Genomic DNA, 72,089 nt, shown 5'->3' with positions numbered 1-72,089 from the left:
CGCCACCAGGGAGGCCCAGGGAATGACCCTGCAGTTTACTGCTTAGTGGAACTACTTCTCTTTCTTGAGTCCTAATCATCCTAGGACATGACTTACTGAACACAGGATGGTATGTTTAAAGGCTTGCCATTTTTCACTATAATTTAACACGCCTCATCTACCCTTGGCTCATTTATATTTTCCTTTCTTCTGCCAGAGAGTTTCTTTAAGTCTTCCTGTTCTTTACATGGCTCTGTCTGTGCAATGCAACCTACACAGGACTTTTTTGGAGAAACACACTCCGTGTGTGATACCTTCAAGGCATCTAATCTTTCTAGCTCCACGGGTTGTTTTTCCTTAAAAACCAGGCCAGTAATATTGACCTACCTACTTTAATTAGTGTTGGTAAAGTGCTTTTAATTATGATTTAGTATTTTATACCATCTAAACACAAGCAAAAGACTTGTTAGATCTTTTCTTCACTTGTTTTAAGTTTCACTGTGTGAAAATTTCCCCTCATACTGTTTTTGGGTAGAGTTTAACACTTAGAAAATTTCCATTTCATTTACTTTTTAACACCGTACTCCTTGAATAAGTACTTTCACTTTCCTTCTAATTGGTACTTATTGGTTTCCTTCTCCTGACTTCCCCTGTTGTTTTCTGTGAACAATGCTTTTGTATCTGTCTCCCCCCTTTGATGTGGTGTATTTCTCCTTTACTTTAAAGTAATAACTTTTATTTATTTTTCTTCTTTTTTACTTGCTTACCCAAGCTTTTTTCTCTCACTCTTCTCCTGGTCCTTCCCATTTGACCCTAGGTTTAGCTCTTTTGCTTTTACACATGCCTCTCATTAGGGTTTTTTTTTTTTTTTTATATCTCGACCTTTTAGCTTCTCCCTCTCAGAGGCTAGTGTGTGATCCCTGCTCATCGAGGACTCCATGTTTATTTAATTTGTACCGCAAGAACCCCACTCTGCTTGTGTGAGGGAGATAAGAGATCTGGAAGGAACAATTAATTCATTCATTTACTCACCAGACAGGTACTGAATGCCTACTTAAGGTACAAGCACTGTATTAAGGGCTGGGGTGGGGGCATACAAAGCTTTCAAGCTTAACCACAAATGACTGTGGTAAAGTTACAATAGGGACTACGATGTGAAACAAGTGAAAACTGCGTATGCGGAGGTCTAAAACAATCGTGTTGGTTAGAGGTGGAAAGAATTCAGTGGGTGGGGCATTTGGACTACACTGTGATGAAAAAGGATCATCATGAACTTGACTGAGTTGCTGAAGGGCAAGCCATGTGAATGATGATTTACACAAACATGGTGCCTTAAATAATTGTGATGGGTCAAGGAGCTGCAAATAGGTGATGTAGGGTATAAACTGGTGAGAGATGAGATTGGAGAGATGGGAGAGTTTTTTGAAGAGTATGGAGTTAGGGATACATCCTATAAATATTGAGGAGCCATGGATAATAGTATTTAAGTATCTGGGGATATGTGCAGAGGTCACATGGACAGAGCTAGTGATTGATTTGATGTGGGACATAGAAAGTAGTGAGTATATAGGAAAGGTTTGCTTTGTTACCATATTTGCTTCCTAGGATTTCAAATTCTCACAAGTTATTACTCTTTTCTGCCTCACAGGGTTATTATCCTTTCCTAAAGAAGCTAAGTGTAAAGTTTCTATTAAGTTACTTTGAGAAATTGTTGTAAATTGTACTAATAAAATTTTGTTTTCCTTAAAAAAAATCACAAGATTAAGGACAGATCCTGCTGTCCTGGTGTTCTCTCCAAAAAGCATCACCCCAGGATTGCCAGCTGTCTGACCTGCTGCCTGAGGACTAAGTTAAACACAGCAGCTCCCTGTACCCCCTTGTGTCCAGGCAATTAGTCCATCTAGACTATTCAGTTCTTCCCTCTGTCTGTGCTGCTTGTTTCCCAAAGCAGGATGTCTGAGTTGGATGGAAAAGCTCTAATTTTCCCATATTTTGCCCATGGAGGGCAGGCACATGCCTTCAGATCACCCTTCAACCATCGTTCCCAGGGGAATTAGACTGGGCTCCAAATAACATCACTAGAAGAAAGTCAGCAGGTGCTTGAGTTTGGTTGAAGGTAGGGAGGGACAGCAGGAAAGGGGGTTTTCTGGGTCTCTTCTTGCCAAGGATACTCATGCTATTGCCAGCAAAATAGATAGATGGATGGATAGATGGATAGATAAATAAAGTAATAAATTCAAAAACAGAATTTTGTTTTCTAAAAAAATCTTTCCTGGGCTCAACCCGCTTTTTGTTCAGCACTGGTGGTCAGGATAATCAATGGTTCTGCTAAGGTTTCTGAAGGAAGAAGATGGGGTGTGTGTGTTGGCGTGGGGAGTAAGACTGGGGGGGAAATGAAGAACACTTTATCTACTCATTGTTCAGACCAATTGCCCTGGAGACGTTTGAGAGCATGGAGGAATATTCTGATTGGTTGATAAGATAAAGTGTATTTATATTATCTTTACACTGAATTTTCATATTTTGGGGGGAGGAAGACTTGAAGGGGAGGCTGAAGGTCAGTCACGAAATGACTATAAAACATGCTAATCTGTGTGATACCTGCAGAGAGTTGGAAAAAAAATTGCTTATGTATTTCTGCTTCAACTACTGTTCCTCCGTTATGGCCATGAGAACATGCAGAGGAGGAAAGACATGGAGCAGAACACAGTTGCTCCTCATCTTTGTCCACAGATCAGTCAACAGACAGCTGTCCTCATGTGAGCCAGCTCAGAGATTGCTAGTCAATCTACAGCTAACTGCAGATAGGCTAAGGAGGCCTGGCAAGATCAGCCAAGGCTGATGAAGATTAGCTAAAACCCAACTTGTGAACTAAATATGTTTGTTGTTGTTTACTACCAAGGTTTATGGTTATTATGTAGCACCATTGTAGAAGTAGACAATGGATAAATCAAATGTAGGAATGTCTAGATTGACCATGGATAAATATATAAAGTCTCTAAATTTTAGTCACTCATTAAAACCAGCAACTCCAAAAATAAAGCCAAGGATTATAGTGTGCTTCATGATTAGCCCTTTTCCCCCTCTGTTTTTAAGTTTATTTCCTTTAAATTTTTTTGTGCTAGGACTCTTAATAAGCAATTCAAAAAAAAAAAGCCTTAAGTAAGATTAGCAATTTGCACCTTTTTAAAAATTAACAGCGCTCTGTTGTTTTGATATTGAGCTCCATTATCAATTTGCATCTTTAAAGAGGTGTAACCTTTCTCAGATATTTTGCTCTGTGTTCTTATATTTAACTAGCAAGACTTGATTTTTACATTGCTTATGTTGCATTTACTTCTTCACAATTAAAGCGAGGGGAGAAGAAAAAACCTAAGGCTCAAGAATTAGGAGTGTGATGTGGATTTCTGTAACCTATGCTATTCGGGGCTGATGGGGAATCCTGTCAAGTAGCCCTGTGTGCTAATATAGGGGAAAATGTCCAAGAGTTTCAGGAGATGTCATAAATATTTCTGCATGTTTGGGTGGTTGTATACCATGCCTTCTCATTTTGAAGCCAGCTCCAAGAGATAGTACAACCTTCAGGTTACATGGAGTTCTGTGTTTTTTTTGTTTTTTAAAGATTTATTTATTTATTTATACAAGCACTGGGTACAGTCAGAGGTGCAGGAGGGGTGAGAGCCAGAGGGGAGAGCAGAGCCCGAGCAGGGAACAGAACAGGCAGACTGACGAAATACACTGCTGAGGGGAGCAGCGGGCGGCAGGAGAGGTCTGTGCGCCATGTGGGACCCTTGCTGGCCGCTGGGGTTCGAACTGGCGCTGCAGAGGCTGCAGGCAGCTTCGCAGCCCAGCACTCAACTGCTGCGCCACCAGGGGAGGCCCGAGAATCAACATCATTTTAAAAACTAGTTATTGGTAATAACCTATACTTTTTCAGGTACTTATACCAAACTATGAAACACTCCTTATCTCCTGGACTTCAGTTTGAACTCAGTGAATATCAAACCATTGAAACCAAATGAAGATATTATGTATTTTCAACAATGGACCAGTTAAAATTGGAACTTGTATATTTTCACAATCTCCTGAGCTGGAAGCAGCCATGAAACTTTTCTTGAGTTGAATACTGAGTCAAATTACTATTGAGAACCAGGGAGGAAGCAGTCATTCTTGGTCACTTTTTAGAGAGGTGTGAAAACATCTAAAACTTTGTTGTTGTTGTTTAAATCTTCCATTAAAATCAATTTCATCTTAAATTAATTGTTCTTTCTCATGGAATAAGTAAAAAAGATGATGTCACTCATTAGGGTAGAAGAAAAAAAACAAACACGAAGCATTCAGGCAGATGATGTTTGTCTTCACCATGTAATTTGAATCATTTGTTATATCTTGCTTCTGACCTCAGTACACACAGGTTGCCATGGTTTATATGGTGTGTGTCCCCTGTGGCGGTGCTCGCTAGCTACTTAGAAGATGTTTTCTTTGGGAAATCTGATCCTGGAAATCTCAAAGGCAAACTCTTTAATTTCTCACTGAAGTTATCATTAAAGTACAGTCAAATGTTCTCCAAATTTTTATCTCCTATGTTTCTGCAATCCAAATTACAGATAAGTGAAAAAATAATCACTTATGTGAAAAATGAAATATACACATAATATATAAAAATTACATCACTTAGATTGAAGACATTTGATTTACATTGACTAACTTAAAGATAAACTTAATAGAGAGGGCTTTCTCATATAAATTGAAAAAATTCAGAGGAGTAAGTGTGTAAGAGTCTAGTGACATCAAAGAGTACTTATATGAAATGTGCTGCGTTTGAAAATAATAGGAGCAAAAGGAAAAAAAAATGCATGAACAGATAAGGTATAAAAAGAGGCCAGGTAAAGGTGAGTAGGATTTCCAGAAATAGAATCAGAGGAATCATTTTCAAAACTTAGCCATTGGCTTAGCAATGAGCAATAGGGCATTAAAGCAAATAGTGGTCTCTTTAATGAGGTTCTAGCTACTTGACTGAATTTAAATTCCAGGAGACCTCTGCTCTGATTTTGAAATTCTTTACTTGGTGTTTTCTAGATTATAAAGTAATCTGTTATTACAATAGAAACAGCATGAAGATGTATAAGGAGAACACTAGTTAACACTGTCCAGCTCTAATTCCATGTTCCTGAAGGATTCAGTGACAGTGACTGGTGTGGGCCTTCTACAGGTTGTTCTTTTTTTTTTTGTACGTGCATATATAATCTTGTGCATGATTTAAAAATTTAGGACCATACTATGCACATTACTCTGTATTTTGCTTTTTTCATTTGGAGTATCTTCTGGAAAATCCTGAGAGTAGACACAGATCTAACTATTCTTTTTCATTTCTTTCTTATGATCTCTATGTATACATACATGCTTTTTACATAAATGGGTTCATTTAATTGTTCTTATATGTTGATTTTTACATTCTTTGCACACACCACCTATATTTTCTTTCTCCTATTCTCTCTTTTCCCTGTCTTAATCTTTTACCTACATGTACAATCTGGTGTGTATCCTCTAATGCCTTTCTCTATCCTCATATAATCCTATGCACAGGCACACATGCACATACACATTCACAGGACATACATTTCACTTTGTATTTTAACTCTATGCTACAAGTTGAAGTCAGAAAATGTGACCCTTTTTAATTTTTTTTCTGGACTCTAACTTCATGTCATAATATTTCTCAATGGTTTTGGCCTCAGTCTACTTATATTTATATATAAGCCACCTAGGTAATCTCATATAATCTTAGAATTTTAATTACCATACTTCTGTAGATGCCCAAACTTATATTTCCAATTTTTGGTGCCTATATATTCATACTGCGGGGTATTTCCATCTTTTTTTTTTTTTTTCCTGTGGCCACCTTCTTTTCTCTTCACATCTCTACTAGTTATGGTAATTAGTATCATTATCATCCATCTGAGCATCAGGCTAGAAACTTGGCACTTATAATCAACCACTAAATTCTGCCAACTTTATCACTTGAACTGTTCTTGAATTTATTCTCCCTTTCCATTTCTTCTATTAGTACACTAGTTAAGATGCTCATTAAACCTCATATAAATGATCGAAGTCTTTCAGCTTGATTTTTTTTTTCATTCAGACCCTTTAACACATTGGGTCACTGGGGATATGACTCCTAACCTATCAAAAAGCTTTGTAGGTGGTAAGCTTGAAAGTATGATTGAACTGTCCACATCAACTTTCTAGAGTAGAAAGTGCAAAATATCAAGATTTAAAACAACACCAATAAAAATCATGAGCAGAAGTTGAACAGAAATACTGTTCCTAGGATAGAAAAAACAGCCAGACCCCAGCAAGCACTGGTTTTCCAGGATCATGGTGAGAGCACTATGGAGCCCACCTCTCCTTTGTCTATGATAGTCCTTTTATTCTAGACCAGTGGTTCCTATGGCACACATTCATGTCTGTTTACCTACAGCCAGAGTGAGATATATAAAACACAGATCTGATCTTTGTATCACTTAGCATTATAGTATGTGAATGAATGTGACTGATTTTAAAGGGTAGGGCAGTTCAAATTTCACCAGGCAGAAGAGCCACTAAGAAAACAGGGACCATGAATATCAGAGAAAGCTGCTCTCTGAAAGTGACTTGGTGGGTTCAGTGTGTGGGTGATGGAGGATAAGCTGCCAAGACTGTACTCAGCTCTTCTGAGGTGTCGCACCAACTCACTCTTGTGAGCGGGTTCTTTCCAGACTGTGCTGCTGGTCAGACACTGTGTTTATTTTCCCCTTGATCACTAAAAGCCAGAATAAATGGCACCCACAGCCTCCTACGTCCCTGTTACATAGTTTTCCACCAGGGAGACAGAACTTAGGATGAAGTCAGGAAATACTGGGGCATATAATTGTAGAAAAAGAATGGATCAAAGTGTTTGAAAGAAGGTGCAGATGATAGTGCTGTCATAAAATTGACAAAGTGAAACAAAAGGAAGGGAGAGGTCCCTAAAATTCTGATCATGGATATAGTTTCAGTGAAAATTCCATTTTATCATTCTTGAACTCTTAAGTTTTTGAAGAACATTTTGAGAATAGAGTGATAAGTCCCTAACTCTCATTGTCATGGGCACTAGGACTCTTTAAATACTGTTTTGGTAATTTTGGCAGCTGTTACCAATGTGAATCTTATGTCATCAGGATTTTCATATAACAATATATCAGTAAGGCTGCAGGATGAAGTGAGGTCAGCATGAAATTCAATGACCAAAGGCGTTCAGGATTAATTGGTACTGAAGGTTCTCTTTGAGGTCCTTAGTCATCTCCTTGGGAAGAGATTTATGTCTTGCAAGTAGTTAGGAATAGACTATTGTACTTTATTCTGGACACCAACTTCCGAAGTTTCTATGTTCCTTTGTCAAAAATTTGCAAAGTGGGGCCTCCCTGGTGGCACAGGGCTTAAAGTCTCAGCGCTATCAAGCTATTGCCAGCCACTGCAGCATGAGTTCAATCCCCAGGCAGGGAGGTAACCTGCAAGGTGCAACAGGCCTCTCCTCTCACGCCCGCTGCTCCCCTCAGCAGTGTATTTCAGTAGATCTGCCTGTTCTGTTCCCCACTCTGTCTCTGGTGAATCTTCTCCTCCCCACCACGCCCGCCCCGCCCCTGCACCTCTGGCCTACACCCCAGTTCTTGCATGTATAAACAAATAAAAATAACTCTTAAAAAAATTTGCAAAAAGCCTTTTATTGACCTGAAGGCAGGTCATAGTATAGAGACATTTTATCTGCTTGATATTTACTCTTGTATAGCATGTGGGTGTAGGAGAATCTTTGAATATGGGCAGTGTTAGATAAGGCCTGAATTGTTAGATCCCAGAGGGGTTGCTTTTTGATCATGGAAATTGGATTCCATTTGCAAAGAGAAGTGATTTAACTTTTAGTGTCTGCAGGGAGACACCAATACCAAGAAAGTTTTGGAAGTTATAGGAGAGGGCTACAGATTCAGAATATTAGTTTGATTCAGATCATTTAGAAATTAAAATGGAAAAAATCAAATGTTTTCCTGAAGAAGCAGAAGTTTGGATTGTATGTGTGTCACTTACATACCTATTCATCATAGTTGCATAAGCTTTGCCCCCAAGGATATTCAATAAAATAAATATGTCATGACCCGCCCCCCCCAAGTTTGCAGTCTTCACTTGTAGGAGCATCAGAAAGAGTGGGAATTGATAAAAGCATTTAGTTTTCTGTCTCTCCTGGGCTAATGCCTAAAGGTGGAAGCATAAAATAGCTAAAGGTACAAGATGACAGCCAGTCTAAAAATATTTTCCCTGACCACATTCTTTAAAGTAAGCTAATCATAATTGGGCACCATGTTCCCACTGACCAATAAGAATAACTACCAGACATAATGATGTTCTTATGTGAGAGGAGGCTATACTGGAGATTTATGTTGCCCCATTAGGAACATTCTCACATTTTTGTTTCCTCTGCAGGAAGAATCAGAGGTAAAATGAGATGACCAGCTACAGTAGGTTACCCCAATTTATCAATACTTTGGATTAGTACTAGCTAACGATGGGGGTGGGGTGGGGGTGGTGGGTGGGTGTATGGGTTTGCTCTTCAAACTGGCAAAGGAGAGGGACAAAGGGCTAAATATGCCTTGGACTTCGGAAGCCCCCTAAACTGGGATCTCAGAGAAAGGAGTGGGAGGTTGGTGACAATTCCACAGAATTACATTTACCCAGATGATGTGCGGTTTAGCAGCAACACCAGCCACATGTGAAGCTCTGGGCTAGAGGGAGGCTCCAGGCGAGTCTCTTGTGGGTGGTGGAAGTGTTGCTTTCTGAAATTTCACTTTGAAGACTCAGCTGCTTCAAAACCTTTTTTCTTTCTTTTTTTTTTCTGGGGGGTTAGGGTAGAGCAAGGTAAGATAAAATAACGAGGCCAAATGTATCCATGTCAAGGTCAAATGAAAAGCACAGTTTTACCCAATGGACTCTCCAGTGCCCCCTGCCTTTCTACCCATCTTAGAACATTTCTCCCAACTTCCCGCCATCTCAGACCCTTCTTGAAGTGTCCTGGTTGTTGGGGTTTCCTTACTGCAGAGTGGCAGTTGATGGACATTAATATACCACTCTGGAGATGAATTTCATATGTTGATTCTTTCAAATTTAAGCGAATTTGAAATTTAGGTGAGTCTCTTTTCCTCTTCCTACTTTTTATTCCTTATAATTTCTGAGAAACTTCCCTGCTAGCAGACTTCTCAGACAGTGACAAACTGAATCCTCATTAAAATAAAGAAAGGTTAAGGGGAAAAAATAACCTATTTAAAATGAGGTAACTCGCCAGTCTTTCAGCTGTAAATTGACAATAGGATTTATATAAATCCATAATTGTATCTCTTTTACCTGCAGTTAGGCTAGTTAATGATGAAAAAAAGCATATAGCTGATCGTGTGGCTTTAATGAGGATTCTTTTTACAGAGTTAGAAAAACCCACCAAATTAAATCCTGCCAATTTACTCCATTGCAAATTGAGCACCACCCTGTGAGCAAAAAAGAAAAAAAAGAGAAAAAGAAAAAGAAAAAAAAGAAAAATCATCAAGTAGCTTAAATCAGTTACAGCTAAATGTGTAAGTCAGCATGTGCTTTAGCCTTTAGTCATGAAGAATATATTAGATTTTAAAAATAAATGGCTTTCTGCTGAGTCTTCATTGCAATGGCTTTCTGACTTTTAATTAAATTTTCAGTACTTGTGGATGTTTCCTCATGTACTCTGGCCACAGAGCTCGAATTGCCTCTATCATTAAGTGGAGTGGAAAACCAAATTGGAGATTATTAAGCTTGTTCATTTCTTTGTTATCAGTAGCTGGTGACTCTCTCCTTTTTACTTGTTAAATACGGATGTAGCTTTCTACTAGGATATTTTCCAAGAATGAAATAAGCTCTCGTAAACAGAGCATGATTAGCCCTAATGCGGGAGCTTGTTAAATGTTCCTCATTATACATTTCTGGTCTGTTTCATCAGTGTTAAATGAACTTAATGTAAATTAATAAAAACAGGTTTGCATTATTTGTAACAGGATTGAGAGTAAAGAAGAAAACTGTAAGCAACACTAAACTCGACAACTAACGTTGAAGTTTGCACTTTTTCTCTGCTGCCCTTTCTTGTTCTATGGAATTGAATAAATTGTTCTGAAGGTTTAATATTTAATCTTTTGGAATGGAGCATTGCAGTTAGGTTTTACATTAGAGCCTTTAATTGCTAATTTGGTACTTTTCTGCAAATTTTGTTTTTGCTCCTTTTGAACTTCCTAGAAATAAGGAGATTTATGAGAATCATGAATTATTGTAGCAACCAATCTTCAACAAAGGAATTAGAATTTTTATGCCAACAGGGTCAAGCACAACATAAATTTGACTATAGGACCTAATAGTTAGTTGGTTTTAAATTCATATTTGTTTTGATTTATAAAAATGGGTTCATTGCAGATGCTTCAAGGCAACTGTGTGATGTAAAATTCACATTGTTTTAAACAGTGATATTCCTAAAACACAAGACTGCTTCTAATTAAGGGGAAGGCAAACCGAAAAGACTCTTAAACATGCATGGAGGTCAAAAAGTTAAGGGCCACTAATCTAAATGATAAAATGATTTATCTCTGAGGTATGGAATTAGATGCCCATGAGCAAGTGGGAATAATTGGGGCTCCCAGCATTTAAAATTTTAGGACCTCCGTTAACTGAAGTTGAGCACACCTGAACTGCACACTTCTTTCAATTACGTTGTAAGGAACGTGAGGCTACAGTCGTGGGGCTGTGGAACACCCGTGCGTGGTGCCCATGGTTATTTGTTAACCTCCACAAACTTTGTAATGCTCACGAGGGTTGAGATAGTATTTAAAATTTAGTGAAACCAAGATACAGGTTATGGAGTTAAGGAAGCTGGCATCGGGTACTAAGGGTGCAGTCTCATTTTAAGTAGAACTTTTCAATATCTATTGGTGACTCCTTAGACTAATAGTGGATATTATCTATTGATAGACATTTAACTTTAGTGGTAATCTATATAGCGAAATAATGATTTTTTAACTAGAATTCTCACAGGATGTCTTGTTCAGTCCAGAACAGTGAAAACACAGAATTCCGCAGATCCACAAATGTCGCCCCTGATAGATAGAATTGTTCACAACACCCTTTTCTGTTCAACCTGGATTGGCCTCAGATTCCTTCTCAACATAATAATCCAGGCAGCCCCTACCAATAGGCTGTAGCTATTATGAGATCAGAACTTTTTGCCATCCCTATTCTAATTTTTGAAACTACAGATTTCTTAGATTTACTTAGAAAATCTTCTAACTTTTGTGGCTAAAACGTATGAAATCATTTGCTGCCTTGGTGGGGTATGATGAACATATTTTAATTGTCACATCATGATTTATTTTAATCTTCACTCCCTGAAGATCATGTTGTGATTCAGTGCCATCATTATGAAAATTAATTTTATTTTCACAGTGAATTACATATACAGAAAGTACAGCAGATTGTACTGAAATTGTACTGAACCCAAGATACACACTAGAAACTTCCTCCCTCCTCCTTCCTTTCTTTCCAACCGATCCTAGATTCTTAAGAAATATATAACAAAAGAATAATTTTTGTTTTCCAAAGCCTGGTCTTAGAGGAAAGGCAGCACATAGGCCTCCTGAAATGACCCACTTGATGGTAAAATGTTGTCCATTTGGCTTTGTTATGGGACCATCCACTTTGAACTTCAGCTTTATTTGACTCTGCTACACTCTATTTCCCTCCCACGCTCTCCTTTAGTTTAATCTTATCTCCATGCTGGCATTACTGGTTCTTGTCCTGAGTCCTTTTACTAGGTTAAGGTCCACAAGGCTCTCGTTCCCCTACTTCCCAAGTAAAGCATTAGAAAGAGATTCTGATGAACTGATAGCTTTTATTCATGGAGTTCTATTACACAGTTCACTAAATATTTGCTAAAACCAGCAAACTAAAATTTCCCTTTGTTGTATGTAATAAAGAACCAATAATTCTGTGTGTGTGTGAATGCGAAGCCCACAAGGAGAAATTTAGATATTTCAGAATAACTTTAGAGAACCCAAATGTTCTTAGTATAAAGAAAAGAATTTGAGGGCCTCCCTGGTGGCATGAGGGGTTAAGACGCTGCACTATGAGGCTACCCATAGTCACTGCAGCACGAGTTCGATCCCCAGTCAGGGAGGTGACCCACATGACTCCACTCTTTCTCTGGTGAATCCTCTCACCCCACAAACCTGTGGCCTGTACCCCAGTTCTTGTATGCATAAATAAATAAATCTTTGAAAAAAAAAAAGAAATTGAAAGGTTTCACAGGTGTTCAACTTGTGAAGTAAATGTGGTAACAACAAATGGCTCTAAGCTTATCACAAAGTAGATTTGTGATACACAAAAGAGTGATAGGAAAATTTTCTTAAAATATAAGGAACAAAGGAATGAATCCTATGTCTGTATACTATAATAGTAACAGTAGTGATGATGACAGAAAATATTAATTGAACACTTAGTACGTGCTAGGCCCGACTCCAAGAACTTTATTTCCTTATTTCTAGCCACAGTAACTCTATGGGGTAGCTATTGTTATTACCCCCATTTTATGAATAGAGACACTGAGTCATAAATATCCCAAATAATTTGCTCAGTGTTAACAGCCTGCAAATGCCAGGGCTGGGAATTAAATCCAGGGAGTCTGACTTTAGAGCACATCTTTGCTTTGCTTGCATTTTCTGAAGCTGAGGGCTATGTTTTTCTCTTAGTATCCTTGAACTTATCTAAGGAGGTCTATAAGTACAGTCACTGCCCCATGAGCCCAGCTCTTTTGGTAGAAGTAAAGATACTACAGAGTCAGGTAAAAACAGAGAAATTTGGAGACAGACAGAACTTGCAAATATAACCCAAAGGGGATTCATTTTCTATCAGAACAAAGGTGCTAGCCTCCAGGAAATCAGAATGAAACCAATGAGAGGAGGATCACCAAATTTCAGACATTTTGGGATAAAACTAGACCTAAATGTAGAATTATTCTTTATTATCAGCTTCTCATATTTCTTTTATAATTGGGTATTGGGGGAAGAAATGAGATGACCAGTTACCTTATTGAATGGTTTGACATATTTCACAGGTTCCAAAGGAGGTGGGTGTCCCAAACTTAGAGGTTGGTATCATTAAAACAAAGGCTGGCACAGACCAGAAAGAGCTGGGATAAGGGCTGCCATCTAGCCGGGTAGGGGCTGTGGGAGAAGTAGAACAAATAAAACGAAAAGGTGCATGTATGTGTCCTAAACAAAGTTGCGTGGTGGGAAGGATGATGTGGGGAAGGGGTGGTACTGGGGCAGAGAAAATTGGGCCATTAGTTGCCACCCCTGATCTTTTACAAATTTGATTGTGGTGTGCCCTGAAACAGACAGTTTCTCTCAAGAGCTTTCATTGTATTTTGGATTGATTCTAATAAGTTACTTTTTAAAAATAGGAAGGACATCTCTTATTCATGTAATTTTAGGGAAATCTTAGCAGGTGATGAGATTTCTTTCTAGAATGCTATGTAATCTCATCCATGGAAAGTAATGCTTGTCATATTTAGCAGAAATGAGGATTGCCACAGAGGCTGCTCTGCTGACCATCCTTTGGGCAGGTCTTAGAAGAAATTTGAATGGTTTTTATTCATGTTTGCCAATTTCATAGATTTTGCCAACGTAAAATCCAAAAGGCAGAGGGAAACCCTAAGTTTCTTTTAAAATGATGGTGTATATTTTCTTCACAGAATTCACAGAACCAGTTTGACTCTTGTCTCCCTCTGATAAAGGCCCCAAACACAGCCACCCCCTTTCCTGGTCCAGCTCTTTTATCTTTTCTCCCTACAAACCAGTCCACCAACCAAACTGGCAAAACAAGGAAGCCATGCAAGATCGGTAAAATGGTGTCATTTGGAGAGCTACAACCAAACCAGGGGCTCCATGTGCACCATTTCTTTGGTTCTCATGACAACCCTGCAAGGCAGCCACTATCCCTATTAAATACATGAGAAACCCAAAGCTCAGAAAAGTTCAGTGATCTGCTAAGGTCACCAAAGCAGTAAGTTAGGGGAGTGGATGTTCAAAAAAACAGTGCTGGATTTTAACATCAATGCTTCCAATACTACACCATCCTGCTTCCCTGTACCTGCTTTTTGAATTTTTCTATCACTAATGCATGCCAGAAACAAAGGGGCGGTCACTGCCAGGTTGCAAAGTTTATCGGCAGCAGCCCACTGAGTATTTTTGATCACTGGATGAGAACTAGAGTTTTGGATCCAAGGCAGGCAGGCGGTTGGCTAGATGGCGTTAAGGCACAAGGACTCTATGCTGAGCAAGGTGCTCCTTCCTGTCAGAACACATTTCCATAGAGCCCTGCAGTCTGCAAGCTGGTAGCACCTCCTCCTGCTTCTGCCTCCTAGTGGGCTGTCTGAGGGAGGCTATACATATGTATTAAGTTATTAAGCGGTGGTATGGGTTCTCACAAGTTCAAACACAAAGCATGCTGTGTCTCTGCTCCAGCATCTCCAGGAGGGCCTGGATTAATAGAAATGCAAATGGAGCATCTGCACAAGGCCATATGATTAGAGCCTCCCCCTCACACCTCAAAGTCAAGAGCAGAAAAACACTGCATGTGAAATACAACAAAAAAATGGTGATATAATATGCAAAGTCTGTTACCCATTTCAACAGCAGTCAGCAAAACATTTCTACTCACACCACTCAGAACAATTCTGCCCCAACTTTATTATGTAAGCTAATGTTTTTCATCAGGATAAACTTGCTGTCAGTAGTTAGAGTCCCTACTGACTATTTTATTGCATCAGACTCTGTGCACTACTGTTTGGCCCAGGCTAGAAAGATGCTATGAAAATGACAAGTAGGGCTTTCATCTCTTATTTTTGCTCTCTTCGTAGAAACACGATGATCAAAGAAGCACTAGTCCAGAGTTTACTGTTTAGTCTCAGGCCAGGGCTAGCCTTGGCTCTGGGATAGGTCCTGGGTTTCCCAAGTTGGGTTGGGGCTATAGGCCCAAGTCAGGTTTTGACTCCATTTGCGCCAAAAGGCCTCTCACTCTTATTTTGTGGCCACACTCTTAATTCTACGTACTAGCAGATGTCACTCGGTGGCTTCTCAGGACAGGGACTAAATCCCGGCACCTAGCCACAGTAGCATTCCATATAGCTTTGTGGGATGATTGAAAGTATGAACAAATAAAATCTGCTTGCCTCTCAGTGCATGCTGTGGGCAGGAGTGGATGGCACGAGGGAGCATGGGTGATTTAGTGCCGCATCCCCGTGAGAGATCTAGCTCAGAGCCCACATTCAACGCCCCCCTCCATGTCTTTTTCCTTCCCCGTAGTGTTCTTCCCTGAACTCAATCTTCTCCTTTATTTAATTGGCTGATTTGGAGCATATACGACTTCTTGGCTTTAACATATAATCACGACTCTGTGGGTTATTTCACTGAGTGAGGAAATCGTTGCTTTGCTGTCTCAGAGCAGCAGGGGACACCTGTGGGGCCGAGAGTGAGTCACATCTAGGGATAAATTCTGATGTGACCTGCGCCTGGCTCTTTGGTATTGTCTCTATTCGTACTTTGAGTGACTGCTAAACTGCCGGGAATATTCAGAGACTCCTCAAGATAGATGTTTATATTTATACTTAGTTGTACTTGTAGAAAACGTTATTTGTTAGAGGACATCATTTACAAATTGTTGCAGTACATTTTTTCACCTAATTCATTTAAGACACCCCACCTATCTCCTTCCTCCACCCCACTTCATTGCCACCGCCCTGACTCATATTCTTGTGGTCTCTGGGCTCTTTGCCACTGTTCATTTTTATGCAAACACTTCTTCCCGATTCATCATTCTAGCGCATAGCTCTGATGAAGGAACTCCTCAACTAAACATCGTCAATGATTTCCCATTGCCTCATAACGTGCAAGCTTCTGATTCTGGCATTTAAAGCTCTCAAGGATCTGCCCCCAATATGTGTTTTTCAGCTTTTTTTTTTTTTAAAGATTTATTTACTTATGCATACAAGAACTGGGGTACAGGCCAGAGGTGTGGGGTGAGAGGATTCACCAGAGACAGAGTGGGGAACAGAACAGGCAGACTGACTGAAATACACTGCTGAGGGGAGCAGCGGGTGAGTCAGGAGAGGCAGGAGAGGTCTGCCGCGCCATGTGGGTTGCTCCCTGGCTGACTGGGGATCGAACTTGCGCTGCAGTGGCTATGGATAGCTTCGTAGGTTGCATCTTAACCCCTTGAGCCACCAGGGAGGCCCCCCGTTTTTCAGCATTTTAAATTGCCTACTAGTCACCCATACCAGACAACTTATAGACCCCTCTCTTTGTAAACCCCTAACACCATTCACTTCACTAAAAATGAACATCCTCCCCTGGTCTAGGATGTGGACCATCCTTTAAAAAGTATCTCAACTATTTCCTTGTGTCTGAAGACTGCAGAGTGCACCCTGGAGATTTTCTGTGGGGCTGCCTATCTCCCTTGGTCCCTCTTGTTGGGTAACGTCCCTCTCTCCCTGTATCCCCAGCAATGCGTGTCATGTGGATAAATAAACAACAGACATTTGTTGAACAAATAATGTTGAAATAATGGACATGTCTGACTTATCTCCCCCTTTGAGTCTGGGAGACCAAGGGGCAACAGTGTGATACAGCAGAGGCTTTGGGGTCCGATGACCTGGGCTGCACTTCTCTGTGCTTCATCACTCTGTGCTCATCGAATGGTGCACTTTTATCATGGATTTCTTATTCATGTGCAATTTTTTAGTCCCTGGAAATGTTGAAAAGCAAAGTATTGCTTGTCTTACAGATACAGAACATTCTCTTCACATATAAGTCACCGTGTGAACTGACATCATAATATACACCACAAACCTTGTAAGATTTCACTGAAAATAACGAGGCAGGCAGTAGGCGATCAGGCTAGCGCCTACCCTTTGACAACTAACTCTGCACAATGGAAAGCATATCCTTGCTTTTAACGACTGTCCATTTTGGTTGTTGAACTAATTTGGGGGATCCAGTAACACAATGCTGCTAATCCAAGTGTCTACAATGAGGAATTTCTTGGAAAAAGAAAGAGGAGGAAAAGTTTCCACAGTGATTTCTTACATCTGCAATCCTAAATCTAATTTAGTATTAGTGCTCCTGACAGGAAAAGAAATTTCAGGGCAGTTACTCACACTTTTGAAGGTTTTATTTGGTTTAACCTCAGAAATAACTGTACTGATGCTGCTGAGTGCTCTCAGATGCGGGGTTTCTCTCTGAAATAATGGACTCTTGAGTTTCTGCTCTTCCTAAAATTAGGTCTGAGATGCTGTCGGGGCTTCCAGATGAGTGGCTTTAGCTACTGCATGATGCTAAAACATAAAAAAAAAAAAAAATCCCCCACCCACTTAGTGGGGGTATTTCTGAGAACATGTGAGAATCCGGGGCACTCGCTGACCACGCCATAGATTTCCTGTGACGGACAGTGGCCTTGTCCAGCCGCCCGCTGTCCCTCCCCTGCGGCCACCGCTGCTCTTTGTGCCGTGGCCAGAATTATGGCGAGTTCCACCCGCGTCTCAGACACTCTCTGGGAGTTGTTTCTACGTTATTTACAGCATGCTCTCCTTTTTCATGGCATTTGTCCTTTTCTTTCAAAACTTCCCTCTGGCCTCCTGTCAAACTACAGTAGGAGGCATAAAACTCCGTTTTCTGTTGGGCATGAGATAAATAATGAAACAGGAAATAGCCCATCTTATAATGAACAATACACGTGCAATGTTACGTCATGTCCTAGTACTGGCGAAGGGAGTTCTAGTCTGGGTAAGGGAGGTATTTCTGCACAGGGCGAAATGTTTTGTTTGGCTGTTTTGTTTTCCCCTGCATTGTCTGCCACAATCCCCTGGGAAGACACTGACCACACTAGCATTTGGTTAGTTCTTTACAATTTATAAAGCATTGCCTGCAAGCTTTTAGTGGCACATTCTTGAGGGCTAGACATTATTTTTATATGTTTTTCTGATGAAACTGAGGAGGGGAGGTCTCACAAGTAGTGAAAACCACCTGGCATACACTTTTAAGGGTCGGTGGTTCTCAGAAACACCAGGACTTGAACTCCACTCTCAGATAAACCACCTCAGGGCATAGACAGCGCTGGTTGGTGGACTCTGGAGTAAACTAACCCAAACCTTCCAGACCATGCAATCTAGGGAAATCTGTGACAGGGATGAAGCCCGAATAAAAACCAGGCAGACAATCTGGGAGAAGTGGTATTCTAAGCGCACCAGAGAAAGGAGGCAGACCCAGGGAGGAGGCGACAGGACGGTCCCTGCCAGCACAGAGGCTTCAAGCGTTTACATTAAAGATAAAGAGTTGGCGCTGGTGTGAATCCTCAAGCCACAGAAAAACAGCTGCAGCTCTTTTCTCTAGGATGGTTTTAGCCTTGAGGATAGGCAGAGAGGTGGCAGTCAGAGAGCACAGCGTGAATTTGGGGATGTTTAGTTAAGGACCTAAGAATGACCACATCCAGAAGAGACAGCAAATAAAGCACAGAAAGATGTGTACAAACGTCATGGGTTGGGACTAGAAATGGCACCGCATCTGGGAGTTCCCAGGCTCTCTCTTTCTTCTTCCCTGTCTTTCTCCCTCCTTGACTGTCTCCCTTCTTGACTTTCTCCTCTCTTTCTTTCCAGCCTCCTTCAACCCCTTTGCATCCTCCTTCATCTTGTTTCTTATCCCACTACTTAGCACCTTGCTAGAGACAGTGAGGCTCTGGGGATGACAGTACGACTGAGAAAAACATTTACAAGTTATGTGCCTGTCTATGAATAACTTTTATTTAGAATTTTTAACCTGAAGTGAATTATTTTACCTGAAGTGAATTCGTGGGTTGGAAATTTAAAGAATGCCTTTGGATGTTTATACAGAGTGTCTATGGCTGTGTGTATGTATGTGTTGTGTGCACTCATAAAAAAATATATTGCTTATTGATTGTGGTCTTTAATGTGATAAGGAATAACCCTATTTTGAAGCCATAAATTAACTTCACATCTTTTGTACCTTTCACATAGTTCATCCCATTTGCATAAACACAGCAAGCAGTCAATAAATATTTGCTGGTTTATTATCTTTTTTTCTACTAACTCCAAGCTTTTCATAAACCTCTGGTCCTGAGAAAACATTTGTAATTCTATATTTTAAAATCTATGCATATGATTTAAAATCACCCATGATCAGTCTTCACCTTGCCTTCTTCACTTGTTGGCTTAGAACTTAAACAAAGCAAGTATTAAGATAGGATGGAGGTGAGTTAAGGTAGCTGTCTGGATATTTTGTGGATTTGGAAGCCCTTTGCTATGGAAGCAAGTGTTTAAAGCTTAACTTATGGAGATTGTCTTTCTATGTGGATAACAGTTAAATTCTGTGGCACCCTATATTTTTAATTAGTATTCTGAATAAGAAACTTTTTTCTTTGTAGACCATATGACTACACACAGGAAACTCTGCAGTTTCAGCAATAGGTGGATGAGTTAATAAAAATATACAAGCTTATCCTGGAGTTTCTACTGTTCACGTCCCTTTCTTTTCCAAGAACCTATGTCCTGAAAGAACTTGGAATATGATATACCCTTAAATCAGTGAGCGATGCTGTTATCATTATTACCATTTAGCATTGACAATTCATCAGCACATACTTTTCTGAGCTCAATATACCCATATTCAAAGCACCAGACAGATTTAAACTTTTGTTCATGAGGTGTCACTGAGATTCAAGTGCACTTTATTCTTCTGGAAAATACTACCTAATGTTCTAATTATGTAAGTGTATTTTATTTGAGCTTGGAAATTTCAGATTCCCTAGTGCATAGTTTTTCCAAGTGATTGCCCACGCCACAATTACACAGGCAAAAGAAAGAATAACTAACAAAACAGAAAACCTGATTTGGAACTCATATCATGTTGCTTGCTAATTGCTTCTCTGCAGCGTCCATTCTGGGAAGCTGTCATGGAGTGAATGCTCAGTGTGTGCACACCTGGGTGTGTAGGGCTTGTCAGTTCTCTTGCAGGAAGTGCACAGCTACTGTGATCCTAGAAAATCCCCACCTCATGGCTGATGGAGAGAAGAGTGAGTCACTGACCAGTGCAGATCAGGGACAGATCAGGAAGACCCCTGAGATTGGTCAGTTGTTCCCCAGAGCCCTCAGGAACTACAATTCCCCACAGTGACACCTGTTGCCATGCCTGGATTCCTTCAAGGTCACTGTGTTTTGACTGCAATGTGTCCTGACATGGACTTGCCTGTCACCTCCAACGCTTCCTTGAGTTCTGCACCCTACAATCAAATCAGCTAGTGATAAAGCCCTTCCACAAAGCCAACAATCCTCTTCCCTTCCTCCGAGAAACAGCCCACAAGTTCCTAAACACCTGTTACAAAGCAGGGTTGGGTATATCTCTGCAGTGAATGGAAACATCAATGGTTGGCAGGCGCCATTGTTTTGTTTTTGTTTGTTTCTTCTCTGCTAATGTATTGGTCTTTCAGAGATTTTGGTAACCGTGATAAAGACCCTGATCATCTGAACTCTTAGTTCTTAACCAGATTGAGTAATCTGCAAGCAAATGATGTGCAAAACCTTTACAAGTGGAGAATGTTCTGGCAATATCGCCTGGGATCTTAGTGGTTTCTAGTAATCTTGTCAGAATTCCTTGTGGAAATAAGAGAACTTTATTGATTAGCCCACTGCTGCTTGCAGAAGGGGGGAAGCTGGAAGAAGTGAGGGAGGCTGAGGGAGAGACGGAGGGAGAAAGAGAAAGGGGAGGGAGGTGGTTGAGAACAGTGACGTGAGTCATGGTGTTATTGCTGCTAAGTCACCAGGTCAAGTTCCTTGCTAGTGACATTTCCTGGTCATCAGGCAGATGGTCGTACATGCCAATGTCTTCCCTCAGTCTCTGGAAGCTGCTGAGCTGAGTCTGGGTTTCCTATATCCCTACATAAAGCCAATGCATCAGCAATGTTCTGTTGCTGAGAATCCCTTAGGCCCTGCTGGGCCGCAACTCCCCAAAGTGGTTGGAGAAGAATTTGGGCCTATTCAGATTTCCTGAGCAAAAGTTCTGAGCTCATTGTTTTGAGGGAACATAAGATGGAGGCGGATACAGGGTACCAAAGTTCCCCCTGATCTGAAACAACACGTCTTTCTCCAACATGAATTTGTACACAGTGGTATTTTCCTATCATGTTCTTGAAACCAGCGTCTGGCATTCCTGCTTTCATTGCCAAGTGATGGATCCCGGGCATTTCAGGTAACAAGCTACCTGCTGTCTGAGTGGAAGTATTTAAATGCCTGCTGTTTTTCATCATTCAAGTTGTTTCCCCCTATGTTTCTCCTGCTAGGGAGCAAGACTGCCATATGTACAGGGCCACATGGCTGGCAAAACATGAGGCTCATGTTTGGTGTTGGATTTGTTTGATAGGGCAATATTCCTGGCAGCTGGGCTTACGCTGGATGTGCTTTGGCAATTCCAGGAGGGAGGTATCCTCACATCACACTCAAACTTATTCACCGGGTTCTGCTCTAAGCTGCAAAGTTGGAGGCCTGTTAGTGTGATTAACACTGCCTCACAACTAGGATGGAATCCTAATAACTACTTTGGATGATAATTTTAAAGTTGAGAGTTATTCAGTTATAAGGTGTGCTTAGGAACTTGGGTTCTGATTCACTATGTGTCCAGGCTCCACATCTGTTACCGCTGGGCATATGCTGTATCGCGTAACTTCTCCAAGTCTCAGTTTCCTCACTTTTAAATGAGGATAAAACCAGTATGCATCTACCAGGACTGTTCTGAGGATAAATGAAGTGATATCTGGCCTTATCTCTGTCACGCAATGAAATCAACAAATTATTATCTGTTAGCTTATGCCAGATGTGGACAGCTGTTCAGTACCTATCCTTGCATTGTATCTCCCTTAACCAGATTTGCAGTGCTCAAAATATTAGGAAGCTTGTGGAAAATATGTAAGATTTATTTTCTACTTTTTCCCTTAAACATTTTAGGAAACCAAGTTTTGCAAGATTCATGCCAAATGCACAGTAGTTCCAAGCCATACAAATGTGGGCCCTTTTTCTGGTGACCCATCTATCAAAAAATCCTATAGATACATGAGACATGAAGGCAGTGTGGTAGTAATTTTCTGTGTTGTAAGTGTCTCATTGGGAGTTGTTTTTAGTTTTCCATTGATAAATTTAAACAAAATTGGTTGACCCTTTTTTTTTTTTTTTTCTGTTCTCCCTGGCTACAGCCCTAGTTCAAGATCTAGCACATAAATGGAATAAAAGATTTATAGATTCTTAGTTGAAAGGGACTTGAAAGGTCATTCATTTTTATTACAGGTAGCAGCTTGTTCTCTTGTCATATTTTGAGTGTGCTCAAGTAGTCCTGGAAAGATCTTATGAAAGAAGTGTTAAGATGGCATTGTATGAAGAAAAAAAGGTACTTGAAAACTCTGAAGGGGTTGAAAAAGAACTTACAACAGACGAAGAAACAAAGGAAGAACAACATATTTGAATAATTGCCATTATATATAAGAATGAAGTTTATATTTGAATTAGACATAGCAAGTAGTTTTCTGGAGGTTTTAAGACTGAGTGTCATAATATTATCAGGTTTCCCAAAGCATAATTTGAAGATATCTTAAGCAATTTCTGCTTTCTAGAAGACCCAGAAAAAGGAGCTTGTTAATATTATTATGCCCAAGACTTCATTTCTGAAATTATAGGGACTCAATTTTGATTTTTTTTTTTTTTTTTTTTAAGATTTATTTATGCATACAAGAACTGGAGTATAGGCCATAGTTGCCAGTGTGGGGGGTGAGAGTATTCACCAGAGGCAGAGTGGGGAGCAGAACAGGCAGACTGATTGAAATACACTGCTGAAGGGAGCAGTGGGCAAGACAGGAGAGGTCTGCGGTGCCATGGGGGTATCTCCCTGGCCTGCCAGGGATTGAAATCATGCTGCAGAGGCTGCGGACAGCTTCACAGTGCTGTGCTTAACCCCTTATGCCACTAGGGAGGCCCGATTTTTTTTTTTTCCTTAGTAAAAGATTTGCGTGCAGGTTGAAATGAGAGTCATAACGATAGACAATCGTGTAACTAACCAAGGTATTCAGTCATGAAAAATCCCAGCAAGGATGCTGAATGGGTTGGGAGGAAAAATAGATTTATATTAACATTTTTTTTCAAGTACCAAATTTGGATAGTTGAGAGATTAGCCTTCATTTCCAGAAAAATGAAGGCAGACTTCATTTTAATCTCTGTAGTCAGACATAGCCAGATGAAATGCCAAATTAACAGACCACACTGGCAGCTGTAAACAAGCTAATCCTTTTATTTATTAGAGCAATAGAACATGCATAATACATTGGACTCTTGTTACCTATAGAGAATTGCTTAGTAATAGGAAGATAGAGGCAATAGTGGTAGAGAAACCTTTGCATGACAGAAAATCTATATGTGTAGGAAAGAAGACAATAATTTTATTAGAAAATTAGGAATGTTATTGAGGAATCTGTTGGCCTGAGTCAATCGAATTATTTACCACTCAGTAATTGCTTTAGATGCAGCAGGTGACCTTGTAACTAACTCAACTCTCCAACCTAGAAAATTTTCTAATTATAGTTGTTTGGATTAGTAGTTCAGCAGAAGACTCAATGAAGAGAATGAGGTCATAATTAAAGGATCATGAAGGGAACACTCAACAATTGAAGCCATTTGACAAAATTGAATCAGATCACTAAGGTGATAATTTTGTAGAAGGGCGTGTTTTGAAATAGAGTATAAATATGGATGTGCCTTTTAGAAATAGCCACATAACTGATTTAATCCTAAATGTTTCAGATGCAGGTGAGATTCAAGATTTAATTCATCTTTATGAATTAATAGCATAAAGTGGGCATTTCAGTAAGTCTTATGTAATGTGGGCACTCAGGGAACTTGTGATTCCTTAAGGACAGTGAGGGAGTGGAGATAGGAGATTCTCATTTTTGATCCCCTGTTCTCATCTTTTCAAAACATATAACCACAAGGGTTTTGAAAGTACTTCAGAGCTAAACTTTCAGCTGGATGAAGCTACGGGCAAGACTTGCAACCCAAACTCGACACACAACTAAAAGTTGATGAAATCTTCCATTGACTGCAGGTTCCCCAAAAGCCCCAGTGTTTGGAAGCAAGACCCCAAATTTGGGAGCACAGATGAGGAAATAAAGTTGATCTAATTCTGCAAGAAATATAAATTTATTTATCTGCTTACCTAACTTCAGACGAATGTTTCTGTTTTGAGTATCAAGGTCCTTCCCATTCCCATGCTTGGAAAAAACTTTTATTTGTGCCATAAATATTTCTCTACCTTTCACATCTCTTAGGTAAGCTATACATATTCTAGTTCTTACTCCGTCATCCCAATTTACAAATAAGGAAACTAGGACTTATTGAAGTTGCACACTTTGGTGTTTTTTTCTCCTATTTCTTTCACCTTTTAATTTTCTTTTTAAATTTTTTAAAATTTATTTCATGGATCAATTTTTAACTTGTTTTGTTTATTTATATTTTCATTCAAATATATCTTTTTTATTATTTTATGTACTTTTTACATCATTCTTCATTTTTATACAATGTATGCTTTATCATCTCGGGTATAGTCCCCGTGGAATTCCCACCATCAATTCACCCATGTACCATCACCATAGTCCCCTGTGCTCTTCCCACTCTTGTTCTGCACACTTTGTAAAGGATTTGATTCAAAGTAGGATTTGAACTTGGATCTCTCAACCTTCAATCTGATGGTCTCATGTGCTGCATCTTGCCATCTCAGGTCTGTGCAATGTTCTTTTCAGGAACATTTGCACTTTATGTTGTAGAATTTAAGGTTTTGAGTCATGTTAAAGCTTTTTAAGCACCATTGCACAGAAGCCTGGGTGTGTTTATGGGAATTGGCCCCTGCTGGCTTCCCTGCAGTCATGCATGCATTTTATTCTCTGGGTAACATTTTGCCTTACCCTCAGAATTTGAGCTAAGATTGTGGTGTCATTACCAGGTTTTCAAACTAGGTGAACAGGTGAGGTTCAGCAAAATTCTCTGACTAAATTAAAAATTAGGTAAAAATTCCTGAGATGTTGGGCCTCCTGGTGGTGCAAGGGATTAAGCACTGCACTATGAAGCAATCCGCAGCCTTTGCAGCACGAGTTTGATCCCTGGCTGGCCAGGGAGCTACCCACATGGCGCAGCAGACCTCTCCTGTCTCGCCCGCTGCTCCCCTCAGCAGTGTATTTCAGTCAGTCTTTCTGTTCTGCTCCCCATTCTGTCTGGTGAATCCTCTCACCCCCACACCTCTGGCCTGTTCCCCAGTTTTTGTATGCATAAATAAATAAATCTTTAAAAAAAATTCCTGAGATGCAGGGTGTGTCATATCAACAGAGGTTAGAACCCAGATATTGGCTCTTCATCAACTTTCTTCCCATCAGACCCTCAGTTTTATATAAAACTGGTAAAACTTCTTTTGCTAATCTAGAAAATCCTCCAGTTCAGCCCAACTCACTGTGTGGTTAACAAGGAAAATTCCTTTAAAATGGCTTTTTTTCTTACTCAGTGTTGCTGGCATCAAGTATAGTTATTTATATGTTTTCCATTTGCTACTTTATTTATTTTAGAGACTGACACTTTTACAAGCTGACATCTCAGCATACAGACACTTTTTTTTTTACTCTGCTGAATGCAGTTGATGTTACTGACTTGATGCCATGTCGAGCAAACCTAGTTAGAGGTTCTCATTGTGCTGCGATCCATCACTGCTTTAACAGTTCTTCATCTGGAAGAGTGTAAACTGCCTCCTAATTTTGGCATCTGTGACCTTCCCTTCTGACTGCTCCCTGTTGCTTCCTGATATCACTCTGGCAGGTGGACACTTGAGGATTTCATTGCTACCAAGGTGCATAGCAAATTCAAAATTATTTTATAGTTTTTTTTCAAGTTCCTGTTGGGATAATTGTGATGAATGTAGATTGACAGAAAATTAGATATTGAAATAGAAAATTGATCAACTATGATCAGTTGATTATTCTTTTACTACTACTTGACATTTTGTTACTTGTCAGTTAACATTTAGAATTTGCCTGTTATGCACCAGAAGATTTAGGAAAAAAATATCAAATATGGCTTCCCTCAAGGAGTTCTCAGCGTAGAGAACAATTGCATGGTTATCTGTTTGCTAAGCTCTGGAGGAGGTCCCCTTGCCAACTTTCCTGTTCTTGTTGCTGATTTATTTTCTTCCACATCTATTTACTAGAATCACATAGAGGATCATATAATAGGATCACATCATTTGACTTTTTTGTCCCTGCTAGCCTCAAAATACACCTGTTCTGTGTTCCTTTCTCTTGGGCTTAGTTCCCTTGTTTCTGGAAAAACTGGACAACCTGGGTTGTAGTCCTACACCTGTACGTTCATGATGGTATGAGAAGTCACTTCAGGGCCTAGAGTCCTTTAGGTATCATGAACATTTGTTAGGTCACATTTTGGTTAGGTTGCTTTATCAGAAAGTAAAACAATGAATGCTTGAAAAAATAGTAAACTCATTTTACTCTTATTTGAAATAGAACAGTTTTGTTCCATGAGACAGTAGATACCCAGATTCTTTCCATTTTGCTGTGCTACCATCCTCTAGGGTGTTGACTTCATCCCTAAGCAGATTCACCTCCGTCATAGCAGCATCTTACCTCACAGGAGTGGGAAAGAGGACTTGCAGGGTTAGCAGTTCCTTGTAAGTACATGGCTTGAAAGTTGCACAAACCACTATTGTTTAAATCTTACTGGTTCTAACGAACCTCAAGCCCACACTTACTTTAATGGAATGCTGGAAAATGTATTCCCTAATTGGGCCTAGCTAAGACCACAGGCGAGATGTTTCTTAATTTTCCTTAAAATTAATTTTCCTTAAAATGGGAAGTTTGGATGTAAGAAGATATTGACAATCTCTAGCCCAATGTATGTGCAAAATCATTCCTAAGAGAAGTACTGTGTAGATAATCTCCATTCATTGGTGATTATCATGGAGAGAAACAAGGACTCAGTATGAAGTGCATCATTGCAAGTATAAGTGGTCGAAAACAGATTGTTTTAATTGGCCCCTGAAACATTACTTCTATTCCTTTCCCTAATGTTTTCTAAAGAGTACGCGGGCAATAAAGACATCTACCCTAACTGAAACTGGTACATTAACTCTTTAAGGAATGCTGCTGTTTTTTTAAGTGCACCTGAAATTTCTCTTTATTCCCTCTATAGTACTTGAATTTTTCTGTATATGTCTGCTTGGGCATCTCTGGTCAGCCTTGGAGAAGCTGTTTTCATGATAATCACGACTGCCTGCAAACCTGTTATGGATCCAATTTTGAGTCAAAGTCTTTTTGCTTCACTTTATTTCCAGCCAGTTCAACAGGTAACAAGTGCCTACTGTGTGTCTGGTACCAGATGCTATGGTGATATAAAAAGATACAATCTCTGTTTTTCAGCATCTCACTAGATAGGAGGTGAGACTGACAAATACATAAAAAGCAGAGTTGACTGTGATAAGTGCTAGGCTAGAAATATAAGTAAAAATACAAGTAAAGTGCTACAGTAGCACAAGCAGGAGAGGGGATTCTGAATGTGAGGGTCAGGAGAGATGTCAGGTTGTGGTATTAAGCTGGAAAAATAGATGGGATTTTATTTGGCAGGTATGGGGCAAAGGTTCTCCCTGCTAACTTTGCAGTTCTTAAGCAGTTGAAGTTGCTTGGACTTAAGGAGTAAAAGCCAGGAGAGGAATCTTGTGAGGTAAGATTGGAAACACTAATTTTTGGAGTCAAGTTGTAGAGGTCTCATCCTGAATCTAGTGACTGACTAGGAACGCTGTGGGAGTGGTATGTAGGCTGCTTTAGATGCTGGGTATGAGAGCAGACTCCCTCTCTCTGTCTCTCTCTCTCTCTGTCTCTCTGTCTCTCTCGGTCTCTCTCTCTCTCTCTCTCTCTCTCTCTGTGTTTTGGGGGACAGGAGCTTGAGACTCTGCTAAGAGGTTATATCATTGGTCCAGGTGTGAAGAATCAAAAGTGCAAAATAGGAACAAAGACTGTGAGGTTTTGAGAGCAGCTGGTCTTGAGGGTGAGAGGGAGGTGGAAGAGTATTGCCAGCTTTCAAGCTTGAACTGTGATACCAGTTCAAGGTGATACCAGTACCAGAAGGTGATACCATTAATCAGGTCAAAAACTCAAGTGCATTAATGGGGGTAATTGGGGATATCGATATCCATCACATGTCAGGTCTATTGTGTAAAGTATGACCCAAAGTCTTAGAAAACCAAGTGCCAAATAAAATGCAGGTTGACATTTTAATGTACATATTGGAATGGGCTGTCTGGAATGTTCTCCTTGGTGGCAGTATTCATGTCTGGTTTAGTCCCCACTGGATATTCAGTGTTTGACAGGAGGCCAAAAAATATTAGCATGAAAGATTCACGGAAGTCCTTAATAAGGAACATGTCAAACTTTGCTTAGCCTATTTCTGTTGGCCCTGAACTCTCTCCTATAAATGTTTCACAGAGAATTCTCAGAATACACTTTGAGAAATACTGCATTAGGGAAATACACGGTTAAGGGTTAAATGGGTAAGATAAACCTCGTAAAGAGAGAAGGGAATTGGGGTAAATCTCTGTCTGAATAGATGCCTGCTTCTTTCTCTAAAAACAGAACTAAAGGTAGTGAGATCTCTGGAAGGAGGGTGTCTTGGCAAAGGCAGAACCACAAAGAGGGTCGAATGGCCGACCTTTCCCCCTCCCCGATCACAGATTTTAAAAGGCTCACCATTAATTTTAAAATGTGTCTTTAAGGTTCTAACTATGGCCTTAGGACTTTACTCTTTAGTTGACAGTTCAAGATGATGGTCACAAGAATGTCCCGGAGGCAATTTTGAACACCTAAAGTGCTTCATTTACTTTTCAAATGGTTATCAGTGCTCCCCATAGTCTGGAAGGCCTAGAAAGATGTTCAGAATTCAATAGAAGCGTGAGAAAAGAATGGGGCCCAGAATTTGAATGTTCTTTATATATGATCCCAATTCTGTTATAGGGCAAAAATTGCAGCACACTCACACCACAGAATTTGTACTTTGTTGTATGGAAATTCTTTGACATTTTACAATTCTTTGACATTATATTCTTTGACATATTACCAGTGATACTCCTTTGTATGGAGGGTTTTAAGAAGAAAAGTAATACATAAATATTTGATTGATTTATAGCAGCATCGCCTTTTAAAAAATAGGCCCCATGAAAAATCATAACATTTTTGTAGTTTCTGTCCATAGCAGTGTGTTACAATCAAGTGTGGGGTCGAGCCTCAGATGTTTCCTACTCACCCTAAAGCATATATTCTGTTCCTGCTTATTTAATAACAAGTGAGCATGCTTGCCTCTCATCAAAAAAAGACTGTGATTTCATGAATGATTAAAGTGCTAGAAACCCAAGATTTATGGTTCTCTTGCTCAAAACGTTCATGTGGCTCTTGTCTGATTAAAGGTACCTATCATTGAACATATTTCATTTACAGTGTAATTCTGGGGTTACCTAGGTAACATTCAGGTTAATCAGCTGCACCACACTTTGCCTAATTGAGGAAGAGCACTTCAGCTCCCACTTCAGTCCCTGAAAGATAGCAATCTTTTACTTTCATTTTTTTTTCCAGTCTGACATTTAGAGGCTATTGCAGGTGCTCTTGACTTCAAAACTGTTTCCCTCTTTGGCTCTGACACATGGTACTATACCCTCATATCTGCTGTGTTTAAATAAATGGGTTTTACAAGTCATTTCTGTATTATATGTAAATAGAATCATGCTACTGTGTATTGTTCTGTAGAATTCTAAGATGGTTGATGTTTTGTATATTCACTTCATCATTGGTCTGTGTTTCCTATCTATTTTTCTCTTTGTTTTCTAAGTGCTTGACTACTTGAGTGGATAAAAATGAGGAATTTTATTTGAAGCAGGGAGTTGAAGATATTTGGCTGAATTTCCTAAAACGTTATGGGTAAAAGCTGTTAGGTGAAATTTCCCAGTTCATTTTAACTCTTCTTTCTTCATCTCCCTTTCAAATAGTGCAGAAAGTTATCCTATCAGTCAACTGCTGGTTGTTTCACTAAGGAATCAGACACTACCTAGCATCAACCAAAGTGAAAATGAATAAATGGAGATAAATGCTTGTGATCTGTTGAAAAAATAGATGTATTGACTACTTTTCACCCACCTTTGGGAACCATTGTTTGAGAAAGGCAGTCTGAGGTGACACGAAAACCAGGCTTCAAAAAATTGCTCTATCTCTGCCACAGTGCTGACATTCATTGTTCTGACCTTGACTAGAGAGAATTCTAAGTAAAACATTGTGATTCGACACTTGACAAATGATTTCAGTTTTGTGTTCTATGGGAGATCATAATTCTTTCATGCCAATGAGTGAGATGCTAGTCATTTTTATATACTATTTGCTGTAAATATTTACCTGCTTTGTTGCTTATATTTCAATTTCAATTGTTTTGAACGATCACAAATTTATATGTAGTTAAATCAGATGGTTTTTAGTATTTCACTGTTTTAAGCTAAAAATGTTCTCTCTAAAACTTTAATTTTTGATGCTATTTCTTCTTGCCATTGATACATTTTTTAAAACAACCAAGTTTTTTATTTCTTGGAATTTTTGTGGGTATGTACACAAGGTAATGACTAAACTGGCTTCTTTACCTAGTGAATATTGAGTCAGAATTCTCTCTTCTACTAACTTAGGATTTCTCCTCCATCATATACCATATATTCCTATGATTTATTTCTGAGTCATCTATTCTGTTCCATTGACTTGCCAGACTGTTCTTGTGCTATAATTATATGCCTTTTTAAACTGATATTAGCAGTTGGCATTAATTGGTATTCAGTAGGGAATGAGAATTCTTTGGTACCAGTAATTAGTAGATAAGCTTCTTAATTATAATTTTATTACTAACTTATGAAATGGTATCATACAAATCTATCTGCCTTTAAACATATAGGTAGGCTTACGAAGTATGATGACAGCATATTCACTCAGCTTTAGACTAATTTCTCACCTATTTAAAGGGCTGTTTTTTTGTTTATTTCTCTAAGGATCATGTAAAATATGTGCATGCCATAAAACCTGGTTTTAGAGAATTTGCTCTCTTCTAAAAGCAATATATATTAAACATAGGTGCAGAGCAAAGCAGTGAAGAATAATAAAGGGAAAACGTCATTTTGTACTCAAGTATTAAGGAAATTATAGGCATCTTTGAACAGTAGGATTGTGCTTCCTTCCTGCCCTCTCCTTGTCCCTGGAAAAAAAAAAGTCTTTTAATTTAATTATGAGTAAGGCAGGTTGGGATGCCTTCAAGGGATAAATTTATACCTTTCAAGAGATAAATTATATATCCCTCCAATATTCTTCATGGTTCTAGCAATTATTATGAATTTGAAAATATTGATGTCTTATTCTCCTCTGACCTAAGATCTGAGTCCTTGTTCATCCTTAATATCACCCTTGTATATTTATTGTGTTAATTATATTCTGGGAGATGTAAACAATCTATTTTATTCTAAGAAACCCAGTCTGCTCTGGATTGATTAGTCTGTTTACCACAATTTAACTGTTTTCAAATAAGGATTTTTAGCTAGATTTAATCTATACAAGTTTTTCATGTTCTAGGAACTAACATTTAATCTCTGTTTAGCTGAAATTTAGTTAGTGATGTTGACATCTCTGCATTTTAACATTGGGATTTCTTTGTGGGACACAATTCCTTTCAATCAACTTAATATCCCATCTTGGTCTCTAAGGGACAATAATTGAGTTTAGGCTAGTTTTAAATAGCGATAAGGACAGGGAACACAGAGGGGTATTTCATTGATTAACACTAACCCTGGCCTAAGGCCCCAGTGTCAGGCATTAGATTAGGACATTACGAAGAGAATGACAGAGTTTTGGTACTTTATTCCTCTCAATAACATTCTTTCACATATTAAGTTTATCCCCCCCTAGGTAGCTACTTTATCATGCAGAAGGCCTTAATCCACTGATGGGACTCTCTCTGCTCTCACTTTGATGCTGCCTCTGTTTACAAGAGTAATGCAGCCTGTGTAAGACAAAGTACTCAGGACAAGGACAACTGAATAAGGCTCTTAGATGCACAGTGATCTGACCTAAAAACAAAGCCAAACCAAGCCCACACTGTGCGCGCGCACACACACACACACACACACACACAGAGACACAAAATCCACAAACACAGGCACACATGCACACACATGCCCGCAGAACTGAGGCTTTTTTGGAAATGCAATTATGATGCCTGCATCCTGAAGAATCAGGCATTAGGATTTCATCAAGAAGACCCTATGTTACTGATCTCCTTGTTTGGCACTTTATCTTTTCTTCACCTTTGACCTTCCTTTCAGGCTCTCTTCAAGGCATCGGGAACGTAAGCCCTTGTGGTGTTCTTTTAGAAGTAGGATTGCTGCCATCCCCTCTGGTGAATTGAAGCAGCTGCCGGAATCAGTGACAAGGTTGGGTCCAGACTTGGTATCCTGGCTGGGAAAGAGATTATGGGTCAGTCCCCAGTGCTAGGATACAAAAGATTCAAGCAGTTCAGGATTTTTTGGATATCCGAAAAAGATTTCATGAAATTTGTAAAGATCTAACAGTGCATTGCACATTTCATGTGGCCCAAACAGCTTATACTAAGTCAAACTCTCCATAGTCAGTAAATGGTGTTTTCACAGCTCTGCAATTTTTCCAAGATTGAGCTTTCTTGAAATAGTTTAAATCCACAAAATTGTGTGGTTGCTGGATGAAGCCGGAAGCCTTTAACATTAGCTGTTTTAGCTGTTAAGAATCCTAACTTAGCTGTTAGAATCCTAACTTTTCAGGCTCCCTTGTCTTATACATGAAGATTTATATGCTCAACCTCATAAATTTAGATGTCAGTCAATGCGTTTCTTCTTTAGAGAGCTGGCAAGTAACAAGGCTAGTTACTGTAGAAAGTCTGATAAGGTATTTATTTAGTTGTATTTATAAATTTTTCCTCATAAAATGAACAAATAGGACATTAAAGGATTTTTATTTTGCCCTTTGTCATGGCCTCCTCTTTCACCACAATCTCAAGAGAAAGAAAATTTTTGAAATTTACTTAGGGCTAAGAATTCTTAAAAGAAATTGGAATATTCTTGTCTAATTATAATTATGAAGAAATGTTGAATTTGTAAATTTATGATTATCCAAAATACCATCTACCAAAATCCTCAACATTTTGAAGGGAGAGACTTCATCATGTATATTCTCTATGGCCTTTCTTTATGATCTGCTTTCACTTACTTTTCCTCCAAAAACTTTTCATAGGAATTCGCAAGATGAGTGACTGTATAGTGGTTGCTGATTGCTGTAGGTAGTGATAAAAAACAAAAAGCAGGAAAAGGCTTCTTTGTACAGACAGAATATTTTGTATAACCTGTGTAGTCACATCAGAAACTGTTGGAGGTTTCAGAAGAGCAACCCCCCCTCAACCCGACTCCCACATTAACCATCACTGCAGAGAGGTGCACAGACATTTACCCAGTGCACTCACAGCAGAGATCCTGTCCCAGAGCAGCCTCTTGCTTTGAACAGGATGAATTTAGGGTGAATGGCAATTTTTCAGCTCTTCAGAGAGGATAGAATGTTTTAGAGACAAATAGTGATTGTTCATACAACTCCTTTCCTAATTAATTGGAACCCTGCTAACTCATTTGTTTGGATTAATTTCACAAAAATCCACTGAGAAAGCAGAATTACCCAACAACAGTACATGCCACATATATGGAGTATCAACCCTGGAGTTTCCTACCAGAATAGACCATCTAGACCAGGACACTCACCCAACCAGAGAATACAAAACTGTCAGTCAAATAGCTGAAAGACCCTCTGGCTTTGTGGTTTCTAATCTTCATCTACCAAGACCTCTTTTATTACTTTATGGTACCCACATGTTGAAAGAATTTAAATACTCCCCTGTGAGTTTGGGCTTTACTAGGCTAAAAAATAACTGCAAATAATTCAGGAGTAGTCATCTACTTGGGATTTCTGGAAAGGTTTTGCTATCTTAGTTTAGAAATCTATGATGTCACATGGCCTTGTTATATCTGTGAAGGATTCGGTCTTACCTGACTATCCACCCACCCACCTCTTGTCCTTCCCATCATATAGTTAGATGGAAGCAGCATAGAAACCAGGTTCTGGATAAAGTTGAATTGTAAGTCTCATCCAGGATTTTTGAAGAACATGTGAGAATTGTGGCAATAGTCTTCCCCTCCAGCCTACTGGTTTCCATTAGAAGGAAAATGTGTTTTTATAAACAGCTAATCTTTGATCACACAGGTTGTTGGGAAATTCCTAAAGACTGCATTCTCACACCAGCCATCACAACATATAAAAGGACTGTGTGCCAGAGCCTCTGACACCATCACATGACTGTCATCATTATGAAGATAGGCCTTTATGATATTCATGTGAGTTTGACCTGAGCCAGGGAAATCGATTAGAGAGGAAAACTCAACCTTAAATCTTGTGTTCCCATGGGGGCTGCTAGTAGCCTCTGGGCAGCCAGGAACTGGCATGTGGCTCATCTCTGATACAATTCTGAAGGGGGGAAAAAAAAAGGTGGATGTTGAAGCTCAATCCTTTAAAAAAAAAAAAAAAAAGTGCCTCTTTGGTCCATTCAAGTTACCACCTAAGCTAGTGCTTTCATGCCATTTAAGTCCTGAATGAAAGCCACTTATAATGAGGCAGAAATCTGATATGGAAAATGAGGCAGTTGGTCTGAATTCATGGGTTAGTTGTGTTTTCTTTCTTTCTTTTTTTTTTAGTAATAATTTTCTCATCTCGTGCTGATGGATTTGGTCTCTTGCATTCTCTGGCAGTCAAGGAAAAGTTAGCTCAAGTTTTGCTCCCTCTGCCATTAACAGATGGCACTCAGATCTAAGCATAAGCTGTGGCTCCCGGGCCACAGGCAAAGGGTGAGGGCCGCTCCCCCGTGGACACCCTCAAAAGGCCCTAAGCTTGAGTAGCACAAATGAAAAGGTCTGGTGCTGGTGTTAATTACGCAGAAACCACACAGAAAGTGCTGGCTGTTACTGAGTTGAGAGGTTGGGCATCTCTTCTTCCCCAGATAAAAGGCTTGATATGAAAACATTTTGCAGAGGACAATGAAGTGAAGATTAGCATAATCTTCTGCAGTATCCTCAGAAAGCTATCCATGAGTGAGTTGCTTTTTTCTCATTCCTTTGGCTCTAATGTCTGGATTTAAGGAATGGTATTGTTAAAAGTAGGCTTTGTCCTTGGAGGCTGACAGTTGTGTTTTTCCCGCCTTCATGTGATCATCCCAGTTGCTGGTCTCCTGCTCTTTGGGTAGGCAAACAATGGCAGGAGAAATGAAGTGTCAGTTCATTGACAGAACCTCTCTGTGTTACGTTATTCTTAATCCAGACTCTTCAGGGTCTTTTCTTTCTTTTTCTCTCTCTTAAAAAAAAAACAAAAACAACAAAAAACAAAACTTTCCTCCATGCTCCCTGTTTGAACGGGGGACAGTCCATTTAACATGATTCTGAGGGAAACATAGAGCAAGTAACACTGAACTTTGGAACTTTAGGCAGTTTTAAAAACATCAAATTGTGTTGTTTTCTCTGTACTTCAATCAGAATATTAAGCTGCCATTCTTACATTTTATATCCACATGTTAGGTGACAGTTAAAAAGGTATTCAGATGTATGCAACGAAATGCCTTGAGTGTTGAGGTTTTCATGAGCAGCGCTGAACCATGGCCACAATGCAGCTTCATGTGCTTCTCTCGGGGCTGGTCCAGTGGCTAATGCACTAGTTTGCTGGCCACTTTGATCCTGGCTGCCCTGTTTTAAGTCTTGCTAGGGATGGTTAAGCTAGTGCTCTGTAACCCCGGGGATAACTTGAGGGTTCTGAAAGTCACGGGGCACGGTCCCCAAGATCAAAATATAAAAATAGGTCTGGGGTCAGGGAACTTGACAGGCCCCTGGAAGCTCTTCACTTTTACAGCTGGAGACTGTCTCTTATGTATTTAGAGTTCGTCATTAGGATTCTGACAAAGAAGTGCAGTATGGGATGGCTGCAGGGCAGGCTCTTTGAATCTTATTCCTGATAAAAAAAATCCAACTTCTGGCTGCTGACAGGAGACAAGGCGAGTACAAGGAGCGCATTAAAAAGCAGCTTATGTCTATTGATGACTGAAGAAGGCCTAGAATGGCCGAGTGTTGAGTTTGGGTGAAAACACCAGAGTTTATTTGTTATACCACACACATTTGGGGAGTCACTGGTGGCTTTTAGGGACCTAGAGAGCCCATTAGTGTGTGTGTCTGAGAAGCCTAGTTCAGACAATTTGTTGACCATTCTGAGGTTCCACTGAGACCAGTGTTGACACTCATTGCAATCTAGTTCCTGGATTACCTCCTGTTCCATGGTCCAGGTCACACAAAAACTGGGTGTTGGCCCTTCAGACTTAGCAAGATTGACTTTCCTTTCAAGAATCACTCAAATAGACCTGATTTTCTTTCTTTGAGCAAGCTCATTTTACCTCAGACATTTAATCCAAACCAAGAAAAATCAGCCACTGGATACAGCTAAAGTTAGTTGGGCTTACTGGTGGTCTGAGGTTGCCTTGTTGCCATGGAATGACACTGAAGAAGAAAGTGTCATTTGACTGTCAGTTGATAGTTATTGTACCCCTGAGTCCCAGCCCTGTCTCTGTGCTATTGGGTGACTCAGGTCCTGTGAGTTTTATTCCATTATCTGTGCAATGGTCACCTCAGTGGCAAACCCACAGTCCTTTTCAGAAGATTAAAAGTGCTCTTGTTTTTTGCTCTTGTTTTTAAAGCCATTTATAAGCTGTGAATTCCTGTACCTACATAAGGTGTCACTATGATACTTAGAAGAAAGCTTCCCATTAAACATTCAGTCTTGAACACTGACTATGTGCCAGACTGTCTGGAGCTGGAGGGGATCTGAAGATCAATCAGGCAGAGCCTGATTGTCCTCCAGGAAGTCACAATGTAGCACGAGGTTGGCAGAAAAATGTTACTTGCAATAAAGACTAGAAAAAATTTAAGAAACTAAAAAAAATTTAAGAAATTATATTTTCTAGTAAGTATTGGTTGAGAACTTACTATGCACCATGTGGAGTATTTTGTTGGTAGTGTTAGGAAATTACTGAAAAATCCTAAATATCTTATAATATTTATAGAGATTATTAGTATTTATAGAGATAAGTAATATATTGATAAACTTTACTGTCTGCTAACATAAAAGTGCCAGGTGAAAAAGTGCAGAAATAAGTTCTGAAGAGAGAGATGTAATTCTCAGAGAGGGTTGGATTTGAGTTCATTAAATATGAAATTCCCCTGAACTCTCATAACACTTCATATTAACTTCTTGATGTGCTTAGTTCTTTTTACTCATATTCCTTGTATTTTTTTTTTTTTTGGTTTAAACAATAGAAATTTATTCTCACATTTCTGGAAGCCAGAAGTCTGACATTAAGAGGCCAGCATGGTTAAGTTCTGGTGAGGTCCCTCTTTGTGGCTTCCAATAATTAATATTAATGAATATATTAATTACTATTATCATTGCTGTTCTTAGTAAGCTTCCTAAGAGCAGGTTCTTATCTTACTCATTTCTTATTTTCCATGATAATTAGCACATGCCTTGAACAGAGTACATTTTCAAATGATATTTATTCAGTAAATGAATGCGTTTTAGAGTAGTAACTGAATAGTGTGCAGCCAGGAATACTGGAGACTATTTCCATTTGTGTACCTTCAAATCATAATTCTGTCTCACCTCTGTATCTCTCTATATCCAGAGGCTTTGAATGCGTAAATACATGGATTTTGAATGAACACACGTGGAACATATTTCTCTGCACAGCCTAAACAAATGCCTTGCCACACTAATTTTAAATCTTTTGAAATTCTACTTCCTCAGAGAAACCTTTGTCTCTGGATCAGGAAAGTGCTCACATTCCTGCCTTACTCCCCTTTCTTATTCCCCTTCCTTATTCCTATTGAAAACATTGAAGGGATCTAGTTCTATTGCCTTTTTTTTTTCTGATTTCTACCTCTTAATTAAAAAATTTGAAAGGTTCTTATCTCAATTTTAATAATCCATTTTGCCTTGTTCCATCTCTGAAATATTTTCACCATTGATTTCCTTTGCATATGTCGATATTTGTGCAGTGGACCAACGTCTCTGTCTTGGAACTCTCTTTCTATACAATATGTTGACTGGTGATTTTAGTTTCCTAGAAGTCATCTGACCCATGCAACTTAACTTGTGATAACATAAGCTCAGTGCTTGATTCATTTCTGAGACTGTTAAACTAATAGCATTGCTATAGCTTAAAAAGTTTGGTATTTTGTTTGGCTTCTTTTTGCTGGAAAACTGCTATGGCATTAACAGTATGAACGCTCGACCACAAATGCTATTCTTTTCAAATATCTCTTCTATGAGTGCAAATCTGAAATTGCTACATTATATAAAGTGTGGGAGGTATGTGGATGGCACAGTATTAGAATTATCTGCAATGGTTTTCTGAGATTAGTATGATTCCCCTATTTATTTTCTTCTTCAGGTTACTCTATATAACCAAACCAAAGCAGATGACAGGCTGGGAATGACTAATGTAAAGAACTCCTGCCAGACAGTGGCCTGCGGTGGCTGTTCACTTAGAACTCAGTAAACAGGTTTTGTTGAATGCCACTGCTCTGCTGTAGCAAAGCCAGCTCCAGCCAGCCTTTGTTACCTCTGTAATATAAAAATGTCTCTCCCCGTATGTCTTTGTATTTCTGTTGTCTGCATCTAGGACATTGTATTCGCTCAGATTTTATTTTTCAAAAAAGTTCTAAGTTGCTGGTAATATATGTTAATATCAGTGCTAAAGAGTGATCCCTGAGGTTTGACACAGTAAACATGATGTGTGTAGGGAGGGCTGACTGACTGAGACAGGACAAGTGCTCTGCCACTCCCTGGCTTGGGGAGAGCTGGGTCAGGCAGTGATGCCGCCCTCAGGCACTGTTCTGCGACACCAGGCCTGACTTCGGAGACTCGCGCAGGGTAAGTGAGAGCAGTCCTGAGGTCCAAAGAGAATGGCAGGATGATGTCTGGTTGTGAGAAAGAAAGTTAGAGTTAAGCACTGGGTAAAAGGAAAAGGGAAAGATATTACTGTAACAGTGCAAACCCCATAGAAAGGGGGTGCTCCAGCTTCCCTGCCTCACCTAAGGCGGGGTGGAGCTGAGCAACCAGGACAGCTAAAAAGGACTTGAAAGAGAAGGAGCTGAGGGGAAAAGATGACCTAGGAGAAGACCTGGGGGAGGCATGTGGAGCAACGACCTGTGAAGAAGAAGCTGGGCTTGCTTCTTGGCCTTGGCCTGTACCAGGAACTTAGGAGACGTGGAAGAACATGTTTGAAGGAGACACGGGTGAGAGACCTGTGGGGAGTCTGACAATGGCAGCCTTTATCTTGATTTTGATTTTGATTTTGCTCCTTTCCTTCCAGACTTGCCTGGCACCTTCTGCCCCTTTCCTATGATTCCCCACCAGAAGTTGCCTTAGACTTGTGGCAAGCTTTCTGGCCTCAGTGGCCTCCTTTGGCATTTATTCACAGGCAGATAGGAAACCTTGGGTGTTTCATTGGGAAACTATATCCTTTCTCTTCTCTCAATTATGCCACTAAATTCTATTGAAGTTCTTTTCTATTGATGGTCTTGTAACAGGGTGGTCCCCAGGAAAAGGGGAGGTTCCAGGTTCCCTGCCCCATTGAAGCAAGGGTGGAGCTGAGCAGGGAGAAGCTAGAGAAGAAGCTGGAGAGGAGACTGAAGAAGGATGGGGAGCAAGAAGGAGACCTGGAGGAGGCACGTGGAGCAGAGAGACGTGATGAAACTATGCTGGCTACTTGGTCTTGGACTGGTTGAAAGAGACGTGGGTGAGAGATCCGTGGGGAGGTTAACAATGGCGGCTTTTGTCTTGGTTTTGATTTTGCTCTTTTCCTTCCAGACTTGTCTGGACCCTCTTGCCCCATTTCTATGGGTCCCCAGCAGGAGGTACCTTAGACTTGTGGCAGGCTTAGGGGCTTCAGTGGTTTGACTGGGCATTTACCCACAAGGGGGTGTGTGACTTTGGGTGCTTAATTTGGAAACTTTATTTTTTGACTTTTCTTTGTTGCATACCAATAGTATTGAAGTTCCTTTCCATTGAGGGTCTGAGTATGTTTGTTTTGATACAGCGGATGGCAGAGCCTTTTTAGGGTGGGCAGTTTTGGGGGCTTTGGGGTGCCCTTCTCCCTGTCCTGTAACAGTCTTACACATAAGAGTATGTTTTGTGTTTATGCAATGGATGGCAGAACCCATTTAAAGTGTGCAGGTTTGAGGATCCTCGGATGCTCCTCAGGCTGCCTGCTAACAATACTACAGTAAAGAGGTCTGGAAGAAAACACTTTGACACAAAGAACCTTCCCCGGCCCATGACTGATGCAGGTAGCTGATACTGGAGAGTGTCCATATTGTCTCAGTAGAACTACACTTTTTGGGCTATAGCCAATGGGGACTGACCCATAGATATTTTGGATACTATTAAAAAGAAGTAAGTCAGCAGAATCAAAACAACACCTTATAAAAATTGATGTGGTGAACAAAAGTCCAACTGCTTTAATTGTAGAGATCTAGCTGGCTTTATTAAATTTGTGCATCAGACAGCATCTCATCTCACAAGTAGAAAGGTGCTCTGAAAAGTTGCATAGAATGAAAGATTTTTTTTAGGTAGAGTCAGGACACAATGAGGAAAGAGGGAATTATTGTAGGTTATAGATCTCCTACCCATGGAGAATTGAATAAGGTCTTGTGGAAGATTATCTCATTTTCTTTTGGGGACTAGAAAAAGTTACTTGATTGGTGTTGACCAGAGAATTGCACACTGACCAGTTAAGATACATTCCTGGAGAAGGTTGAACCAGAGGGAGGTTAGGAGGTAAGTCTTTTTGGGCTTAGCATAAATGTCTCCGTTTTAGAACTATTAATTTCTTTTTAATCTACTTATATAGTTTGGGTAGCATAGAAATTTATCTTTTGGGCAGCTCTCAGGACAGAGAGATTATCATTAGCATTTCATCAGCTGTGCCTTTGCTAGACATTATACTTTGGGATTAAATTTTGCCACATACAGGGCCTCCCTGGTGGTGCAAACTGTTGAACGCAGCGCTATGAAGCTGTCCATAGCCTCTGCAGTGCGAGTTTGATCCCTGGCCAGGGAGCTGCCCACAAGGCACAGCAGACCTCTCCTGACTCACCCGCTGCTCCCCTCAGCAGTGTACTTTGGTCAATCTGCCTGTTCTGTTCCCCACTCTGTCTCTGGTGGATCCTCTCACCTCCCATACCTCTGGCCTGTACCCCAGTTCTTGCAATCATAAATAAATCTTAAAAAAAAAATTTGCCACATACAGTTTCTTGGGACTAAGTTTATCTCTCAAATTGTGGATGGGTTTATAACTTTGATTAGGATAAGGGAGATCAAAACAAATTGATGTTGGTGATGAAGTACAATTTTAATCTTTTCAAAAAAGAACCCAAGCAATATGCTAACTTTCGGGGCCTCCCTGGTGGCGCAAGGGGTTAAGCACCACACTATGAAGCAATCTGAAGCCTCTGCAACACGAATTCAATTCCCTTGTAGCAACCCACATGGCGTGGCAGACCTCTCCTATCTCCCCGCTGCTCCCCTCAGCAGTGTGTTTCAGTCAGTCTGCCTGTTCTGTTCCCCACTCTGTCTCTGGTGAATCCTCTCACCACCTGCATCACTGGCCTGTACCCCAGCTCTTGTATGCATAAATAAATAAATCTTAAAAAAAAGCTAACTTTAAAAAGACTTATGGGGTTTGAAGGTGAACTGGATAAGCAATTAGTTCAAAATATTAATTTCTGAGGGCTGGGACCTGACCCTCATCCATTTTTATACCACTAGCACAGAGCACAGGGTCAACACAAAGAAGGGATCCAATAAGTACTCAATGATTTACATTCTATTGGTCTATCCTGACTGTAACTAAAATACCCAGAGGGAAAATGACCTAAGGTGACTTGTTTTGGTGAATTTGTTAGCATTTAAATAATTAGGATCTTTTGACTAGAAAAGGAGGAAAAGGCAGCTGTCTTGCAGGTGAGGTGATGGGAGGGGCCCCTGCCCTATTGTTTGAAATTCTGACCATTATTATGCCTTTGAGTGAAAGCACAGACTTTTGAGAACTTTCCTGAAAATGCACACATATTGCCTAGGATAGGGGATAGATTAACCTATGCAGAGCCTGCACATAAAAATACCTTTGCATTCTCAGATGAATAGAGAGTAATTCCTTGAGCAAGCTGGTCCCAGAAAGACAGGTTTTGATTGGAGGCTAAGGATGATGGAAGAGGACTGGGAATATATGGTATCACCTACCTTGTAAGTCTTGTATTCCAGGATACAAAAGTGGACATTACAAGGGGGTAGTGTTCATATGCAAATGCTTCAGATTATTTTCTCTTTTTAATACTGCACAATTGTCATGTTGACCTTGTAACATGAATTCTAAGAAACTAACAGTTGTCCCTAATCATACCCCAACTGTTGTAGAGCAACCCCGATACAAAACGGGGTGCCTGACTGTGGGTCCTCACCTGCATGCTTAAAAGGACTTATCAATGCTCTACTGCAGGCACACGCGAAAGGTTAATAAAAGGTTTATTTACAAGGGAAGGGGAAATGAGGAAATGTACAGCTCTGGGAGAAAAGTGGGAGACAAAGTTTTAAATGAATCTTACCCGATCTGCCGATCAGGAATCCCAAAATGGCGCTCTCAGAGCTGGCCGTGAGCCAGGAGCCATGAAGCCAGGAGGCGAGTGATAGCGAGACCCCCAAGGCCCACGTGTTTGGTTTTTATATCCAACCTGGCTGCCCAACTCCACCCTCAGGTCCCAGCCACCCTCCCTTTGGTGGTGACGGGATTTGTCTTTCCCAATGTCTTGATGGCTTTAGTCTGGAGTCGGGGTGGGGTCCACAAAGCCTGTATGGGATTAGCTCAGGACATCATTTCCCCCTAACATTACTACTTTTTTTTTTAATACATGTATTTTTATTAATGACAGAGTGAGCCCATTATTTTTTACATAAATATGACCACATTAGGTACATTATTCTGTACATTTCTTATTTTTATTTATTTTTTTAATTTAAATTTTATTTTTATATCCCCATACAATTACAACCCCCTTATTTTGACCCCAAGCCCTCCTTTCCCCGCCCCCCAACCCCAATAGAGTGTCTCTGGTTCATAGTTTTTTGTTGAATTTGATATTTTCTTTCTTATAGTTATTCTTTTTCCTGGTCCCTTATTTAAGTTTTCTAGATTCCTGCTATGAGTGAGACCATCCAGTATTTTTCTTTTTCTTTTTGGCTTATTTCGCTGAGCATGATCCCTTCCAGCGCCATCCATGTTGCTGCACATTGCATGTGTTTATCTTTTTTGAATGCTGAGTAATATTCCATGGTGTATATGTATCACATCTTCTTGATCCAGTCATCTATTTTTGGGCATTTGATACCCCAACTACTTTTGATCATGTTTGTGTTGAACTCAATAGTTCTGGCTTTTCTCATGGAGTAAGGGGACCACTCAGGAGATGAGTTGGGCCAGTGGCCAGCCAATACTATTCCATCAGGTTCAGTGTGTGTTGTTCTCGGTGACTATATGTCTTTTTGTTGTGGTGAAATATCATGGAAAAAAGCTGTTATAACACCTATTACAATATTTCCAGAGTGGCCCAGCAGGAGAACAAACATTCAGGAGACAGAGATTGGAAGGGGTGTGGAAAAATAGGGAGAACAGGAGGTAAGTGGAGCAGTTAAGTGAGAATCATAGGGCCTGTACTGGACTTTAGATTTTCAGCTCTTGGAAAGATTATTAACATCTGGTGACCCTCCACCTGAGCGAGTAGGAAGCAGCGGGGGATGCAGTTTGGTCCTGACACACATATAGTCAAGACCACATTTGCTGAAAGTTTAAAGTGTTCTGAGTAGTTACGGTAGTACCTCGCAACTCTTGAGGTCTGATGGACTATGCAGCATCATTGAGAGTGTGCACTTTCTCTGCCACAGATTGCCATACCTGTACAGGGGTGTCGGTAGAGTCATATGAGCAAATATTTATTGAGCGTATTTCCAGCTCTGTGCTGTGAAGAAAAGCAGAGTCTTATAATTCTCAAAGAAGTGATTAGCTATCAGGCAAAGAGTTATAGATCCCAGTGAGAGGGTGGGGGGCTGGAGAATGGCTTTGATTCCAGCTCTTCACTTAATGACAATAGGCAGAGAATTACCTTTAGCCATTTGGTTTATTTCCTTTGTGCTACCTGCCTTTATTTACTCCTCACTTTTCTGAATGTCTTCTTGCCCTTGAACAAAGTGGATGTAGTTAGGAGTGGCTGCTTTTGTTCCCTGAGAGTAGTTAAAGCATCAATTAGGCTGGTATCCATTGCAAGTTGACATACCCATTTCTTTTACATATTTGTACAGAGAGAAGCAAGTCTGTATTTGGGTTGTGTTTTGGCAGGGTTTGAAGTCATGTTCAAAGATCTAAAACAATTGAATGTCTGAGGACACAGACTAGAATTCTAACCTTCAGTTTCTGTGCAAATTCAAAAACATGCAGTTTGTGGTATCTGAGCTTCACTGGATCATTCATACATGAAAGTACAAAAAGAAGGCCCAGAAATAGGAGTCTTATCAGTTTGAATGCTAGTTAAATAAGTACATAAAGATAAACAGTTCGTGGAAGGTTATGCAGCTGAATTTTTAATCAGAAAGCACACGAGACTATTGCAGCACCATCTCCTGGCAGTCAGAGCCTGTTGGATTTGTCGCTTTTCCCACTTGAAGACAAGGCTGTGAGCTTTCATATGTCTGTATCTTTCCTTCTCTGAAACCTTGTTAGAACTGCCAATTCAGGTCCCACTTTTCCCTGCCTTAATATTGCTTCAGAAGTAGTTAAAATGCTAAATTCAGTCACCCCTGTGCTCACCCGATATTCTTTGGGACCAGTTTTCCTCTTGGAATGACAGTTGGCTGGGCTTCCTGGACACCTCTCGTTTGCTTAGAAAGAGGAAGGATTTAACCCCAAGTGAAGGTTCATGGAGTAGGAAAGGAAGCTGGACACTGGGGCATTATGGATTATGTGGGGAGTGCTGAAAATTTGTCACAAATAGCAGTTTCTATGCTTGTCTTATGCTCTCTCTAAGGGAAAAGGATCATGACTATAGCAGTGTATTTATTTTCTACTGATTTTTAGACTTAAATATTGTATAATATAAAAGTTGTATGAGACCTGAAAAATCTGTTAGTCCAACTACTTTTTCTATGTTGAATCACTGTTTTGATAATATTTTTGCCATCTAGTTGACTATTCCATGTTGGTGTATCTGTAGGGATGGGGGAACTCACTACAGTACCCACTCACTTAATTATCAGCCAATTGTCACTTTTAGAAATAGTCATATAGTAATTTCTCCTGGGATTTCTAGGCATGGACTTTCAGCTTTCCAGATCTATTCAGGTATAACTTATAAATGATAAGATTTCATAATCATAAGTGTTAGAGCTTGATCATTTTAGTAAATACTATATGTAGCCATCATCACAATCCATTTTTTTTAAAGTTATTATGTTTTGTATTGTAGGTTTTTTTTTTTTTAAAAGATTTATTTATTTATTTATACAAGAACCAGGGTACAGTCAGAAGCACAGGAGGGTGAGAGAATTCACCAGAGCAAGGAACAGAACAGACAGACTGACGAAATACACTGCTGAGGGGAGCAGCGGGTGTGGCAGGAGAGGTCTGCGTGCCATGTGGGACCCTCGCTGGTGGCCGGGGATCGAACCAGCACTGCAGAGGCTGCAGGCAGCTTCACAGCCCAGCACTCAACCACTGCGCCACCAGGGGAGGCCCACAATCCATTTTTTAAGCAACTCCATCACTTCCCCCAAATTTCTTCATGCCCATTTGAAGACGCCTGATGATTTGCTTTCTTTCTCCATTGTTTTACTGTTACTTAACATTTTTGTGTAAAGAAAATCATACAATACGTAGTCATTTATGTCATTTTGAAGTTTTTGAGGTTCATCTATTACATTTATCAGTAGTTTGTTCCTTTTCATTGCTGAGTAGTATTCCATTCCACAGATATACCACTTTTTATTTATCCACTCATCAACTGATGAACATTTGATTTGTTTCTAGTGTTTGATGATATGAATGTTCATGCAGAAGACTGTGTGCACATACATTATGATTTCTCTTTGGTAGGTGACTAGGAATGGAATCACATGGGTCATATTATAGGTTTATATGTAACCTAACTTAAACTACAAACAGTACCATTTTATATTTCTAGCGGCAATGCATGAAGGCTCTAGTTTCTTCAGATCCTTGGCAGCATTGGATATTATCATACTTTTTGCTACAGTCATTCTAGTGTTTGTGTAAATTCATTGTAGCTTTAATTTCCTTTTGCCTAATGATTGATGATATTGAACATCTTTTCATGTGCTTATTAGCCATCTGTCTATCTCCATTCGTGAAATGTCTATTTAAATCTTTTGCCTATTTAAAAATTGTTTTTTTGCCTTGTCATTGAATTTTAGAGTTCTTTATATATTGTGGATTAAAGTCTTTTATCAGCTGTAGCAATTGCAGATATTATCTGCTGTCTGTAGCTTGATTTCTCAGTCTATTAACAGTATATTATAGAGAGCAAACATTTTCAGTTTTGATGAGGTATACTTTCTTTTTTCTTTTTTTAAAAATATTTATTTATTTATTTATTTATACAAGCACTGGGTACAGTCAGAAGTGCGGGAGGGTGAGAGAATTCACCAGAGCCAGAGCGGGGAGCAAAACAGGCAGACTGACGAAGTACACTGCTGAGGGGAGCAGCGGGCGGCACGAGAGGTCTGTGCGCCATGGTGGCCAGGGATTGAACCAGCACTGCAGAGGCTGCGGGCAGCTTCGCAACCCAGCACTCAACTGCTGCGCAACCGGAGAGGCCCCACTTTTTTTTCTTATACAGATTTTTCTTGTCATGTTATATTTCTGAAAACTTTGAAAACTTTGCCTTTCCTTGGCCTCCCTCGTGGCACAGGGATTAAAATCTCAGTGCTATCAAGCTATCACCAACCACTGAGGCATGAGTTCAATCCCCAGCTAGGGAGCTACCCACATAATGCTGCCCTCAGCAGTGTGTTTCAGTCTATTCTGTTCCCCTCTCTGTCTCTGGTGAATCCGCTTCCCCCGGCCCCGCACCTCTGGCTTGTACCCCAGTTCTTGTATGCATAAATAAATAAAAATATTAAAAAAACTTGCCTTGCCTACCTCATGGTTGCAAAGACGTGCTTCTATATTTTCTTTAAGAAGTCTTAGTAGTGGGTAGGGTACGGTAACATATATCTGAACAGGTGTGATCCTGTACTGCTGAACCACATGCATTGCTATAAATCAATGCTACCTGAATTTAACAAAAAAAAGTTATAGTTTTACTCATATATTAGGTCTGTAATTTATTTTAAATTAATTTTTGTGTATGGTGTGAGGTAGGTCTATATTCTCTCCTCTGTGAGGAGGTCTACCTCCTCCTTCAAAATGATAAACATTCTTTTTTTTATTGCATGTGGATATACAGTTGCTTCTGCACTCTTACAGAAAAGTCTATCCTTTCCCCTTTGAATTACTTTGACACCTATTTCTGAACTCCATTCCCTTCTATTGATCTAGATTTCTATTCTAGGGCCAATACCTCACTGTCTTGACTGCTATAAGTTTATAACAATTTTGAAATCAGGTAGTGTATATACCCTAACTTTGTCTTCAAAATGTTTTATTTGTGTGTGTCTCCCCTGTGGCACAGCGGTTGAGCGCTGAGTTGCGAAGCTGCCCGCAGTCTCTGCAGCTCGGTTCAGTCCCCGGCTGCTCCCCGGCCACCGGAGGAGGGTCCCACATGGCGCGCAGACCTCTCCTGCCGCCCGCTGCTCCCCTCAGCAGTGTACTTCCGTCCTGCTCCCTGCTCTGGCTCTGGTGAATTCTCTCACCCTCCCGCGCTTCTGACTGTACCCAGTGCTTGTATAAAAAAAAAAAAAAATAAATCTTTAAAAAAAAAAACCCATGCAAGCATAATTAAAAAAAAAAAGTTTTATTTTTGTGTGTGTGTGTTTTATTTCCACCTGAATTAACCTTGACCATTTCTAAAAAATTCTTGCTAGAATATTGATGGAGAACTATTGAATTATAGGTCAATTTGGGGAGAATTGTCATCTCTAGTAATATTAATTCTTACAATCTACACAAATGGTATGTCTCTTTAGATCTTTTAAAAAAATTAGCAACATTTTGTATTGCAGTCTTCAGAAAATTTCTAAAATTTTAAAAAAAGATTTAAAGAGACATGCCATTAGGACAAATTGGATGATCATGCTTCTTAAATATTTTATTTATTTTCTATTAATTACTGAGGTAGGAATAATAAGCTTTCCAACTAATTAATTCCCTGTTTCTTCTTTTAATGTAATAGTTTTTCTTCATGTATTTGGGGGCCTCATTGTTAAATGCATATTTAATATAATTATTATATCTTTCTGAAAAAGGATATGTCCATCATTATGAAATATCTCTTCTTTCTTGGTAAGATATTTTGTCTTAAGTCAACATATTTATTGACACTGATACGGTCATTCCAGCTTTTAATGACTATGTCTTGAGTAGAGTATCTTTCTCCTTCCTTTTGCTTTTTACCTAAGATATGTGAGATTATAAAAGGTATTTCTTGTGGGGTATAGTTGAATCTTGTTTTTTCTATCCAGCCTGACAATGTCTGCTTTTTGATTGACATGTTTCTTACAGTCACCTTAATTATAGTTATTGATGTTAATACTGAATGAACTCTTATAAAATATAATATTTTTTCTATAATATAACTTCATTTTCTATCCCCCCATTTCTCTGCTTTTATTGTGACATATATTACATCTCTATGTTTAAACACAATAAATTCAGTGCTATCTTACTCATAGTTACCATTTTTGATCTTCAGTTCTTTCTTGCAATTTCATTTATTACCTGTTGATATTTCTTTTCAGAGTGAATGACTTCCTTTAGTATTTCTAAGAGAGTAGTTGTGCTTTCAATGACATTTCTCATTTTTTGTTTATCTAGGAATTTTTGAAATTTCTCTGTCTCTGTCATTTTGAAGGGTAGTTCATTGGATATAGAATTCTTGGTTGAATTTTTTTTCCTTTAGAACTTTAAACATGTCATTATAATGTCTCCTGGACTCCATTGTTTCTGATGTGAAAAATCAGAAAAATATTTTTATGGTGTTATTGAGTTGTAAAAGGCATATGAAAAGTTGTTTTACTTTTATTGCATTCAAGATTTTCTCTGTCTTTGGTTTTCAGTAGTTTTAGTATGATGTGTTTAACAATTTCCTCTTTGGAAACTGTTAATTTTCTTCAATATGTATTAACGTTTCCCCTCAAATCTGGGAAGTTTTCAGCTATTATTATTTTTCAAATGCTTTTCTGCTTTTTTCTCTCTAAGACTCCCATTATACATATATTGATAATCATGTAATTTCATCAATTGCTGACTTATTTTTCCTCAATCTTTTGAAAAGAAAAGTCATATTCTTTGGATTAGATCGTTTCTATTGATCACTCTTTGCATTTAATGATTCTTTATTCTGGCATCTCAGATATGCTACTGAGTTTATTTAATAAATTTTTCATTGTATTTTTAAATGCTAGAACTTTATTTGGTTCTCTTTAGAATGTCTACTTTTGGGCCTCCCTGGTGGCACAAGGGGTTAAGCACCGCACTATGAAGCAATCCACAGCTTCTGCATCATGAGTTCGATCCCCGGCCGGCCAGAGAGCAACCCACATGGCGAGCAGACCTCTCCTGACTTGCCCACTGCTCCCCTCAGCAGTGTACTTCAGTCATTCTGCCTGTTCTGTTCCCCACTCTGTCTCTGGTGAATCCTCCACCTTCCCTGCATCTCTGCCTGTACCCTAGCTCTTGTATGCATAAATAAATAAATCTTTTTAAAAAAATAGAATGTCTACTTTCCACCAAAATTTTTGAGTCATTGTTATTCTATTTTACTTTAGTTGTTTGAACACAGGTTCTTTCTTTATTTTTTTTTAAAAGATTTATTTTTATTTATTTATGCAAGCACTGGGTACAGTCAGAAGCGTGGGAGGGTGAGAGAATTCACCAGAGCCAGAGCGGGAGCAGAGCAGGCAGAAGGACCGAAGTACACTGCTGAGGGGAGCAGCGGGCGGCAGGAGAGGTCTGCGCGCCATGTGGGACCCTCCTCTGGTGGCCGGGGAGCAGCCGGGGATTGAACCGGTGCTTCAGAGGCTGCGGGCAGCTTCGCAACCCAGCGTTCAACCGCTGCGCCACCAGGGAGGCCCTGAACACAGGTTCTTTAAATTTATGAATGCATTTATAATAGTTGAAATCTGTCAAAATTTAAGATTTTAATTTTGCTATTTCTTTTTTTATGGTAAAAAATTCTATTTGGAATTAGCTAGCTAGAATCAGTTTAGATGATCCCAATTTTGTTGGCATTATCCAAAACGTCATAGTCAGGAGCCAGTCGAACATATGCCTTCTTCTATCTATCAGGTCTGATCCGGGTATTGACCTTGGCCACATCAATGTCACAGAGCTTTTTCTCAATCTGTTTGTTCTGGTTCTTGGTTGGCCTTGACTCCACAACGAACACAAGTGTATTGTTGTCTTCTATTTTCTTCATGGCTGACTCAGTGGCAAGAGGGAACTGGATGATGGCATAGTGCTCAATCTTGTTTCTCCTGGGAACACTCTTCTGTGGATATTTGAGTTGCCTTCGGAGTCACAATGTCTTGGGGTTTTGAAAGGTGGGTGAAATGTGGATCTTCTTTTTCTTGTGACTGTGGATGTCTTTCAGTACTGCTTTCTTGGTCTTCAAAGCCTTTGCCTTGACCTTGGCTTTGGAAGGGGCAGAGCTTCCTTGTTTGTTTTCAGCCCCATCTTCATGAAAAGGACTCTTCTTGCCATTTGTTAATGTAAACTACAGCTATTCCATCATCTTCTCCTAAACATAACTCAAAAGGTCATTTTCATGCAGCTATTATGGAAAACAGTATAGCGAGTCCTCAAAGAATTTAAAATGGTAATTCCAAACAATCCAGTTATACCACTTCTGGGTGTTTATCTGAAAAATATGAAAACACTAACTCAAAGATATATATGTACCTTTATGTTCATCACAGAATTATTTACAATAGCCAAGAGTTTGAAGCAACCAAAGTACCCACTGACAGATGGTTGGGTAAAGAAGATATGGTATGCATACGTAATGAAATACTATTCAGCTCTTAAAAAATGAAATCCTTACATTTGCAATAATATGGATGGATCTAGAGGGTATTATGTGCAGTGTAATAAGTCATGTGGAAGAAGACAAACACCATATAATTTCATTTATTTGTGGTACATAAAGAAACAATGCATATGAGTGACTAAATTAAACAAAAATACACTTGTAGACTATAAAACAAAATTAGTGGCTACCAGAAGCAAAAGAAGAAGGTGTGTCAGTAGAGTAAAAGGGGTCAATTTTATGGTGACAAATGGAATTAGATATTAGTGGTAAGCATAATGCTGTATATACAGATGTTGATTCATAAATGATATGAACCTGAAGCCAGTATGTTACCAACCAATATTACATCAATACAATTTTTTTAAAGGTCATTTTGTTAACATTTTTTAAGCTTCTGTTTATTTAGACATTTAAGTTTATAATACCATATTTATTGAACAGAGTCACTCTATGCTCATCCATGTCTATATGTCCTTTCCTCTTTGAAAAATCTGATCTCACAAACAGTTCTGTGTGCGTGCTAATGATTTATATCCATAAGAACTCTTTATGTTTCAAGAGACCACTGCTAAAAATCAAACTATTAAAAATCATAAAAGAAAAATTTTAGATTTTGTAAATAGCTTCAGATACAGAATTCAACCAAGGTCTACTTTCTTATTCTTCACAACTTGACAATATTTTCTTTTTAATGTTGTTTCCCATTGTCAAGAAAACTTTCCCTTCATAGGTGGAATATGACTTTCAGCAAATTCTGATTCTACATTCTTACTTTTTCATTTTTTTTTTTATTTTAAAGATTTATTTATTTTTATACAAGAGCTGGGGTATAGGCCAGAGGTGCGGGAGGGTGAGAGGATTCACCAGAGACAGAGCAGGGAGCAGAACAGGCAGTCTGACAAAATACACTGCTGAGGAGAGCTGTGGGTGAGACAGGGGAGGTCTGCCACAACATGTGGGTATCTCCCAGGCTGGCTGGGATTGAACCCACACTGTAGAGGCTGCGGACAGCTTCACAGCACTGTGCTCAACCCTCTGCGCCACTGGGGAGGCCCACTTTTTCATGCTGTTATATAGAGGAAAGAGAAAGTCTCTTCTGGTAATCCTGCAGAAGACTAGCAAGAATTTTCTTATAAAGATATCCTAGAAAACAATGTTTCTATGTCTTATGGCTTCCAATTTAGGTTAATGATTAATTGTCTGATCAGGGAACCAGGAAGAGTCCATTTTTTATTTGGGAGTCTAGTTTACCTTTGCCAATGAGGAAAAGGATGAATCCCCCAATGGAAAACAAAGGTATTGTTGTCTAGCAGGACAGAATGGACACTGGAGAAGGTACCAGCAAATATCTTCTGTAACTCTTTCTCATTTTATTCCTTGTTGGGATGGCAGATTAATTATGGAAATCTTAGCAATTCTCTTGCATTGACTTCTTTTTATTTTTTTTAAATAGTATCATAGTTGTGCCCTCAGGGACCATGCAATGGAATCATGTTTGTTTTCTCTGTGATCTAAAATGTATTTACTCTGTTAAAATATGGTATACTGTGAAACCTTCTCTTTCTCTATCATGAACTCTAATTTTACTTTTCCACCCAATTCTTTGTGGATAGCAATTTAATTTTTTTTTAAAGATTTATTTATTTATTTTATACAAGCACTGGGTACAGTCAGAAGCGCAGGAGGGTGAGTGAATTCACCAGAGCCAGAGCAGGGAGCGGAGCAGGCAGAAGGACCGAAGCACACTGCTGAGGGGAGCAGCGGGCGGCAGGAGAGGTCTGTGTGCCATGTGGGACCCTCCTCCGGTGGCGGGGGAGCAGCCGGGAAACGAACCGGCGCTGCAGAGGCTGCAGGCAGCCTGCCTTGCAGCCCAGCGCTCAACCGCTGCGCCACCAGGGGAGGCCCCACACCTCTTTTAAAGCTAAATGGGACATAGTAGTAGGGAGTCGGTTATCATCTATCAGTCCAAAGAAAAGAAACATTTGGAAGTGACATTCAATATCTAGGTAGCAGCTAGAAGAATAGGAATCTAGAGATTATATTATTAATTATCCAAACGTGAAGTACAGAGGAGATGGAATCAGTGGGTGGAAATGGTAAATTAGCCATAGACAAAATGAATTGGTAGATGGATGTCATTTAAATTCAGAAGATAATTATGCTACTTATTCAGTAAGTGTCTTTTCCAGTTTTAGTTTTGTTAAGGAATCTCCATACCATTTTCCACAGAGGCTGTACCAACTTACATTCCAACTTCCTTTTTCTCCACACCCTTGCTAGCACTTGTTTCCAACCTTTTTGATATAGAACATAATGAAGGCAATTTTCATAATGTTTTAAATTTGTTTGGTCAGTTTTACTCTAAGAAATGCTTATTATTTAATTACTTGACTTTTCCCATAATATTAAAAGCTAATTTTTCTGTTTGAATCCATATCTGGCACCCCAAATCAATCTATTTTAAAATAGGGATTATGTATTTCTTTGGTAACCAAGATATTTAATCTTATTCCACTAACCTGTACCTGATCACATCTGCCATTAGACATTATCAGATTACAAGCATCTTGAGAATAAGAGCCATGTATTATTTACAACTTTATATTGTTTATGGCACGTGCATGACATTGTCTCCATAGGAAATGTACAATAGATATTTACTGAGTGACCATTTCACCTATTTAATTTTGTAAAAAACTTATCAAAGGATGCCAGATATTTTAACAAACCAAAAATATAGAAGTAATTTAATTATAGATTTCACACCCACAAAGACTTCCATCTTTAGTTTTATCCTCTCAAATAACAATTGTAACATAATATATTCTCAAACATCTCATAGGCAATCCAGAAATTAATGAAATAAAAAAGATCCTTTTCCTTTAGAAATATGGCATTTAGTTAGAGAGGTAAGATATATTTTTATGTGCAGCTGTTAATGATAAAGCAGAATGAATCTTACTACATGTTGAAGGTCTCAAAGGGGAAAGATTTTTCTGGGATGGTTTCCTAGGAATAGATTTTGCAAAAAGGAGGAATTTTATTATTATATTGAGCCTTGCATTAAGTATAGTTTTTCCATTTTATTTCAGAGGAAAATGAAAGCTCTTTTAGGTAAGGAGACATAAGCAATCATCCACAGGAAGGAAAAAGTAAGAAATTGTTAGAAGCCAAATTTTATATTCAAAGAAATTGAATATAAAATCACCATAGGGAGAGCCTTGCATTTAAAAGATACCGCTAATAAACAAGTGTGTTGTTGTCTTTAATGATGCACAGTACATTTACAACCACCATATAAATTACTGAGGAGCACCCACATCATGGCAGCCCTCAGTTTCTCAAGAGAACAGAATGTCCTTGAAGGAAGAATCATTGAAATCTCACTTAAGAGATTCTTAAGAGATTCCTGGAAGAGACTATTCAATTCATCAACTGGACTTCAAGTAAATAAGCGCTAACTCTGAACAGTTAAAACTAATAGTTTTCTAGTAATCTTGAATTATTAATAATCTTAGGATACTTTAATCTGATTTGAGAGATGAACAGTTAGCACATATGTACCCCAACCTTGGAAAAGTGATTTTTTTAAAAGACAATTGTATTGGTATGGGGGGTGTTTTTTCAAGCAGTCGACATGTAAGTCATTTCACTTCCAGGAACATATCCTTATCTTTCTAACCTACTACCAGTGTAATCCTCAGTTTCCTGGTTTCTCCAAAGCTCAATAAATATTTTCCCTCCTATTTTATTTAATAGACCCACCTCAAATCTTGAGATTGTTGTTGGCTACTTGATGCAGATATATATCATATGATTATGTGTTGCCAAAACTGTTCACGTACCTGAAAAATATGCATTGAGTGGCCAACTGATCAAAAAGCCTGCTCTTGTCTACTTTCTCAGTGGCAATCACAACTACAGAGCCAGTTCTGGGTGGTGTGTTAAAGTGACTTGCGCTGTTTGTAGAAAGTGGATATGTAGTAAATAGGAAGATCTATTATTGAAATTGTTCATTATGCAGTAGCTTTGCTTTTATATGATTGATTTGTTGATATTTAGAAATAATACCCATCTTACTCTCAAAAAGTATGTTAGAATTCTTAATATAACATAGAACAATTAAATAAAAATATATTCAAAAGTAGTGAGTGGTAGCAGAGAGCTTAATATTGCTGATTTGCTAAGACATTTGGCTAGAGATACTCTAGTTTCTTAATATTCGATGAAAGGTTTGAAATCTTCTCTCCTGATACAATTAAACAGAAATACAGAGCATTGTAAAATTGGTCTGTGATGCATTTAAATTCTGAGATGACTGGAGGGTGTGAGTTGGAAGAAGCAGAAATTTTCTTGTCAGCCTTTTCCTTTTGATTGTGACCACTCACCCAGGGGACATGGCTGCTGGCCTGAAGCTGGTACATGCCATGCAATTTCGACACAAAGAGTGTTTGTGGTTTCAATCCCTACTAGACTGGGTTCTGAATTTTCTTATAACTAGATCAGATTTGTAAAAAAGAGCTTAGCACTTGTTACGATGGACTAGATCAGTTATATCTTACTGTTATTTAAAATACTTCAAAGAAAGATATTGAAAAATGTTTAAAGTTGGGCTGGTTGCTCTAGCAACAAAGCCAAGCTTCTGAAGATTATCCTCAGTGACTGCAGCTTTGGCAACAGAGCAGTAAAAGGAAGGTAATTAGTCTTGGAACTTGCTTTTAAAACTTGGATTTAAGTAACCAGATCAGAAATGAAGAGCAGTATTTATTTATTTGCATTAAAAGAAGGCTTGGAAATCACTTGCATTTTTGATCGGAATGTCTTCTTCATATGATTTCTGTTTACAGGAAGAAAATTCACTGGTATTTAGACCAAAGAGAAAAGTATGAATACTGGATTAGTGGGTACCAGATAGAACAGCGAAGTTGGGGTGGATATCTGTGGATATATTAGGTTTTCTTGTCTAACGTAGAATAATTTATTTCTGCCTTTTAGCAATTTCTTGATAACCTCTTGAACAAAGAACAACTTATAGCAATGGAGTTATAAACACTTGTGGATTTTTTTGACTGTGTTCTAAGTGATCTAAATTATGGGTATCATGAAGGGAGAGCTGCCTAGTTAAACAAAAAGACAGAAAGAAATCTTTGCTTTAATCTGCAGGTTTAATTTAACTAGATCTTGATGAGAAAACTGGAATGTCTAAAGATTGTTTGGTTACCCTGCTTTCTCCATCCCAAAATTGACTTATGACATTTCAACAATAGACTAGACATCTTAGTTCATGGATTTAAGTGGAGCATCAAGAGGCTGGATTACAATTTGGGTTTTGCAAACTATGAGAGAGTTTAAGAAAGTCTGGTTCACATGGCAGAGAATACTTAGCTTCACTAGGCACTGGGTACACAGATAAGCTGATGTTCATGTTCTGGAACATTATGATAATCCTGTTATTTTTGTTGCTTATTGGTTTGTTAGTACTGGAAGGTAACCCTTTCAGTAATAATTATAGTAAAATTTCTTTGGCTCCTCAGAAGTATTATCTTTCATGGAACTGAGAGTATGCTCTAGGCACAAAACATAAGGTTTGCACTTTAGAGATGGTTTGAAGTATGTTGATTGTAGAATCTGAAAATCAATAGGAGAGACAGCATTTGGCCTAGCATGTATAATGTTGAGGCTAGCTTAATAAGTACATTTTCAGCCTTGGGGACTTCAAGTAATAGGAAATGGTCCTCCTCTTTGGCAACCTGGTTGTCCCTGTTTGCTGTCTTTTACCTCCTAGTCACAGTTAACCCAGGACTTGGCCATCTCAGTGCTGGACTTTAGTCCAGTTCATCTTAAGGGAATTCTTTCTGCATCCATCAGTTCATTCACACGAATGAATAAGATACCCCTTAATGAGTTCATAGTACAACAGAGGAGAAAAGCAAATCTATGTAATTACAATTGATACAAAATAGGAAACTTACTAGAAGAGAAGGATTTTGAGCTGTACCTTTATGAAACTCAAAGAGTACAAAGACTTGCAGAGGGTATGCAGTAAACAGGAAGGGCTGTTGTGGAAACGGTTCATGATGCAGGAGCACAGGTGTGGAGACTGGCTGTGTTTGAGGAATTGTGTAAATTGTATAGTACTCTTAGCAGTATATCACAGTTAAATATGCTATTTTCCCTGCTACCTTGCAATATAGTTGAGACTTTGTGTTTATGTGGGCTGCAGTGTTAGAAGAAGTTGGAAAAATAGGCTGAAGTCAGATCATGGAGGACCTTGTTGTGAAGGTCAAAGATTTTTGAGTGACAGATATAATAATAATTATGACGATTTTAATGTGAGTGCTTTATTGCTTATAAAGTTTTCCCACATTCTTGTGCTTTAGGATGATAGAAGCAAAGGGAAGAGTGAAAAGTTATTGCAAAACGGGACATCAGTTAGAAATCTCTTTTTATTCATAAACTAGCCCATGCTTTATCTTTCTAGCTTCACTTCCTACTGCTTCATTTATTCCACCTCGAGCCAGATGCTATGTTAGGCATGAGGATACACTAATCAGGAAAGAGAACTCATTTTTTGACCAAATGGAGCTCATGGAAAAATGGAAGAGGTATTAGAAGTTACTCAAATAATAACATACATATTTAATTTCTGACTTTGATACATTGTGAGAAGAAAGACATGGGAAACTCTCAGAATGTATAAGGAGCCCCGACTCAGTCTGGGTGGCCTGGGGATGGGGTAAGAGAAAGAAAGGTGGTCAGGGAAAGTTTCCCCATGGAAGTGATGCCTGCGAAATAAAAATAATAAGGCCTCCCTGGTGGCGCAGGCAGTTGAGTGCCGCATTGTAAAGCTGTCCGCAGCCTCTGCAGTGCGGGTTCGATCCCAGCCAGCCGCCGAGAATCCCACATGGCAGGGCAGACCTCTCCTGTCATGCCTGTTGCTCCCCTCAGCAGTGTGTTTCATCAGTCTGCCTGCTCTGTTCCCCGCTCTGTCTCTGGTGAATCCTCTCACCCTCCTGCGCATCTGACCTGTACCCCAGCACTTGTATGAAAAAAAAACTTAAAAAAAATATAATAACGGGACAGAGAGGGGCTAGCATTGCAGGCAGAGAACAGTGCATACAAAGCTACAAGGGGTGTGTGCGGGAGTGGGTGGTGCCAATGAGAACTTGGCTGGAGAACTGTAGTGGGACAGAAAGGGCATAGATGTGGCTGGAGAGACACAACAAGCAAGATCTTGGTTAGTATTTTAGAGTTTTAAGCAGGCGATTCACAAATGAGCTTTCAATACAATATTATTGAAAAATATATATTATTTTTACTATATTATAGGGTATGCAATGGGGAAATTAGTTAGGAGTCACCTGCAGAAATCCAATGAGAGATGGTTCATTGTGGCAATGGTGGTGGAAATAGAAGACTGATATGAAAGAATAAAAATGTAGTTTGAAATAGACTGGGTATAGGAAATGGGAAAGACTGAGGTGTCAGAGGTGAATGCTGGGGTTCTTCTGACCTGTATCACTGGAAGGATGAGGGTGTCATCCTTGGAATAGGGAACTGAAGGAAGGTCAGGTTGGAACTGGGGTTTGTGGATCTTCTGACACTTGAATTAGAGAAGATATTCAAGTGGGGCTGTCAAGTGGAAAAATGGTAATTTGTATCTGGCGCTCCAAGCAAATCTATTTTTTTAGGAGTCAAAATCATTTGTAACTAAAGCAATGGAATTGGTTGGTTAGTGAGAAAGTATACTATGCAAGGAAATAATTATTGAAACTTGGAGATTTCTACTATTTCATAGCCATGAGACGAGGAAGGCTTTGCTGAAGAGATTGATAAAGGACTGCCAGAAAGGAGCAAAGCCACGGGAATTGGGAGTGAGTGCCATGGGAGTCAAAGGAAGTCAGTGCTTCTAGAAGAACGTAATGGTGCATTTGATTCTTTGGAAAAAGGTGTAGTACCAGTGTTTTCCAAGTTTATATACTTTCTGAGCCTTTTCTCCAGTGAATATTAGGGCAACAGAATCCCAACGCTGTCCAACCACCTATTTCCCTACGTAAATTCAGTTGGGAATTTTATATAATGATAAGCAGTATTTGTCTGAAGAAAGTTTAACATAATACTACTACTAAATTTTAAAGCAAAATACTTAGTCACCAAGTTTATTACAGTAGATATGAGAGTCTTCTTGTATCAGTTAATAATATCTTTTGATGTGAGATATATGACTTGGAGATGAGATTAAAATTGAGTTCTGATTTGAGAATAAAAATTTCACTATTTAATTAAAAGTATAAACCAGAAAACTTTCATTATTTCTATGGCTGTTGAGTGAATATGAATAATATTCTTATTAAGAAATACAACTGTCCAGTCAAATATTTTGGAGCACAAACATCAATCTTAAACCCATTGCTGACAAAAAATATAGTAATATCACAGAGATGTAAGGCATCTCCACGAGGTTTTATGATGTGCTTTATTTGACTGCCTCTTTTACTACATAGAATTCACACTTTGTATTGGGAACAACATACAAATGTGTCTGTGTGTTTTTCTACATTTTCTTTACCATGTTAAACTTTGTCTTCTCCACAGAAATGTACATGAATAGATTGTTGCTCTCTCTATCCGTCTCGCCATATAATTTTTACAGCTGTTCCTCAGTTGTTAATATATTTCTGAGGAATATGTGTAAATAGACATGAGCAAACTGTCTAAAAGTTATTCAGCTAGTCAGTGAACCATGTAATCTGTTGGTTCAGAGACAACAGATAATAGAGTGAGATATTTGCTTTGCCTTCCACACACTCCATGCAGCATCGATGCTCCAAAGTCCATTTGTGTTCTGTTGGGGCATGTCCCCTCACACAACACGGTCCCATCAGGGATAGGAAATTTGGATAATGACTATCTGATTTAGAAAAAACGGGGAGACTATTTAGTGGAGTGAATATCTGTGAGCTGGGAATTTTGAACTCGAATTTGGTTCCATCCTTGGTTAATTTGATACTTGATATGTGTTTCATCACAGTTTTTCCTCTCTCTTAACAATGTAAGTTAGAAATAACCTTGTTAATTAGCGTCTATTTTTAGGTTGATGGCATGACACAGCCAAGACAGAGTGGGAACATTCCAGTACTACTACAGCACAAGCAATAAAACTCCGTTCTAAAGGAAAGAGAGACTATGGAAATGAAAATTAATGGTACCTCTTGGACCTTGTAGAGCTGTCTTGAATGGTGAAAATTAAAGAAACTATTGAGTAAAAGATTCATTTGGTAGGCTTTCCTGTTATTACATACATGCGGCTTAAAAATTAACTGGTAGCTTATTTTGTCACTAACTTAGAAAGTATAGAAACTCCTCTTTCAACAGTGAAGCCTGATTCCCTCTGCACTATGATCAATGTTTACATTTTTTGTCTTGAACTCCAACTCCCTGTACTCCTACCAAATTGAGCTGTTTTAACTCTTCTGTCCTCCAAACAATACATTTTTAAATCTTCCTTGGCAATACTGTTTCTCCATCATTCTACCTATTTTATTCCCATCATCCTCATAGACCTGATAGTATCCTTCCTGTTGATGGAGCACTTATCGACATCTCCTGCTAGAAGCAATCTCACAGCACTTCATCTTCACCTTTCATAAGGCAATTAACACCTTCTACATTATTTTGATTATGTAGATACATATTTTATTTCCTTTTCTAGACTGAAATCTATTTGTGAAATTGATGATTGGTTCATTGAATCTATAAAAGGATGGAATATGGAGAGCCACAGCAGATTTGAAACTTCTGGCACAACACAGAATCTGGCAGTCTTTCCCCTAGAACCAGTATCCTTGGATAAGTATGGATACAGGTTTATGTTCCGCTTTTTAAAAGTAAATAATTCTATTTTTCCTCATGGAGGAACAATTATGTATATGGGCTCAATAGATTGGCTGACTAAATGGACTGAATTGTAGCAGTACCTGTGTGAGTCGGTTGAGGGGAGTTGAGGACATAGTGCAGGTGGACCTTCAACATGTGGTTTCTAGGTAGGGAGCAGATCCCATTTTAGAATTGCTTTATGTTCCAGTCTATGCTATTTCCTGTTTTTTTAATTTCTATTTCATTGTATAAGTAGGACACACTTCAGCAATAATTTGGCTGAGGTGTAATAGCTTTGCCTTCCTATCAGCTTGGAAGTACTTGAAAGTAAGGACACTTGACCTTCATTTTTATTGTTGTGATAACACAGGACCTAGCATAGTTGCCGGAGCCTATGAACACTCAAAAATGAATTGACCTATTAATTGATATATCAATTTATTTATTAGTAGATCACTTATATTCAATGGGAGAGTTATTTATTGAGCACCTATTATGTTCAGTGGGCTGTGCTACATGCCTCAACAAATGCAAAAATGGTGAAGTTGTTGGCTCTAACTTTTAGAGTAGCTACAACCTAGTAGCAATCCAGTAATTGTATTTCAAATAACAAGAGCATGTGTATGTTTGCCATAGACAAGTGCCATCAGGGTTCAGTGGCCCACAGCCTTCCCTATCAAATTTGGAAACATTTAGTTTCTGATTGAGTTTTCTCCAGCTGATACTATCCATGCCACCACAGCAAAGCAACAGACAGAGGTTAAGTGCTGGTAAATGTGTACTTGCATGTGAGTGAGTTCAGAGGATGGCAGGGGACTGAGGCGGTGAGACTGAAGAAACACACCTTTGTTTGCAGGGTTTTCTAGGTTCAGTCACTTACATATTTTGTGCTTCAATCTTTTTTTCAAGTAACTTCTTTTTGATCATCAATGTACTATGCATTCATTGTTCAAAAGTTGGAAACTAGATAAAAGGTCAAAAATGAGGTAAAAAATCTGACTTGTTTACATTTTTTAAAAGATTTATTTATTTATGCATACAAGAGCTGGGGTACAGGCCAGAAATGTGGGGGGGGGTGAAAGGATTCACCAGAGACAGAGTGGGCAACAGAACAGGCAGACTGAAATACACTGCTGAGGGGAGCAGTGGGCGAGACAGGAGAGGTCTGCTGCACTATGTGGGTTGCTCCCTGGCTGACCGGGGATCAAACTCTTGCTGCAGAAGCTGCGGATAACTTCATAGTGCAGTGCTTAGCCCCTTGTGCCACCAGGGAGGCCCTTGTTTACATTTTGTGTATAATTTCCTAATTCTTTTCCTAAACATGTCTGTTAATAAATTATAAATTAGGCTCATACTTTTACCTAGATTTTGATCATTTCCTTCACTACCAAATATCTCGTGTGAACATGCCTCCATATTAAATGTTCTACAGCAGGATTTTAAATGGTTGCTTCATAATCCTCATATGTATATATCATGATTTATTTAACCAGTACTTACTATTAGACATTTTGCTGATTTCCTTTTAAATGTTTTCATAGCTGTTAGCACAGGTATGCTTACTGTTCTTAGTTCTATAACTTGATGCAATTATAGAATATTGGAACTGACATCTAAAATTGAGAAACAGACCTATTTGGAAATTGCAGCTGTTTCTGACCTTTGTGAGCTCCAGCTTCTTCTTCTGTAACTGAGAATGGCAAATGCCTCTCAGTGTACCAGGTTAGTGGGGGGAGTCAGTAAGAACATATGTGAAAGTCTTTAGCTTGTTTGTTAGTGGAACTTGATGTAGTGTAACAGAAATTGGCTTAACCTAACTTATCTAGATAGGGTTTTTTGGGGTTTTTTTTTTGGTCATTTAGAAGTCATTATGTGACTTTAGGTAAACTTTAGATGTAGGTATTACTTAGTGTACATTGAGCAATGTGGTTGGTTGAGTAATAAGAAGAGCTAGTCTATAAGGGTTTGGGGGCTGCAAGGGAAAATCAGGCGATCGGTAGAGCTGGTAATGGAGAATTAATTGTGCTTTTGCCATGGCTTCTCTGAGCACCAGGACACAACTTAGGGCAGACCACTGCCCAGGAACCTGAGTCAGGGCATAGCTGAGAGGGAACGCAAAACTGTGCTTTCTGTGCCCTTTTAACAGCACATTCATTTATTTTTCATTCAATAGTCATTTATCTAGTAACTGTGTTTTTCCAAACAACGCTCAGGCTAGATTACAGGAAGCTGTCTCCACCATCGAAGGGGAGACAGATGAGTGAACAGTTACAGTAGAGCATAATCAGTGCCACCATAGAGATGTCACTCGGAGCATTTGGGGGTACAGACTAAGGGAGTCAAGGAAGCTTTCCTGGATAAGAAACTAAGCAAAGGATAGACTGGAAGTCCTGTAGGCAAAGAAGTAGGAAAAAGTTTTGCAATGGAAGTACCGTGAACAGAGATCTTAGTAAAGTAAGACAGGTTCTTAGAAATATAGACCATTTCATGAAGCCAAAGTGTAAAGTAAGGGGCTAGGGGGGGATGGGAGCTGAGACAAGAGAGAGAGATGGTAAGAAAAGAGATTACAGAGGTAAACATGGTCCATATTTAAGAACTGAACTTTATCCCCGGCAAAGAGATAATGAAGGGTTTTAAAAGCAGTGGGTTGGCAAGATTAAATTTTCATTTTAAAATGTTTTTAATTTACAGAAACATTCCCATTCCTGGTAGGCAAAATGTGAAATGTATACTTTGGTCGGTTAATGAGCAGATAAGATGAAATGAGCCCAAAATCTCAGGGCCTTTAGCCACTTGGCAATGTAATAGCGTGGAAATGACCCATGGTGATACTTAAGGCTTTCTGTAGTTGAATCTTCTTCATGGATACTCTGATCACCCCATGATTTAGCTGCTGGGAGCTGTTGTTTCCTTAATCAGAGAAGGGAAAAATTTTCAAGGTCTATAGAAGAAGGAAAAAATTCGCCAATTTTATAGGAGGAATAGCAAACTAAGGAGGATATGTAGCTTCAAAATAGACTGATTCCCAAGAAAACACTTCAATAACATACATGAATTATTTAAATAAGGTTTGGTTTGGTGGATGGACAATTGAAGGTCTAGGCTACCTCACTACATCCCCCTAACAAGTACCGCTGGCTGCCGACCCAACATGCAGCTAGTTTCCATAGGCATGGGCTGAAGTGGTCCTTGCTCCATTTAGAGGGGTTTATCGCAAATTATCCAATCCCAAACAAGTGATTTTCTCTTGCAGCCCCAAATCATTATGGGGTTTGCGTTCAACCTAGTCCTAGACAATGAAAACAAACATGGAAGAAAACTTGCTGAGACCTCTGGACACTGAGGCATAAAGATGGTGGTCTTGAGGGTCGCTGGGCAACATGCTGAGGTAGGCAGAACAGAAAGAAAAATCTGTGTCCTTGGTAACAAATTTGAGTCTCCGAATTAACCAACTCTGGAGTTTCCCTACCTCAGAGCTTCTTGCTGTTATGTTTAAGCATCCTTGGGTTAAGCTTTCTGTTACTTGCAGGAAAAAGCATCCTATCTGCTACCATCACCATCTCCGTAGGTAAATCTTGTTCAAGATCTGCACCCCATGGTAGTTATAAGCCGAGCATGTCAGATGCGTCTCTGGTGCTTGTAGTTTTGTTGTCACAGTAATAAAACCTAAAATTTGCATAGCAGTTGTCAATTTACACAATGTTTCTATTTTATTTGGTTTTTACAATAACATTATGAGATGGGGATGTTAATCCATTGCTATGGGTGGAGGCTTCCAGAACAAGTACTAACCACATGCTCACCTTGGGAAAACTGATGTGGAGACTATGCTGTTTATTGAGAATCTAAGTCTCCTGAGAGTCAAACAGTTATTGGAACTAATTGTTGACTGTTTGTACCAAGGTACCAGAACAAAAAGGAGTGGAAAGGACATGCACAGTTTCTCAGGAAGGCTCTTGAATATGTTCATTACTTCATTGTTCTGCTGCAGCCTACAGGACTTTGCCTCAACTTTGAAAGAAGGAAAGTGAAGAAACTGAGCGTGGGGCCTTCCTGGTGTGCAGGGGTTAAAGTCTCAGTGCTATCAAGCTATCGCCAGCCACTGTGGCACAAGTTCAATCCCTGGCCAGGGAGGTGACCTGCATGGAGCAGCAGACCTCTTCTGTCTCGCCTGCTGCTCCCTTCAGCAGTGTGTTTTAGTAGATCTGCCTGTTCTGTTCCCCACTCTGTCTCTGGTGAATCCTCTCACTCCCTGCACCTCTGGCCTGTACCCCAGTTCTTGTATGCATAAATAAATAAAAATCTTTTTTTTTTTAAAAGAAACTGTGTTTGATAATCAACACAAGAAGTACTATAAAATATTGGGCCCCTTTGGGAGGATCTTGACAAAAGAGTTGCAACACCAGTAGAAAGGGCAACTTTCACTACCTTAGGAGGAACAGGAAGAGCAGATGAACAGACTCTGGGCAATATTGCTGGCTAAAAGATTAATAAATTCCACAAATAGTTATTGAACAGAGTGGTGATCAAAACAGGTGTGCCTCTTGTTTTACAGGTGTATAAATAGCAAAAACAGATAATAAAGAGAGAAGTAAGGAAACAACAATTGCAAAGCGTGGTAACCGCTGTTAAGGAAGGTGAATAGTACAGGTGAGAGAAGAGGAGGGTACAGGGGATGCTATAGATCATGTGGTCAGTGTAGACCTCTGCCAAGTCGTGACCAGAATGACAGGAAAAAATCAGTTTTTCAAAAAGAGGAGGTAGGATAGGAGAAGGGGAGGGAATACAGGCAGTGGGTGCAGAGTGTAGGAGCAGCATCTCTGGTGATGATGAGGCAGGAAATAGTCAGTGTGTGCAGGAGCTGATTTTCTCTGCAGGATTCTTTGTATCATGACATGTCGCAGAGGATACCAAGCTTTTTCCATGTGTCTAGTATTTTCCTAGGAATTATGTGGGATGGAAACATCCCTACAATGTATAGGCTGATGGTTTTAGAAAACTTGATGGAAGAAGTGGGGGAGACTTAAATCGGAATGCAAAAAACCAAGAGGGATGTAAATGGATAGAGGGGAGAAGGTGGGAAGCCATAGATGGAAAGACAGGAGAGAAGTGAGCATGGCACATTTGTGGAGCAGGAGGGAATATGCTTCTGAGAGTGAGAACAGCAGCTCATCTGGAATTAATTCTTGCTAATTGAGGATTAATAAACAACCATCTTCAGATTCACAGGACAACACAACTTCATTCACTGCCCTTTTAAGTTTACTACTCATGTCCAAATAGTCACTTTAATTAAGGAGATCAGACCAGTGATTCATAAAGAGCAAATGAAGTACAGATCCTGTCACTGAAACTCGCCTTCAAAGCACACGAGTCCTGAATTTTCAGTGGCAAATGTTCCTGACCTCCATGCTCCCCTATCTGATCATCTGTCCTTATTTTCATTGTGTGTGTGGTGCTGCTGCAGGCCTCGTACAATGTTTTACCCTGACTGAGACCAGCACTGACGAATGGCATTTTCAATCGCTTTGCAGCCATAGCTTATTCATTCTGCTGGCTCCACCGAGGTGGGGAGGGGCAGGTAGCATTGTGTCTGTGGAGTGAATGAGGAAGCAGAAGGGCAGAGAGGTTAAGTGACTTGTAGAAATCACACAAGGGTCAGGGGCTGTGTGTGAATAGGATTCAACCTCCAAACCTAGTCCAGGGGTCTGGCCACTAAGCCCCCTTCCATTGCAGGCATCTCGGAAGGTTCGAGGAAAAATACAAGTAATGTTTCTGCATTCCAAATGGAGAAATAAAGCGAAATGGTTGGTGAAAAAGAGTCATTGCATTTTGAATGGATGTTGCAGAATAGTTTCATTGTTATTTATTTTAGAGCATCATCTATCTCCAAGTTCCTAAATTGTAGTGCATGCGTGTGGTTAGACCTTTTGGAAGACTGAGGCTGGTGCAGCCAGTGACCAGTGGCACACTGGCACACCTGCTTTCAGTTCCTCCTCCTTACCCCTCTTCCAGAGAGCAGCTGTCCTCAGGATGACTTTATTCAGAATTGTCACGGACATTGTCCCATGTCACCCTCCACATCAGCAGCTTTGCAGCTTCCAGATCAATGTTTATCATTGCCGCAACGTTCTGAGGACCAAACACTGTAGAAATTGCCAAGTATGAAGTTTTTTCCCTGGGTGGGTACATGCTGTTGTTTGCTTTGTCTTTGTCTTGGGAGGCTGAGCCTGCCTGCTGTCTTTGCTGCTGCTTCTCCTCCTCCTTTTCTCCCAACTCTCAAAACCCGGCAAGATGTGTGTTCACAATAGCTTCCCTAGCAAATTAGTCTTGGAATCAAGTCTCGAGTACAACTGTCCCTGAAATAATAACTTTCCCAGCTAATTGTAAGAGTCTGAAAAGTAGTTTCCAATGAAAACGATGTCATTTCAGCCTAAGCGATTATCCTACAGTTGCAATTGTTTTTTATCTTGACCCTGCATTTTCTTTACATCTTGACCCTATGGAGGAGTTCTAATGAAATGGTGAATTGGTTTCTGCCCCACTAGAGAGAGACAATTGAATATAAGTTGTATTAAATTCAGAGAAATGAAGACCTATCCTGTGTGGGGTTTTCTAGATAAATCTGCCTCTCTCTATACATTTTTAATGATAATGTGGTTTCAAACTCCGTGGTGTTCAATACCAAATCAAAGCTGACTCATGGAGAAAAATACTGTTTGATTCTATTTAGTCCGCATTTTCCTCCCCACTTTAGGGTGTCTGCCTGTGCCATTGGGGGTGGGGTTGTTATAATACGGTCTGAATACCTTCTTATAAGTATTAGAAGTATGGAAACGCCGAGCCCTCCGTGACCCCGGGAGCCCTCTGTCGATCACTGGTGCTTGTTGTAGGAGGAAGGCAAACATAAGCATAGAAGTGTTATTGAACAGAAACCCCTTCAAAAATGTCTCTGGGCTTTTGTTCTCAGGGTTGCATAGCAGTAGGGGGCCCCCCTCCTCAGAAAGCATACTTATGCAAGTATTAAGAACTGGCTGAGATAAGAAGTAAAGCTTAAGAGACCTTCATCATTAGCTGCTAGTGGTAGAGATTAGCGATCCTACTACAGGATTACAGACGGAAAGAGTGCCAGTGTTGGTTAATTGTTCATTAATGCTTGTAAAATAAGCCAGCTGGCGGAAAACTGGTCATTGTCTGCTCTCTCAGAGTGAAACTAAATTGGATCTGCTCATCAATGGTGGTATTGATGTCAGAAAAAAATACACACGTAAACTTCTTCCCTGTGACTCCCTCTCAATTTTAAATATTTAATTAAAAACTGTTATCCTGATAAGCAATGATCAGGTTGTCCACACATGTTTCTATCCGTGGCTGACCTTTATTTCAACGAAGAACTTTCCCTCATGCTTTTGCTCTTTTTGTTTTACTCTGAAGCAGAAAATCAAACCAAGTTTCTAAAGTCATTTGTTGGTAAAATAAGCCTTGTGATTTGAGGTCATCATTTTTAAAAAAAGATTTATTTTTATTTATGCATATAAGAACTGGGGTACAGGCCAGAGGTGTGGAGGGTGAGAGGATTCACCAGAGACAGAGTGGGGAACAGAACAGGCAGACTGACTGAAATACACTGCTGAGGGGAGCAGCAGGCAAGACAGGAGAGGTCTGCTGCGCCATGTGTGTTGCTCCCTGGCCAGGGATCGAACTCGTGCTGCAACTTCATAGGTTTTGTCTTAACCCCTTGCACCACCAGGGAGGCCTGAGGTCATCATTTTGAGATATGGTAGACAAGCTACTTAAAAATGCCAGAGAACTTTAGACTCTCTTTCTCCCTGCCTCCTTCCTTATTTCCTACCCCCGCCCCCCCCCCCCCCCCCCGCAAACTTGCCCTGCAGTTGTGGGTTATCCTTCCCTACTCACACCCCTGGGTGCAGGCAAGGTTATATGATTTGCCCAAAGTCACATACTGTGCAAGTCAGGAAAAGAGCCAAGTACATTTGCCTTCTTCTACTGTATTCTAGAAAATGTCATTGTAACACCAGAGACTGTGTACTTAACTGTTACTCAATTCAAAAATAGGAAAAATGTAAGCATATTTCCTCTAGTCCCCTTATTTTAAGACAGTGTTTGGTGGTAGGATATTCAGAAAATATTCGTTGAATTCCCACCATGTGCAGTGATGACCAGATAGATGCAGTTCCTGCCCACAGTGTGCTTACGAGCCCTAGGGCAAGTGGAGAGCTCCTAGGGTCAGAATGGAATAGGAAAAGCCTTGGAGGAATAAGGAAGGCTTCAGAGATTAAGGACAAAAAATTCCAAAGGGGACTAATCAAACACCCTAGGACTAAGGGCAACAGGACATTCCAGAACAAGGATGATAAAGAAAAGTATGCTAAGATAAGGGCCAGGACACAGAGTTAATTCTGGCAGAGTGAGTGAGACCACCAAGAATTAACCAATCACAGACAGACTGGTGGAGCTTTAGAATAATCAGGGAAAGAGGTGCATATTCCCTGAGGCCTGACTCCACTTCTGCTCCCTGACCCCTCCCTCCCTGGCCTGGTTCCACCAGCCTGGGAGTCTCACTTGATTTCTGTTCCTTTTCTCCTTAATAAACTTTTTCTTTCTCTAAACAAACTTGCCACTTTTCACTTGCTTGCCTGAGCGTCAGCGAAGTCCCTGCTGCGGCTTTGTGAGACACCAGCCCTCGGTGGTCTAGCGGCTGGGGCTCAGCGCTGCCCCTGCAGCCTGGGATCTGTTCCTTGCTGGTGGGAGACTAGGCCTGAAAACTGAAAATTATGGTATCATTTATAGTCTAGTGGGGACAGACGATATCCTATAAGATAAAAGTGGAAGAAAAAATGTGATGGAAGGAAAGCAAGAAGGGTAATCAGGGTTTCTGATTACAGGGTGTAATCTCAGAGATGTGATTTAGATGTGGGGATCAGACATGGCCTCTCTAAGAGAGATGTTGAGGGACAAGTGGGAGGTAGGCAAATCTAGGGGAAGGGGTTCCAGGTACTGGAGTTTGCGTGAAAACCCTGAAGTGTGCAGGGATTTCAATGTGTTGGGGCCGCTGCAGGAGGAAGAAGCAAGGCCAGGTTAGTCATTTGCAGCAATCACCCTCTTGAGAAGTGTTTTATAAAGCCGTGTTGCCGATGATGTGTGTGGCTAACAGAAGCGACGGCTCGTCTCTGTCTCCACCTCTGACATCAGCTCATTTTTCCCTTTGCGCATTATACTGAAACCACACAGACCTTCTTTCTCTTTCTCTCAGATCCACTCTGTGTCCCTGCACTTGCCAGTGCCTCTGCTCTCACACACATTTCCTCATCTGTGAACCCTTTTCTCTAATCATTCTTCACTTTTCATTCAACAAATACTTGTTGAGTATTTATTAGTCACCAGTTTTAGGCACCACAGGTTTATTGGGAAACAAGAGTCAAAATCTCTTCTTTTTTTTTTTTTTTTTTTTTTAAATAGAGGCATGCTTTATTTATTTATTTGTTTGTTTGTTTTGTTTATACAAGCACTGGGTACAGTCAGAAGCGCGGGAGGGTGAGAGAATTCACCAGAGCCAGAGCGGGGAGCAGAGCAGGCAGAAGGACCGAAGTACACTGCTGAGGGGAGCAGCGGGCGGCAGGAGAGGTCTGCGCGCCATGTGGGACCCTCCTCCAGTGGCCGGGGAGCAGCCGGGGATCGAACCGGCACCGCAGAGGCTGCGGGCAGCTTCGCAACCCAGCGCTCAACCGCTGCGCCACGGGGGAGACCCCAAAATCTCTTCTTTCATTGTCAGGCCTGATGTCACCTCCTCGGAGGCACATACCTCTCTGTCTGTGGCATTGGCCCCTTTTGTTACTTTTAGAGGTGATTTTTCACTCTGAGGTTATGTTTATTACACGTTGACCTATCTTTATTCCATAAATGCAAGCACCCTATGGGCAGGGACAGTGTCCCTCATGTTCGTCATGAAATCTCCGGGACTTGGACAGCGCCTGGCACGCAGTGGACACTCAGGCAGTAGCTGGTGGAAGTGCGGGAAGCAGTGCTATGGAACTCTGACTGTGCTTTAAGAACCCTCTGTCTATAATTGAATGTCTTGGCCACATTGCTGTGCTGGTTTTTAAACCCCCACCTTTATTTATTCAGACACATTAGAAAGATTTACTGATTTGGTGCAATTTGTTGTATGATTTGCTTAAAGAAATGCACTCTTGTGATAAGTGATCACGAACCTAAAATTTCCTCTGAATCACAGATTCACTGGTTAATAGTTATCATGCAGGATGTAGGGTCACTACCTCATGAAACAGTGCTGGCGGCTGGTTGTTGTCTTGTATCTCACCTAATGCTCAAATGTACAAAGGCTCTCTTTTTGTATCTTGTGTTCTGAACACTCATAGATCTTAATTTACATATCCTCAAAGTGTCCATGAGGTTAGACTGTTGTCATGATTTTTTTTTATCCTTTGAAAATTATGATGCAGAGATGATATGTGACTGTTACTGTGACACCATTTCAGGATGCACTGGACATGA

General features: G+C 39.7%; 1 long non-coding RNA gene and 1 pseudogene across 1 annotated transcript; one reads left to right on the top strand and one right to left on the bottom strand.

Moving 5' to 3' along the window:
- Positions 1-26,775: 26,775 nt before the first annotated feature.
- On the top strand, positions 26,776-60,876 carry LOC129145188 (uncharacterized). Its single transcript, XR_008550381.1, has 3 exons — positions 26,776-26,867; positions 27,389-27,542; positions 60,771-60,876. It is a non-coding gene; the product is annotated as an uncharacterized LOC129145188 (long non-coding RNA).
- On the bottom strand, positions 50,853-51,328 carry LOC119236089 (60S ribosomal protein L23a-like; annotated as a pseudogene).
- Positions 60,877-72,089: the final 11,213 nt, after the last annotated feature.

The sequence above is a fragment of the Talpa occidentalis genome, unplaced genomic scaffold, assembly GCF_014898055.3.
Source record: "Talpa occidentalis isolate TD23 unplaced genomic scaffold, MPIMG_talOcc4v2.1 talOcc4.9, whole genome shotgun sequence".
NCBI classification, from domain to species: Eukaryota; Metazoa; Chordata; class Mammalia; order Eulipotyphla; family Talpidae; genus Talpa; species Talpa occidentalis.
Note: the sequence above shows the minus strand (reverse complement) of the source record. Positions and strands in the feature narration are given on the sequence as shown.